Raw genomic sequence first — 72,089 nt, forward strand, 5'->3', positions numbered from 1 at the left:
GGAGGAGGTACAGGAGCCTGAAGACACACACTCAACGATTCAGGAACTGCTTCTTCCCCTCTGCCATCAGATTCCTCAATGGACATTGAACCTGTGAACACCACCTCATGTTTAAAAATATATATCATTTCTGTTTTTGCACGATTTCTTATCTATTCAATATACTGTAACTGATTGATTTACTTTCAATTTCCTCTTCTGGATTATGTATCGCGTTGAACTGTTGCTACTAGGTTATGCAATTTGGCGACACACGCCGGTGATTCTGATTGGTGGGAAGTGCACCCAACTTTAGCGCCAGACTGACCGGGTCAAGGAGTTGGACTGGAGCTGGATGAACTCGGGGTCCTTCAGGAGGCGGAGGGTAGTACAGGTAAGACTCCTGAAGGCGGTCACCTCCAGAGTGCAGGCAGAGCAGGGACCGCCAGGAGGGGTAAGGGGATTACTCAGATGGAGCAGGGTCACCCTGTGGCCATTCCCCACAGCAACAACTATACCTCTTTGGGTACTGCTGGGGGAGCCGGGGGACGGCCCGTCAGGGCACGACAGCTGGGCCAGTGGCTCTGGGGCTCAGCAGGGAAGGGTGAATTCAGACAGTGGGGTGGTGGCAGGAGGTTCACTAGCTAAAGGGACAGACAGGAGACAGCAGATCAACCCAGAGAAGTGTGAGGTGGTACACTTTGGAAGGACAAACTCCAAGGCAGAGTACAAAGTAAATGGCAGGATACTTGGTAGTGTGGAGGAGCAGAGGGATCTGGGGGTACATGTCCACAGATCCCTGAAAGTTGCCTCACAGGTGGATAGGGTAGTTAAGAAAGCTTATGGGGTGTTAGCTTTCATAAGTCAAGGGATAGAGTTTAAGAGTCGCGATGTAATGATGCAGCTCTATAAAACTCTGGTTAGGCCACACTTGGAGTACTGTGTCCAGTTCTGGTCACCTCACTATAGGAAGGATGTGGAAGCATTGGAAAGGGTACAGAGGAGATTTACCAGGATGCTGCCTGGTTTAGAGAGTATGGATTATGATCGGAGATTAAGGGAGCTAGGGCTTTACTCTTTGGAGAGAAGGAGGATGAGAGGAGACATGATAGAGGTGTACAAGATAATAAGAGGAATAGATAGAGTGGATAGCCAGCGCCTCTTCCCCAGGGCACCACTGCTCAATACAAGAGGACATGGCTTTAAGGTAAGGGGTGGGAAGTTCAAGGGGGATATTAGAGGAAGGTTTTTTACTCAGAGAGTGGTTGGTGCGTGGAATGCACTGCCCGAGTCAGTGGTGGAGGCAGATACACTAGTGAAGTTTAAGAGATTACTTGACAGGTATATGGAGGAATTTAAGATGGGGGCTTATATGGGAGGCAGGGTTTGAGGGTTGGCACAACATTGTGGGCCGAAGGGCCTGTACTGTGCTGTACTGTTCTATGTTCTATGTGGTCGCAAGAGAGACACCAGGGTGGTGTGTTCTCCTCCCGGGCGCTGGGGTCCAGGGCGTGTTGGAGTGGCTGCAGGGTATTCTCTAGGGGGCGAGTGAACAACCAGAGGTCGTGGTGCCCATTGGCACCAATGACACAGGCAAAAAAAAAGGGTGGGGAGCATTTCACGTCAAAGTTGCTGGTGAACGCAGCAGGCCAGGCAGTGTCTCTAGGAAGAAGGTACAGTCGACCTTTCGGGCCGAGACCCTTCGTCAGGCTCTTCCCAGAGATGCTGCCTGGCCCGCTGCATTCACCAGCAACTTTTATGTGTGTTGCTTGAAATTCCAGCATCTGCAGATTTCCTCGTGTTTGCTTGGATGCGGAGAATGTGAGTTTGGTACCTAATGAGTGCTTTGCTCTGGTGTTTACCGAGGAAAAGGATATGGAGGACCAGGAGATCGGTGCTGAGCATGCAAATACGTCAGGGCATTTAGAATTCAAGGAGGAGGAGTGTTGGGCCTCCTAATGAGAATTAAGGTGGATAAGTCCCCAGGGCCTGATGGGACTTACCCAGGTTATTGAAGGAGGCAAGAGATGAGATTGCTGAGGCCCTGACCAGTATCTTCCCGTCTTCTCCAGACACAGGCAAGTCATTCATCTTTTTAAGGGAACAAGGGAGAATGCTGGGAACTGTAGACCAGCGAGTCTCACACCAGTTGTAGGGAAATTGCTGGAGAAAATTCTCAGAGACAGGATATATGAGCATTTGGAAACCCGTGGTCTAATTAGGGAGAGCTAGCATGGGTTTGTGCGTGGCAGGCCATGCCTTACCAACTTGATTGAGTTTTTTTGACACAGTGGCGAGAGAGATCAATGAGGGTTGGACAGTGGATGTCGTCTACATAGATTTTAGTAAGGTGTTTGACAAAGTCCCTCATGGGAGTCCAATCCAGAAGATCCATGGGGTCCATGGCAAATTAGCTGTTTCGATTCAGAACTGGCTTGCTGATAGGACACAGAGAGTAGTAGCCGAAGGGACCTATTCAAGGTGGAGATCTGTAATTTGTGCTCTGCAGGGATCTGTGCTGGGACCTCAGCTGTTTGTGATGTCTATGAATGACCTGGGTGAAAATGTAGGTGGGCGGGTTAGTAAACTTGCAGATGATACCAAGGTTGGTGGAGCTATGGACAGTGTAGAAGACTGGCAAAGGACACAGTGTGATACAGATCAGATGTAGATTTTGGCTGAGAAATGGCAGGTGGAGATTAACCCAGATAAATGTGAGGTGCTGCACCTCAGCAGGGCAAATTCAAGGAGGCAGTACACTGTTAAGTGTACCCCAACATTGTTTCTGAGCAGAGAGATCTTGGGATTCAAGTTCATAGCTCATTGAAAGTGGCTACACAGGTTATTAGGGTGATTAAGAAGGCACAGGGCATGCTTGCTTTTATTAGTTGAGGCATTGAGTTCAAAAGTCAAGAGGTTATGCTGCAACTTTATAGAACTCTGGTTAAGTTATGTTGCAACTTTATAGAACTCTGGTTAAGTTACGTTGCAACTTTATACAACTCTGGTTAAGCTATGTTGCAACTTTATAGAACTCTGGTTAAGCCACATCTGGAGTATTGGATACATTTCTGGTCACCCCACCATAGGAAGGATGTTGAGGCTTTGGAGAGAGTGCAGAAGAGGTTTACCAGGATGCTGCCTGGTTTAGAGAGCATGTGCTATCGCGAATGTTTGGACAAACACACATGTTGTTTTCTCCGGAGCGGTGGAGGCTGAGGATTATGAGAGGCGTGGACGGACGGTATCTGTTTCCCAGGGTTGAAATGTCGAACACCAGAGGGCACGCATTGAAGGTGAGAGGGGGTTGGTTCAAGGGGATCGGAGTCTTTTAAGAGACATTTGGATAGGCACATGGGTGTGAAAAAGATGGAGGGATGTGGACATGGTGAAGGTAGGAGGGATTAGTGTTTGGCTGTTTTTGATTTGCTTTTTAGCCGGTCTAGCACAATGTTGAGGGCCGAATGGCCTGTTCCTGTGCTTTACTCTTCTATCTTCTATGTTAAGCTAATCAATTTTTCCTACTAACTCAGGCCCACCAATCTCAATAACATCTTTGTAAATTTTCTCTGTACTCTTTCAACCTTATCGACATCTTTCCTGCAGGTAGGTGACCAGGACTGAGAACAATACTCCAAACTAAACCTTACCATCATCTTACAAGACTTCAACATAACATCCCATCCCCTGTGTGCTAAAAGGTTTCTTTATGACCCCATCTACCTGTGACACCACTTTCAATGAATTATGGATCTGTATTCACTGATCCCTTCGTTCTAACGCACTCCTCCATCTCTTACCGTTCACTGTGTAAGACCTACCCTAGCTGGCCCTACCAATGCGTGACACCTCACACTCGTCTGCACCAACTTGTCTTTCTTCGGCCCATTTTTCCAACTGGTCCAGATCTTGCCACAAGCTCTGGTAGCCTTCCTTGCTGTCCACTACACCCCCAATCTTTCTGTCCCAACTCCTGTACTCAATACTTCGAAGTTTGTTTACTGTTCTGGTGGACCATGATTTGCTGAAATCAGCTCTGGGACTTCCCTGTGTTTCAGGCAAGGTAACAAACTGCTAGGGGACTTCCTTTGTCCAAGACAACAGAGGCAATGAAAAACAACTTGTGATTTCTGCTCAGAAACCCCCATGATCTTACACTGATTGGCAGAAACTGAAATCTGAATCCAAACCAGAAATGCATCAGCTAAAATAGACAATAGACAAGAGATGGGAAGTCACCAAAGACACCCGCAAATTTCTACAGTGGTACGGTGGAAAGCATTCTAACTGACTGCATCATCACCGTCTGGTACGGAGGGGAGGTGGGAGTAGGGGTGGCTACTGCACAGGATCGGAAAAAGCTGCAGGAAGCTGTAAACTCAGTCAGCTCCAGCACGGGCACCAGCCTCCGCAGCATCTAGGATATCTTCAATGAGCGATGCCTCAAAAAGGCAGCGTCCACCACTAAGGACCTCCATCCACCCAGAATGTACCCTCTTCTTACTGTTACCATCAGGGAGGAGGTACAGGGGCCTGAAGACACACACTCAACGATTCAGGAACAGCTTCTTCCCCTCCGCCATCCGATTTCTGAATGGACAATGAACCCACGTGATGTCCCCACCCCCAATCTTTTTGCCCTTCTTATTTAATTTAATTTTCTTTTTTGATACATACATCTTATTGTAATAAACAATTTTATTATTATCTACTGCACTGCTGCTGAAAAATAAGTTCAAAGTTCAAAGCAAACTTTTATTACCGAAGTATATCTACGTCACCACATATACAGCCCTGAGATTTGTTTTCTCAGGGTAAATTCAGTAAATCCATAGCATAATAACGACATCAACTGGGGCGTCCAACCAGAGTGCAGAAGACAACAAACTGTGCAAGTACAAAACGAAAGAAATAATAGTAATAAATAAATGAGCAATAAAAATCAAGAACATGAGATGCAGAGACCTTGAAAGTGAACCCATTGGTTGTGGGAACCGTTCAGTGATGGGGAAAGTGAAGTTATCCCCTCTGGTTCAAGAGCCTAATGGTTGAAGCTGGTGGTGTGGGACCTGAGGCTCCTGTACCTCCTTCCTGATGGATGAGGGGTAATAACTGCTCCTGAACCTGGTGGTGTGGGCCCTGAGGTTCCTGTACCTCCTTCCTGATGGATGAGGGGTAATAACTGCTCCTGAACCTGGTGGTGTGGGCCCTGAGGTTCCTGTACCTCCTTCCTGATGGTTGAGGGGTAATAACTGTTCCTGAACCTGGTGGTGTGAGTCCTGAGGCTCCTGTACCTCCTTCCTGATAGTTGAGGGCTAATAACTGTGCCTGAACCTGGTGGTGTGGGTCCTGAGGCTCCTGTATCTTCTACCTAATGGTTGAGGGGTAATAACTGTTCCTGAACCTAGTGGTGTGGGTCCTGAGGCTCTTGTACCTCCTTCCTGATGGTTGAGGGGTAATAACTGTTCCTGAACCTGTTGGTGTGGGACCTGAGGCTCCTGTACCTCCTTCCTGATGGTTGAGGGGTAATAACAGTTCCTGAACCTGGTGGTGTGGGTCCTGATGCTCCTGTACCTCCTTCCTGACAGTTGAGAAGTAATAACAGTTCCTGAACCTGGTGGTGTGGGTCCTGAGGCTCCTGTACCTCCTTCCTGATGGCGGAGGGGTAATAACTGTTCCTGAACCTAGGCTTTCAGATGGACACATGGACAAGTAGGGCCTGGAGAGCTACAGACCTCGCTTTGGGGCAGATTGGACTGGGGAACATGGGCAAAGGGGTTTCCATCACCCGTTTTCTGTACTGTTCAAATCTGTGACTGGAGCTCTCTGTAATGAGAACCATGTTCAATATCGACGGCGTGTGCCGTGAAACTTGGCATCTTTGCGACAGCAGAACACTGCGATGGATAATCATTAAAGAACTAGAAAGGGAAGAGTTCAAAGAGCAAGATAAATCTATTGTCAAAAGTACATAAATGTCACCATGTGCAAACCATGAGGATCATTCCTTGCAGGCATACCCCATTGATCCATGGGAGAATGGGGAAGGAGCCTGAATAAGAAGGTGAAGGAGGGGAGTGGTGGTTAGTGCAACATTATTGTCTGAGCAGGACCTGGAGCTGAGCTTGTCCTAGTCCCACAGTCAAACCACGAGACACAGGAGCAGAATTAGGCCGTTCGGCACATCGGGTCTGCACCCCATTCCATCATGACTGATTTATTAACCCTCTCAAACCCATACTCCTGCCTTCTCCCCATAACCTTTCACCCCCTGACTAAACAAGAACCCATCAATCTCCGATTTAAATGTACCCAGTGACTTGGTCTCCATGGTCATCTGTGGTGACTAATTCCACAGATTCACCAACCTCTGGCTAAAGAAATTCCTCCTCATCTCCATTCCAAATGGACGTCATTCTATTCTGAGTGAAATTCCTCCTCATCTCTGCTCCCAGTGGACGTCCCTCTATTTCTGAGGATGAGTCCTCTGGTCCTAGACTCCCCCACTACAGGAAACATCCTCTCCACATCCACTCTATCTGTGCCCTCTGGTCCTAGACTCCCCCACTATAGGAAACATCCTCTCCACATCCACTCTATCTGTGCCCTCTGGTCCTAGACTCCCCCACTATAGGAAACATCCTCTCCACATCCACTCTATCTGTGTCCTCTGGTCCTAGACTCCCCCACTATAAGAAACATCCTCTCCACATCCACTCTATCTGTGCCCTCTGGTCCTAGACTCCCCCACTATAGGAAACATCCTCTCCACATCCACTCTATCTGTGTCCTCTGGTCCTAGACTCCCCCCACTATCGGAAACATCCTCTCCACGTCCACTCTATCTGTGTCCTTTGGTCCTAGACTCCCCCACTATAGGAAACATCCTCTCCACATCCACTCTATCTGTGTCCTCTGGTCATAGACTCCCCCCAATATTGGAAACATCCTCTTCACATCCACTCTATCCATGCCCTCTGGTCCTAGACTCCCCCCACTATAGGAAACACCCTCTCCACATCCACTCTATCTGTGACCTCTGGTCCTAGACTCCCCCCACTATTGGAAATATCCTCTCCACATCCACTCTATCTGTGCCCTCTGGTCCTAGACTCCCCCCACTATAGGAAATATCCTCTCCACATCCACTCTATCTGTGCCCTCTGGTCCTAGACTCCCCCACTATAGGAAACATCCTCTCCACATCCACTCTATCTGTGTCCTCTGGTCCTAGACTCCCCCACTATAAGAAACATCCTCTCCACATCCACTCTATCTGTGCCCTCTGGTCCTAGACTCCCCCACTATAGGAAACATCCTCTCCACATCCACTCTATCTGTGTCCTCTGGTCATAGACTCCCCCCAATATTGGAAACATCCTCTCCACATCCACTCTATCTGTGCCCTCTGGTCCTAGACTCCCCCCACTATTGGAAACATCCTCTCCACATCCACTCTATCTGTGTCCTCTGGTCTTAGATTCCCCCACTATCGGAAACATCCTCTCCACGTCTAACCTTTTCAATATTGCATAGGTTTCAGTGAGGCTCCCTCACACCCCACCCTAAACTCCAGCGAGTACATTAACCGTTTCAGTCCCGGAATCATTCTCGTAATCCTCCTCCGGACCCCCTCGGGGCCAGCTGGTCTTTTCGTAGTAAGTGCTCGCTGTACTCCAGTTGCGGGTCTGACCCACGCCTTGTATAGCCTCAGCTTCAGGGAGAAAATCTGTGATCTGCAGGTGGGATTGAGGCGCACCTCTCCCCGCTCCCAACCCCACCACCTCCCGAATCGGGAGTCTCATTTTCTGCTCCCCCGCCGTCAAAGGTAGAGACTCGGGATGGAAAACACCTTGTTGTCTCCGCTAAATGCCAGTAATTCCCCCAGTCCCGTGGTATTTCCCTGAAATCGCGTGTCACCGGACCAGAGTGCCTCGGACAGTCCCCCGGTGTCCCTCCTGCTGTGTCATTGCTCTAAGAAACTGTCACAGTGGCCCAGCTCCAGCTCTGGGGGCAGTACTGCGAATTAAATCAGTTGATCGGGAAGTCCCGGAGAAAGGGGGCTGCTTCCATGACAAACTTGGCCTCGTTCGATCGACGGGGCAGCTCGCCAGGGAGCCACGTGTTAAATCAGTTTACATACTCCCCGGGGCTGTGGCGGCAGCTCAGACGCTCGAGGGACGCGCACAGGGGGAGGAGGTTCCTGGCGTGGCCGGCTGCACGTTCAGAGTTAAAGCAGTGACTGAAAGAGCGACCTGTCAGCCCCTTGCGGAACACCACGGGATTAAGCGAGTTCGCAACCCAGAACGGAGCCCGGCTTCATCCGAGAAAAACTTTGAGAGAGACAGAGAGAGAGAGAGAGAAAATAAACTTTCTTCCGACGTTCTGCGCTCTCTTTCGAGGCGAAGATGACAGCTTCCAGAGGTAAGTGAATTCTAAACGCCCTCCACGCAGCACCGATCTCCTGTTCCTGCTGAAGGGTCCCGGCTGAAAAGGTTGGCTGTTTCACTCATTTCCACGGACCCCTTGCTGAACTCCTGCGGTGTTTCTGTCCGCCGCTCCTCTGCAGAAATCTCTGGCGTGTTTACCCATTCAAAAGTGAAGCCCCGGGGTCAGATAACGTCCTTCAGGACCGTTCGCAGCGCCACTGCACCAGATCAACGTTCAGTGTTTTTTTGCCGAATTTCACTTCCCCACCAATTATGTAACTGCACACAATCACTTTTCTCACAGGTGTGGGGAGGCATTGGTCCGGGGGGAGCAAACTTGCATGCAAGTTGATTGATGATTTTAATTTTTTTTTAAAAGAAAAGTTCCTTGGGTACAATAATTGCAAAAGTTAATTCTGTGACCGGTGTCAGTAAATGTTAACCAGGATCATCGGGCCAACATCTTCCCCAACCACAAGTATTTGTGACATTTACCGGGAACGTTGCAGACGAAGGGTCTAAAGTATTGTTGAGGGTCCCTACCGCCCACGCCCCACAATCTCTGTGACCCACCACCGTCAGGAAGGAGGTACAGGAGCATCAGGACTAGGACTGTCAGACTGGGTAACAGCTCCTTCCCTCGGGCTGGGAGACTAATGAATACCCTGTCACCACCGGGGTCTGGTCACTGGGACAGCGAGCTGTTTACTGTTTACCTGTGCATGCATGTTTGAATGATATTCTACTGATTTATTTGTGGCGATAGTTTGTTTCCTGTGCCGGGTGAGATATACGCTGTGTGGGTGCGCCGTGGTCCGGGGGAAAGTTGTTTCGCTTGATTAGTACACACGTGCAGTCGGGTGACACCGAACTTTGAGCTTGGAAGTGTAGGGCCGAGTGAGGTCTGCTCACCGTCTTCCAGCTCTTTGCTTTGACTGCAGATTGCATTTCATCCTGGCGTTCGGGAATCAGCTGCGGGCGTGAATCTCAAACTCACTGCAAGGGTCCGTCTTCCTCAAGCCCTCGTATTCTCGCTGGGTGCGGGTGCGGGGGTGGGGGGTGGCGTTTGGGTTTGGCTCCGAGTTGTAGCCGCGGACCCGGCAGTAGGTTCTGATCGCCCAGTCCGAGGTGATTTACTTCCTGCGGTTTCCGTGATGCGGAAGGTGAGGCCGGTCAGACGCACCGTGACTCGTGTTCGCTGCAGGTGGCAAACCCCTCCGTTGACAGGGGCTAACCTTGGGGGCTGCGTTCCGGTTGTCTACGTTTGATGCGCAGGCCTGGGCAGCACGATACGGAGAGCGAGCTGTTGCCCCGTGTAGCGGGCTCCCCTCCTCTCCACGCAGCTGATGGACCCAAAGGAACGGCGGAGACCCGATACCAGGAGTTGCCGGTCAGCTTGGAGCTCAACGCAGGGACTGCCTTAGGACTCCGGATTTTCTCTCCCGAAGACTTCCTCACGAGTGGGAGTAGCCGCAAGGCAGCGGGAGGTTGGAGATGCAGCGTTGCCCTTCTCCCAGGTGAGCTACAAAAAGCGGTGGATTCGGCCCAGACCACCATGGGTGAAGCCCTCTCATCCATTGAACACGTCTACACGAAACTCTGTCGCACGAAAGCATCGTCCGTCATTAGGCGATCCCCGCCACCCAGGACGTGCTGTTTTCTCGCTGCTACCATTGGGAAGAAGGTACAGGAGCCTCAGGACCCACACCACCAGGTTCAGGAACAGTTATTACCCCTCAACCATCAGGAAGGAGGCACAGGAGCCTCAGGACTCACATCACCAGGTTCAGGAACAGTTATTACCCCTCAACCATCAGGAAGGAGGTACAGGAGCCTCAGGACCCACACCACCAGGTTCAGGAACAGTTATTACCCCTCAACCATCAGGAAGGAGGTACAGGAGCCTCAGGACCCACACCACCAGGTTCAGGAACAGTTATTACCCCTCAACCATCAGGACGAAGGTACAGGAGCCTCAGGACCCACATCACCAGGTACAGGAGTAGTTATTACCCCTCAACCATCAGGAGGGAGGTACAGGAGCCTCAGGACCCACACCACCAGGTTCAGGAGCAGTTATTACCCCTCAACCATCAGGAAGGAGGTACAGGAGCCTCAGGACCCACACCACCAGGCTCAGGGACAGTTATTACCCCCAACCATCAGGAAGGAGGTACAGGAGCCTCAGGACGCACACCACCAGGTTCAGGGACAGTTATTACCCCTCAAACATCAGAAAGGAGGTACAGGAGCCTCAGGACCCACACCACCAGGTTCAGGGACAGTTATTACCCCTCAACCATCAGAAAGGAGGTACAGGAGCCTCAGGACACACACCACCAGGTTCAGGAACAGTTATTACCCCCCGCAAAATCGGGTCTTGAACCAATGGGGATGACATCACTGACTTGTCCATTCATTGAGATGTTTCTACAACCAATGATCTCACTTTAAGGACTCTATATCTTATGTTCTCATTATTTATTGCTATTTATTTATAGTTGCACTTGCGCAGTCTGTTGTCTTCTGCACTCTGTTTGACCATTCATTGATCCTGTTTACAGTTACTATTCTATAGATTTGACGAGTACGCCCACAGGAAAATAAATCTCAGGGTTGTATATGGTGACGTATATGTACTCTGATAATAAATGCACTTTGAACTTTCAACTTCGCCCACCACGGCTGATGGGCCCCATCTGCCGGACCAACTGGTTTTAACATGAGAGTGATCCGCCTTTGTCCCTTCTCCTGTCAGTAGAAACGGTTCCACCGGGCTTAGTAGCTAAACCACACACGAAGGCCTGGAGCTGGACTTGGTTGTCAGAGACTGTTTGAGATGCACGTCACTGGGAGCATTTAGTAGGTAGTGGGAGCTTGTCCCCATTACCTCCCCGATACCACTGAACACATTCGATAAATCATCATGGACCCGTACCACCCAGGACACGCTCTCTCGTCACTGCAACCAACCAGCAGGAGGCACAGGAGCCTCAGGAACCACACCGCCAGGTTCAGGAACAGTTATTACCCCCTCAACCATCAGGAAGGAGGTACAGGAGCCTCAGGAACCACACCGCCAGGTTCAGGAACAGTTATTACCCCTCAACCATCAGGAAGGAGGTGCAAGAGCCTCAGGACCCACACCACCAGGTTCAGGAACAGTTATTACCCCCTCAACCATCAGGAAGGAGGTACTGGAGCCTCAGGACCCACACCACCAGGTTCAGGAACAGTTATTACCCCCTCAACCATCAGGAAGGAGGTACAGGAGCCTCAGGACCCACTCCACCAGGTTCAGGAACAGTTATTACCCCCTCAACCATCAGGAAGGAGGTACAGGAACCTCAGGACCCACACCACCAGATTCAGGAACAGTTATTACTCCCTCAACCATCAGGAAGGAGGTACAGGAGCCTCAGGTCCCACACCACCAGGTTCAGGAACAGTTATTACTCCTCAACCATCAGGAAGGAGGTACAGGAGCCTAATGACCTACACCACCAGGTTCAGGAACAGTTATCACCCCTCAACCATCAGGAAGGAGGTACAGGAGCCTGCACCGGTCTCTGCCGTCCCTTTGGATTTGTCAGCTGCGCGGAGAGGTGGGTGCCTCACTACATGGACGGTTGAGTAGCAAATTCCAGTTGTGTGTGGAACAGTGCTGTGTCTAACCAACGTGCGGGGGCAGGGCTACAACGAGAGGTCTGCAAAGGTGTTTTGATAGGCGACAGAGCCAGGGCTGACTGATCCCGCTGCAGGAAACATAGACTGGGTATTTATGTGGTGCCTGGGGGAGGAGGCAGCAGCTCTGGTGAAGGGGCTTGTCGTGTCCATTCTGAGGGGGTGGGGGTAGCAGCTCACTCACCTTCGGTCCCCCCGCCGATCACTCAGCTCTCACCTGCGGCAATCAGGTCGCTGTTTGCATGGGGCAGCGGCCACAGCCCGGTCCACCGGCTGCGACAGGCGGGGCAGAATTAGGCCATTTGGCCCATCGAGTCTGCCTCCATTCCATCATGGCTGATTTATTGTCCCTCTCAATCCCATTCTCCTGACTTCTCCTTCACCACCTACTCCCCAACTAAGCAAGAACCTATCAACCTCCACTCTGAATATACCCAAAGACGTGGCTTCAACAGCCATCTGTGGTAATGAATTCCACCTTCTGGCTAAAGAAATTCGGTTCCAAATGGACGCCCCTCAATTCTGAGGCTGTGTCCTCTGGTCCTAGACGCCCCCACTACAGAAGACATCCTCTCCACATCCACTCTATCTGTGTCCTCTAGTCCTAGACTCCCCCACCATAGGAAACAACCTCTCCACATCCACTCTATCTGTGTCCTCCGGACCTAGACTCCCCCCCACTATAGGAAACATCCTCTCCACATCCAGTCTATCTGTGCCCTCTGGTCCTAGACTCCCCCACTATAGGAAACATCCTCTCCACATCCACTCTATCTGTGTCCTCTGGTCGTAGACTCCCCCACTACAGGAAACATCCCCTCCACATCCACTCTATCTGTGCCCTCTGGTCCTAGACTCCCCCACTACAGGAAACATCCTCTCCTCATCCACTCTATCTGTGCCCTCTGGTCCTAGACTCCCCCACTACAGGAAACATCCCCTCCACATCCACTCTATCTGTGCCCTCTGGTCCTAGACTCCCCCACTACAGGAAACATCGTCTCCTCATCCACTCTATCTGTGCCTTCTGGTCCTAGACTCCCCCACTATAGGAAACATCCTCTTCACATCCACTCTATCTGTGCCCTCTGGTCCTAGACTCCCCCACTACAGGAAACATCGTCTCCTCATCCACTCTATCTGTGTCCTCTGGTCCTAGACTCCCCCACTATAGGAAACACCTCCGAGCGAAGGGGCCCACTCCCGGTCGGGATTGGGAGAGGTTGTCATTGGACAGTAATCTCTGAAAAGTCCTCTGACTTTGATGGACTTTTCAGCGATTTCCCAGAAATGGGGAAACTCGCTCATTATTCTGGAAGCTATATTCGTGCAGTTAATGAATTCCCGAGGTTACTACGGTTAAGTATTTACACCATATAGGTTTTTCCCCAAGTACCAGAGCTTCCCCTAAGACTGCTGAGATCCAGATCTGAAAATGAGTCCTAGATGAACCCAATTTCAAGATCAAGATTGTATCATTTCTTAATGCATGCGTTACTACATGACAATAAAAGAGGATTGCGTGTCTTCATAATCTAAATATTGTTGTCACTCAACCGTACACATGTTTGCAGCCAAACGAAACAACGTCACTCGGGGCCAAGGCCTCCGAGTGAAGGAGTTCCACGTGTCCCATTTAAACTTTTCACCTTTCACCCTTGACCCATGACCTCGAGTTGTAGTCTCACCCAACCTCAGTGAAAATTTATTTGCACATTTTATTCCGCATCCATACCTTAACCTATAACTTTATTTGTTAGTATAATTCTCGCTTCTTTGGAATTGTTCAGTGATATTGATTTCTATGCCTGTCGCGCCCTGGTGAACGCGTAACAGCAAATTCCTAATACACGTTCTGTGCAAAATTCTTAGGCACGTACATATAGCTCGGTTTCTGCGCGGTGGTGTATTTGTCAACGTGGAGCGGAGAGCGAGTTTGTAAACCTGGCGGGAGCAACGGACGTTGGGAGTGGCGAGGGTGGAGGGCCGCGGGAAGATTGTGTGGGACAGGTGGTAGAGGAGGGGAGCGCGGGTTTGTGGGTGGTGGTGCAGGGGCAGACACACCCAGAGCCCTGGGACACCAGGCAAGGTCACCTGATTCCAAACAATTGGTTTATTGATCATTACAGAATGTCTCTCCAGTGCTTCCTGCTCCCTCCCCTCTCCCGTCCCCTTTTCCCAACCATGATTCCACTCTCCCTGCCCCCTTCCCACTCTCAGTCCACAATAGAGACCCAGATCAGAATCAGGTTTATCATCACTCACGTATGTCATAAAATGTGTTTTTTTTGTGCCAGCAGTACAGTGTAATAAATAAAATTACTACTGTATGTTGTAAAAGTCTTGAGCACCCTGGCTATAGATATATATGTGTGTGTGTGTGGCCAAGAGTTTTGCACAGGATTGTATTTGTTGAATAAATTTGACCCTCGATTTTTGGGGCAGAGTTGGATTTGGGTTTGGTGGAAGAGAATCAGGGTCTGGCTGTTAGTCTCTCAGTTTCTGAGGCTCTCACTTGAAGCATGTTCCCACAAACCCCACAATGTACGTCCGGTGGAGATGTCACCAAGAGTACGAGTTGTGGTTGCAGGAAGTGAGTGAATACAACATATCATTAGCTTGTGGTTGCATCTGCCCTCGTTACCTGGCTCCTTCAGGCAAGCGACAAGCAGCCGGAGAAAAGTGAGAGCATTTGTTCTTCCTGATGTCAACACTGTGACATTTTCTTAATCTGCTAGTGGCTAACTCCAGTCTCAGCCCCCAGATAAAAACCTAAAAAACACGATCCAAGTCCCGGCCCTGAACCCAACTTCAGACACAGCCCCAGACCTAACCTCAGCTTGCAAATCAACTCCAATACCAACCTGAGTCCTCCCAACTAAAAGCAATTACCGTTTGAGCTAAGGTTTCTAACTCAATCTCGACCCAATTCCAATGCAATCCCAACCTAGTCCCCCAAAACAATCCAAACCCAATCCCCAAATCCAATCCATACCCAATCCCCAAACCTGATCTCCAAACCCAATTCCCAAAACCAGTCCCGAAACAATCCTCAAATCCAACTCCATCCCAATTCCCAAAACCAGTCCTCAAATCAAACTCCAACCCAGTTCCCAAATTGAATGCAAACCCAATTCCCAAAACCAATCCTCAAATCCAACTCCAACCCAGTTCCCAAATAGTATCCAAACCCAATTCCCAAAACCAGTCCCAAACCAATCCTCAAATCCAACTCCATCCCAATTCCCAAAATGAATCTAAACCCAGTTCCCAAAACCAATCCACAAATCCATCTCCAACCCAGTCCCAAATCAAATCCAAACCCAATTCCCGAAACCAATCCTCAAATCCAACTCCAACCCCGTTCCCAACTCGAATCCAAAACCAATTCTCAAAATCAGTCCCAAATCAATCCTCAAATCCAACTTCATCCCAATTCCCAAATTGAATCCAAAACCAGTTCCCCAAACCAATCCTCAAATCCAACTCCAACACAGTTTCCAAATCCAATTCCAAAATGCTTCCCAAATCCATTTCTGCCCCAAATCCCAAACCAAGGTCTGAATCTAACACTAATTTGAAAACAATCTGATTCCGCAGCCAATACCCAAACTTCAGCTCCCCAAAGCAGCAAAGTCAAACGGATTGCCCACCAGGCGTTCAAAAGTTCAGAGACGTTTGTCCTAAGATATCTCCGATTCTAGCCTTGTGTCTACACTTGGGACTTGCGTCAACGTGGATATCAACGGCTCCCGTACAGGTTGAATATCCCGGCTCAGGACAGGGCGGTACTGAATCTGCTGGTCCTGAGCATAAAAGCCATCTGTGGTGATCCCCAGAAGGGAGAAGAAGTTTTGGGGACAGGAAGGAAGGGAGATGGCCGAGAGCCAATAAGTGATGAGATAAATATAGAGGGGGTGGGGCAGCTGAGGATAGAGTGGGAATCGGACAAGGACGATCTGGCAGAGGGGAAAGTGGACAAGAGGGAAAGAACGAATAACAAGAGGTATTGAATATGTCACATTGGAACCCCAAGGACGAATCTTATCCCCCCCCATCTATTTTGTGAGGATAAATATGAACTTCGTACATCAAAACATACAGTGAAATGTGCCGTTTGCATCAAGTTGGTTCAGTGTGGACGCGCTGGGGGCAGCCCCCAAGTGTCGCCATGCTTCTGGCGCCAACACAGCCTGTCCACAAGTCACTGGCCCGGACCCGAACGACTTTACACTGTGGGAGGAAAGCCGAGCGCTCATTCTTTCCTTACCTCTCTTACTCCTGTCCCTTTCTCTCCATCCCTTCCTTTCTCACTTTTTCTCTATTTCCCTTTCCCTCGTTCTCTCTCTTCTTTTCTTTCTCTTTCCCCCTGTTTCTCTCTCTCTCCCTCTCTTTCCCTCTCTCCCTCTCTTTCTCTCTCCCCCTCTCTCTTGTACTTTCTCTCTCTCCCTCTTTCTCTCCAATTTTTCTCCCGCTCTTTCTTTCTCTCTCTCACTATCTTTCTCCGCTCCCCCTCCCTCCCTATCCCTCCGTATCTCCCTCCCCCCTCAATCTCACTCTGAAATTCCCCCCTCCCGTTCTCTCATGTCTCCCTCATTTTGTATCTTTCTGGGTTCTCTGTTTCAATCAGATGGTTTCATTTTAGTTTTTCCTTTCTCTGTAGCGTTTTCAGTTCATAGTCATTCCCTGCTCTTTCTCAGTGGCTCTGTTCAAGTTGTGGCGTGCTAGACCCAGTTTTGAGTGCAGAACCCAGGGAAAGCACACAGCATGCCTCTGACACAGGGCTGCCTCTTGGGCAGGTTGTCAAGCAGGCAACCCAGATCTCCCACAAATCACCCCAGGGCTATGGAAAAGTGGAAGTACAGGTCTGGGTGCCTTGTCTTAGAAAGGATGTGCTGACATTCCAGAGAGTCCAGAGGAGGTTCATGAGAATAATCCCAGCAATGAAAGGGTTAATGCATGACAAATATTTGATGTCTCTGGGCCTGTACTCACTGGAGTTCAGAAGAATGGAGGGCTGGTGGGGAGGGGCGGTGGAATCTCAATGAAACTTACCAAATTTTGAAAGGAGGTGGAGAGGATGTTCCCTATAGTGGGGGAGTCTAGGACCAGAGGGCACAGATAGACTGGATGTGGAGAGGATGTTCCCTATAGTGGGGGAGTCTAGGACCAGAGGGCACAGATAGAGTGGACGTGCAGAGGATGTTTCCTGTAGTGGGGGGAGTCCAGGACCAGAGGACACAGATAGAGTGGATGTGGAGAGGATGTTTCCTATAGGGGGGGAATCTAGGACCAGAGGGCACAGATAGAGTGGATGTGGAGAGGATGTTTCCTATAGTGGGGGGAGTCTAGGACCAGAGGGCACAGATAGAGTGGATGTGGAGAGGATGTTTCCTATAGTGGGGGGAGTCTAGGACCAGAGGGCACAGCCTCAGAATAGAGGGACTTTCCTTTAGAACAGAGATGAGGAGGAATTTCTTTAGCCAGAGCGTGGTGAATCTGTGGAATTCATTGCCATAGACGGCTGCTGCGGAGACGAAATCATTGGGGATATTTAAAGCGGTAGTTGATAGGTTCTTGGTTATTCAGCGCGTCAAAGGTCAGGGGGAGAAGACAGGACAATGGGGTTGAGAGGGATAGTAAATCAGCCATGGTGGCATGGTGGGGCAGACTGGATGGGCTGAGTGGCCTACTTCTGCTCCTGTGTCCTATTTAACTGCTACTGGTGAGATCTTGCTGTGCATGGATGGGATGCTGCCTTTGCTGCATTACAGTACGACTGTTCCTTAAATGGCCATCACTGTGTTTGCCGCAGGCCGGACATTGTCCGGAGCGAAAGGTTAAACACTGCTTGTTTCTGTCTCAGGCCCTGTTCTTCCAATCGGTTGTTTTTAAAGTAGATCCCCACAGTGTTGTTCTCCCCGTCGAATTCTCCTTCAGCTGAACTCTCTCTCTCTCTCTCTATGTCCTCTCACACTCTGTCCCTCTCTCACTCTCTCCCTTTGCTCTCTCTACCCCCACAGATCTCCCTTCTCCCTCTCCCGACCTTCTCCAGTCGCCGCGCCGCATCCCGTGACCGTCGAGCAGTCTCTGAAGTCGACCCCTTCCACTGTGCAGTTTGGTTTAAGGCTTCTCTCTAACCCTTGATCAGATCAGTTACTCTTCAGTCTGCCGGAGGGATTTCCCCTCCCAGGGGACTCAGAGTTCTGCCCATCAAAGTGTCGGCAGTTCTGGTAAAAAAAACAGTTAACAATTCTTAATAACAAGAGAATGATCGTTTTAAAACACTCTCAGTATGAGAGACCGAAAATATCATGACATGTTTGCACGGAATCGCGGTAATTAAACCCTTTAGTTTTCTGCACGCCGGTCCCCTCTCCAACTCTCAGCTATCTCGCCACCTGCGGGGGTTTGCTTACCCAGGCTGCTGGGTTAATGACAAGATTCTTAGCAGTGAGGAGAAACAGAGGGGTCTTGGGGTCCACGTCCGGAAATCCCTCAGAGTTGCTGTGCAAATTGAAAGGGTTGTTAAGAACGCCTGTGGTGTATTGACCTTCATTAGCCTGGGGACTGAGTTTAAGAGTTATTGTGGGGTTCGGGGGTCTTTGTGTTCAGTTCTGGTCGCCTCACTATGGGAAGGATGCGGGAACGTTAGAGGGGGTGCGGAGGAAACACACCAGGATGCTGCCTGGATTAGAGAGGGTGCAGAGGAGATTCACCAGGATGCTGCCTGGATTAGCGAGGGTGCAGAGGAGATTCACCAGGATGCTGCCTGGATTAGAGAGGGTGCACAGGAGATTCACCAGGGTGCTGCCTGGATTAGAGAGGGTGCAGAGGAGATTCACCAGGATGCTGCCTGGATTAGAGAGGGTCCAGAGGAGATTCACCAGGATGCTGCCTGGATTAGAGTGGGTGCACAGGAGATTCACCAGGGTGCTGCCTGGATTAGAGAGGGTGCAGAGGAGATTCACCAGGATGCTGCCTGGATTAGAGAGGGTGCAGAGGAGATTCACCAGGATGCTGCCTGGATAAGAGAGGGTGCAGAGGAGATTCACCAGGATGCTGCATGGATTAGCGAGGGTGCAGAGGAGATTCACCAGGATGCTGCCTGGATTAGAGAAGGTGCAGAGAAGATTCACCAGGATGCTGCCTGGATTAGAGAGGGTGCAGAGGAGATTCACCAGGATGCTGCCTGGATTAGAGAGGGTGCAGAGGAGATTCACCAGGATGCTGCCTGGATTAGAGAGGGCGCAGAGGAAGTTGAACAGGATTCTGCCTGGATTAGAGAGGGTGCAGAGGAGATTCACCAGGATGCTGCCTGGATTAGAGAGGGCGCAGAGGAAGTTGAACAGGATTCTGCCTGGATTAGAGAGGGTGCAGAGGAGATTCACCAGGATGCTGCCTGGATTAGAGAGGGTGCAGAGGAGATTCACCAGGATGCTGCGTGGAGTCGAGAGGGTGCAGAGGAGATTCACCAGATTGCTGCCTGGATTAGAGAGGGTGCAGAGGAGATTTACCAGGACGCTGTCTGGATTAGAGAGGGTGCAGAGGAGATTCACAAGAATCTGCTTGGATTAGAGAGGGTGCAGAGGAGATTCACCAGGATGCTGCCTAGATTAGAAAGCAGGAAGGCTGAGCAAGCTAGAGCGAGGGAGAATGAAAGGTGATCTGATAAGAGGTCCATAAAATAAGATTAAAGTGGACAGACCAGAGACTATTTCCTAGTGTGGAAACTACTGATGCCGTGGGGGAGGTGGGTGGCGGGAATTACACAAATCCTTTCGCTCCCTGCAAGGAGTGTGTACATTCTCCCCGTGACCGTGTGGGTTTCCTCCGGGGGCTCTGATTTCCTCCCACCGTCCAAAGACGTACCGGTTGGTCGGTTAATTGGTCACTGTAAATTGTCCCATGATTAGGCTTGTGGTTAAATCGGAGGGCTACTGCGTGGCGTGGCTGGAAGGACAGGAAGGGACCATTCCATGCTGTTTCTCACTAAGTAAATAAATAATTTTAAGGTGACTGGAGGAAAGTTTAGGGGGTAACGTCAGAGGTAACTTTCTTACACAGGGAGTGGTGAGTGTGTGGAATGCCCTGCCAGGGGTGGTGCTAGAGGAAGATACATCAGGGACATATAAGAGACTCTTAGATTGGCACGTGGGTGATAGAGAAATAGAGGGCGGGGTTAGATTGATCTTGGAGTAGGTCAAAGGTCAGCACAAAATGTTCAATGGTCTGTGATAAAAGTCGTGAATCTGAAACATTAAGCCCTGCGTCTCCCTTCCCGGATGCCGAGCGACTTGCCGAACGTTCTCGGCAGGTTCTGCCCGTATTCAAGGGAAGGTCGGGTTGATGGCCGTGCCCGTCAGGATTGGACCCCGGGGTTAAAGGGGTTGGTTCAACATCGCGGGCCGAAGGGCCTGTACTGTGCTGTGCAGTCCTGTGACAGGGAGAGCTTCTGTGGAAAGCTCTCACTAACCACCCTCACCCGCCTCCCAACCACCCCCCCACACACACACACACACACACACACACACACACACTAACCAAACTAACTTGCCGCTTTGCGTCCCAAAGCGGGAATGAAGCACGTCTGAAGGGTAGATGCTGAAAATGCAGGAAGAACTCAGCAGGTCAGGCAGCATCTGTGGAGAGGCGTTCACCTTTCAGAAACAAGACCCACCTACTCGACCATCTGCCCCCCGACAGATGCCGCCCGTCCCATCAAGCTCCTCCGGCAACTTGGGGGTCAGGGAGAAGCACAGAAACGCACCCTTCGGCCCGTCTAGTCTGTGCTGAGCCACTTAACCTCCCTTCTCCCACCGACCGGCGCCGGGTCCGTACCCCTCCCATCCGTGCACCCGTCAACGTTGAAATCGGTTCCTGCGCCCGCCATTTGCGCTGGTAGCTCGTTCCTACCTCTCGCCACCCTCCCAGTGAAGATGTTCTCCCTCAGGATCGCCCAGCAATAGGCCATTCAGCCCATCGAGTCTGCTCCGCCCTGCCTTCTCCCCGTATCCTTTGATGCACTGACCGATCAGGAATCTTCCAACTTCCGCCTTAAATATTCCCACGGACTCGCCCTCCACCGCAGTCTGTGTGGCAGAGCATTTCACAGATTTGCCACACTCTGGCGAAAAACAAACCTCCTTACCTCTGTTTCAAAGAGTCGCCACCTCAATTCTGAGGCTGTGCCCTCTGGTTCTGGATAATCCCACGAGAGGAAACATCCTCTCCACATCCACCCTGTCTAGTCCTTTCAACATTCGGCCGGTTTCAATGAGGAAACGCGCCCACCCCCCGCCGCATTCTTCGTAAATTCCAGTGAGTACAGGCCCCAAGCTGCCAAACGCCCCTCATATGTTAACCCCTTCATGCCCGGAATCATTCTCGTGAACCTCCTCTGGATTTCCCTCCCATGACGACACATCCCTTTCTGAGGATATGGGGCCCAACACTGTTGACAAAGACTCAACCTTTCACCCTTAACCTCTGGTTGCAGTCCCACCCAACCTCAGTGGGAAAAAAGTTCTGCCTGCATTTACCCGATCTGTACCCCTCATAATACCTTGTCTATATCTCGTTGTTTTCAAATTCAGAATCAGGTTTAAAATCACTGGCATATGTCATGAAATTTGTTGTTTTATAACAGAAGTATATATATATATATAAATTAAATTAATAACTAGTGCAAAAAAAGGGGGAAAAGTAATTGGGTAGTGTTCATGGGTTCAATGTCCATTCAGAAATCAGATGGCAGAGGGGAAGGAGCTGTTCCTGAATCGTTGAGTGTGTGCCTTCAGGCTCCTGTACCTCCTCCCTGATGGCAGAGGGGAAGAAGCTGTTCCTGAATCGTTGAGTGTGTGTCTTCAGGCTCCTGTACCTCCTCCCTGATGGCAGAGGGGAAGAAGCTGTTCCTGAATCATTGAGTGTGTGTCTTCAGGCTCTTGTACCTCCTCCCTGATGGCAGAGGGGAAGGAGCTGTTCCTGAATCGTTGAGTGTGTGCCTTCAGGCTCCTGTACCTCCTCCCTGATGGCAGAGGGGAAGAAGCTGTTCCTGAATCACTGAGTGTGTGTCTTCAGGCTCCTGTACCTCCTCCCTGATGGCCGAGGGGAAGAAGCTGTTCCTGAATCACTGAGTGTGTGTCTCCAGGCTCCTGTACCTCCTCCCTGATGGCAGAGGGGAAGAAGCTGTTCCTGAATCGTTGAGTGTGTGTCTTCAGGCTCCTGTACCTCCTCCCTGATGGCAGAGGGGAAGAAGCTGTTCCTGAATCGTTGAGTGTGTGTCTTCAGGCTCCTGTACCTCCTCCCTGATGGCAGAGGGGAAGAAGCTGTTCCTGAATCACTGAGTGTGTGTCTTCAGGCTCCTGTACCTCCTCCCTGATGGCCGAGGGGAAGAAGCTGTTCCTGAATCACTGAGTGTGTGTCTTCAGGCTCCTGTACCTCCTCCCTGATGGCAGAGGGGAAGAAGCTGTTCCTGAATCGTTGAGTGTGTGTCTTCAGGCTCCTGTACCTCCTCTCTGATGGCAGAGGGGAAGAAGCTGTTCCTGAATCGTTGAGTGTGTGTCTTCAGGCTCCTGTACCTCCTCCCTGATGGCAGAGGGGAAGAAGCTGTTCCTGAATCGTTGAGTGTGTGTCTTCAGGCTCCAATACCTCCTCCCTGATGGCGGACGGGAAGAAGCTGTTCCTGAATCGTTGAGTGTGTGTCTTCAGGCTCCTGTACCTCCTCCCTGATGGCGGAGGGGAAGAAGCTGTTCCTGAATCGTTGAGTGTGTGTCTTCAGGCTCCTGTACCTCCTCCCTGATGGCAGAGGGGAAGAAGCTGTTCCTGAATCGTTGAGTGTGTGTCTTCAGGCTCCTGTACCTCCTCCCTGATGGTAGCAATGAGAAGTCAAGAACGTCCTGGGTGATGTGTCGCAGCAGATTTCCTGTGTGTGCCTTACTGTTGTAGATGTAACCATTGTGCCAGCTCAGTGTCCGGGAACTGAGCTCTCCCAGAAACTCCCCAGCTCCGTTCCGATGCTGGGATCCTCCGAATGGAGCCATTTGCTCTGACTCCATAGGGGTCAGCCTTTGGAATTCTGGACTGTACTGCGCAGGGCCCCACCCACCCCGGGCTCTCTCTCCTCTCCACCCCCCCGCACCCTCCCATCGGCCAGAAGATACATCCCAGCAGACTCGAGGACAGCTTCTGCCCCCGCTGTAACAAGGCGAGGTCTGATGAGGGAGAGGCAGAACGAGCCAGGGCTTTTCTCTTTGGAGCACAGGAGGATGAGAGAGGTGACTTTAGAGAGGTGTACAAGGTGGTGAGGCACAGATGGAGTGGGCAGCCAGAGACTCCACCCCCTCCAGGGTGGAAATGGTTTATATGAAGGGGCATAACTTAAAGGTGATTGGAGGGAAGTATTGGGGGGGCAGGTTATCAGAGGTGGACTTTTTACACAGAGAGTGTGATGGGTGCCTGGAACACCCGGCCAGGGGTGTCTGCAGCTTAATGTGAAAAAGACTAAGGAGCTGGTGGTAGACCTGAGGAGAGCTAAGGTACCGGTGACCCCTGTTTCCATCCAGGGGGTCAGTGTGGACATGGTGGAGGATTACAAATACCTGGGGATACGAATTGGCAATAAACTGGACTGGTCAAAGAACACTGAGGCTGTCTACAAGAAGGGTCAGAGCCATCTCTATTTCCTGAGGAGACTGAGGTCCTTTAACATCTACCGGACGATGCTGAGGATGTTCTACCAGTCTGTGGTGGCCAGTGCTATCAAGTTTGCTGTTGTGTGCTGGGGCAGCAGGCTGAGGGTAGCAGACACCAACAGAATCAACAAACTCATTCGTAAGGCCAGTGATGTTGTGGGGATGGAACTGGGCTCTCTCACGGTGGTGTCTGAAAAGAGGATGCTGTCTAAGTTGCATGCCATCTTGGACAATGTCTCCCATCCACTACATAATGTACTGGGTGGGCACAGGAGTACATTCAGCCAGAGACTCATTCCACCGAGATGCAACACAGAGCGTCATAGGAAGTCATTCCTGCCTGTGGCCATCAAACTTTACAACTCCTCCCTTGGAGGGTCAGACACCCTGAGCCAATAGGCTGGTCCTGGACTTATTTCATAATTTCCTGGCATAATTTAGATATTACTATTTAACTATTTATGGTTTTATTACGACTTAATTATTTATGGTGCAACTGTAACAAAAACCAATTTCCCCCGGAATCAATAAAGTATGGCTATGACTATGGGTGGTGGTGGAGGCAGATACATTTGGGTCAGTTAGGAGACTGTTAGATAGGCACCTGGACAATAGGAAAATGGGTGGGGGGGATATATGTGGGGGTGGGGAGGGAAGGGTTAGTTGATCTTAGAGTAGATTAAAAGGTTGGCACAACATGGTGGGCCGAAGGGCCTGTACTGTGCTAAGATAACTTATCCAGAGCAGAGCGTACACAGGGCCCTTAGCATTGTCAATAATCTCTCCTGTTCGTCCAGCAACCACTTTGATCCCCACCCCCCTCACCACCAGACAGGAGGTACTGTAACATTACGACAAGAACTGTGTTAGGATGGGAAACAGCTCCCGCCCCCTCCCCCTCCACCCCGCAGGCCGTGAGAATATCTCATTGCCATCTTGTGCCTTAAAGCACTGGTGAGGCCCCGTGAGTAGATCTGCCGACACTAGAGAAACATCAAAGGAAGTTCGGGAAAAAATGATTCCAGCAGTGACGGCTTGTCGCATGAAGAGCGTTTGATGGCGCTGGGCCTGTATTCACTGGCGTTCTAAAGAATGAGGGGTAACCTCATTGAAACCCATCGAATGGTGAAAGGCCAAGATAGAGTGGATGCGGAGAGGATGTTTCCTATGGTGGGGGAGTCTAGGACCAGAGGGCACTGATAGAGTGTATGTGGAGAGGATGTTTCCTATAGTGGGGGAGTCTAGGATCAGAGGGCACAGATAGAGTGGATGTGGAAGGGATGTTTCCTATAGTGGGGGAGTCTAGGACCAGAGGACGACATATAGAGTGGATGTGGAGAGGATGTTTCTTATAGTAGGGGAGACTAGGACCAGAGGGCACAGATAGAGTGGATGTGGAAGGGGTGTTTCCCGTAGTGGGGAAGTCTGGGACCAGAGGGCACAGGTAGAGTGGATGTGGAGAGGATGTTTCCTGTAGTGGGGGAGTCTAGGACCAGAGGGCACAGATAGAGTGGATGTGGAGAGGATGTTTCCTGTAGTGGGGGAGTCTAGGACCAGAGGACACAGATAGAGTGAATGTGGAGAGCATGTTTCCTATAGTGGGGGAGTCTAGGACCAGAGGGCACAGATAGAGTGAATGTGGAGAGGATGTTTCCTATAGTGGGGGAGTCTAGGACCAGAGGGCACAGATATAGTGGATGTGGAGAGGATGTTTCCAATGGTGGAAAGTCTAGGACCAGAGGGCACAGATAGAGTGGATGTGGAGAGGATGTTTCCTATAGTGGGGGAGTCTAGGACCAGAGGACACAGATAGAGTGAATGTGGAGAGGATGTTTCCTATAGTGGGGGAGTCTAGGACCAGAGGACACAGCCTCAGAATAGATGGACGTCCTTTTCGAAAGGAGATGAGGAGGAATTTCTTTCGCCGGAGGGTGGTGAATTGGTGGAAATCTTTGCCAGAGGAGTCTGTGGAGGCCAAGTCTTTATGCACATTTAAAGCAGAAGTTGATAGATTCCTGATTAGGGATACGGGAAGAAGGCAGGAGGTTGAGGCAGAGAGGGGAAATGATGAAATGGCTTGGGAGACCCAGATGGCACAGTTCTGCTCCTGTATCTTACAACCAGCCTGCACTGCACATTGTCTCTGACTGCAACATTTCGTTCTGCACTCTGCTCATTCTTCTACCTCAACACACTACCGTTATGAATTTATCTGTGTGAACGGTGTAGAGACAAGTTGAATTGAATTGAATCCTCTTTATTGTCATTCTACATAGGTACAATGAAACTCTGTTTGGCTTCCTCCCGGGCAATTAAATACAGCGGTAGATAAAAACAAGACAGTAACAGAAAAACAGTATTAAATAGATTAAGTAGCAGAAAATAAGTTGCGGCAGCACCAGAATATCACAGTAACGCACAAAGTGTCGTGAGTGCAAGTATTTGAGTCCTTGTGTGTGTGTGTGTGTGTGTGTGTGTGTGTGTGTGTGTGTGTGTGTGTGTGTGTGTGTGTGTGTGTGTGTGTGTGTGTGTGTGTGTGTGTGTGTGTGTGTGTGTGTGTGTGTGTGTGTGTGTTTGTGTGTGCGTGTGCGTGTGCGTGTGTGTGTGTGTGTGTGTGTGTGTGTGTGTGTCTGTGTGTGTGTGTGTGTGTGTGTTTGTGTGTGTGTGTGCGTGTGTGTGTGTGTGTGTGCGTGTGTGTGTGTGTGGGTGTGTGTGTGTGTCTGTGTGTGTGTGTGTGTGTGAGTGTGTGTGTGTGTGTGTGTGTGTGTGTGTGTGTGTGTGTGTGTGTGTGTGTGTGTGCTCACACCTCACTTTTCACACCACAGCTCGGTACAAGAGAGCAGTACCAACTCCGATTCCAATTCAATTCCTGGCGAGCAAGGGAGGTCACGTGCTTTTTTTGCATAAATTCAGCTAACGGATGATGTCAGTATAATCCAGTGTTTTTGATGTTCTTTGTATTATATGACGTTAAGCAAAAATAAGCCTACTTTAATTGTGTGAATAACTCAAGTTCAAGCCTGCGGTTATTCAACCGTACGCATATATACCGTCAAACGAAACAACGTTCCTCCGGACCAAGGTGCACAACACAGTACATATAACTCACACACACAACACATAAAGTATACTGTCAAACAAAACAATGTTCCTGGGACCAATGTGCACAACACACGACATATAACTCAGACACACACAACACGTAAAGTCTACCGTCAAACGAAACAACGTTCCTCCGGACCAAGGTGCACAACACAGTACATATAACTCACACACACACACAACACATAAAGTAATATCGCTATAAATAAATTAACAGATAATAATGTGCATTTACGACACAAGTTTAAAAAGTAAACAGTGTAATGCTACTGGTGTTTCATACGTGACGAAACCGGGGTGATGTCAGGGAGCTCAGCACCTTATGGCCTGGGGGGAGAAGCTGTCTCCCATGTTAACAGTTCTTGTCCTAATGCTACAGTACCTCCTGCCTGATGGTGGGTGGGGCGGGGGACAGTCAAAGATATTGTTGGATGGATGGGAGGGATCATTGACAATGCCTACGAGGTGCTGCTGGTAAATATCTCGGACGGGTGGGAGAGAGACCCAGCTGATCCCCTCAGCTGCCCCCGTAATCTTTTGCGGGGTCTTTGGTGGGGTTTTGTACTTTTCCACGTCTGCCTGCTGTTGAAGCTGATAACGTGCGTCTCTGATACTGAGACACGGTTCGGAATTTTTTAGAAGTTACAATCGTTTTAGAAGTGACTCCACAAGACGGGTGACCCCACCCCCCCGCCCAACCATTATCAATACTCTTCAGAGATTGTCTGCCTGGCGTCAGTGGTCACATCACCAGGACTTGTGATCTGCACCGGCTGCTCGTACGACCGTCCACCATCTGCTCCCCATGGTTTCACCTGACCCTGATCATAGGGCTAAGCAGGTGCTACACCTTGCCTGAGGGTGACCTGCAGGCCAGAGGAGGGAAGGAGCATCTCACACCTCCTTTGGTAGAGACATATCTCCAGCCTGCCTCAGTGCTGCTAAAATTCTACTTTAGTCCTCTCTCAGACTGACATAGGACTTTTTAGAAGTTATAATTGTTAATATATTAATAAATCTGTATTGGAACAGAGAAGCAATTCGATCCTTAAGCATATTCATGATAAAAAAAAAGATGACCAGAAGCAACTTTGCCTCCTGAAGTTTTGCAAAGGATTCTGCAGATGCTGGAAATCCAGAGCAACACACACGAGATATTTGGTCTTTCAGGAAGAATAAACAGCTGACATTTCGAGCTGAGCAGCCTTCATCAAGACTAGGAGGGAGGCCAGAGGAAGAAAGTAAACGCCACGCTGATCCCTCCACCCCCGTCTAGTGACTAGTGGTGTCCCACAAGGATCTGTTCTGGGACCTCTACTTTTCGTGATTTTTATTAACGACCTGGATGTGGGGGTAGAAGGGTGGGTTGGCAAGGTTGCAGACGACACAAAGGTTGGTGGTGTTGTAGATAGTGTAGAGGATTGTCAAAGATTGCAGAGAGACATTGATAGGATGCAGAAGTGGGCTGAGAAGTGGCAGATGGAGTTCAACCCGGAGAAGTGTGAGGTGGTACACTTTGGAAGGACAAACTCCAAGGCAGAGTACAAAGTAAATGGCAGGATACTTGGTAGTGTGGAGGAGCAGAGGGATCTGGGGGTACATGTCCACAGATCCCTGAAAGTTGCCTCACAGGTGGATAGGGTAGTTAAGAAAGCTTATGGGGTGTTAGCTTTCATAAGTCGAGGGATAGAGTTTAAGAGTCACAATGTAATGATGCGGCTCTATAAAACTCTGGTTAGGCCACACTTGGAGTGCTGTGTCCAGTTCTGGTCACCTCACTATAGGAAGGATGTGGAAGCATTGGAAAAGGTACAGAGGAAATTTACCAGGATGCTGCCTGGTTTAAAGAGTATGCATTATGATCAGAGATTAAGGGAGCTGGGGCTTTACTCTTTGGAGAGGAGGAGGATGAGAGGAGACATGATAGAGGTGTACAAGATAATAAGAGGAATAGATAGAGTGGATAGCCAGCACCTCTTCCCCAGGGCACCACTGCTCAATACAAGAGGACATGGCTTTAAGGTAAGGGGTGGGAAGTTCAAGGGGGATATTAGAGGAAGGTTTTTTACTCAGAGAGTGGTTGGTGCGTGGAATGCACTGCCTGAGTCAGTGGTGGAGGCAGATACATTAGTGAAGTTTAAGAGACTACTAGACAGGTATATGGAGGAATTTAAGGTGGGGACTTATATGGGAGGCAGGGTTCGAGGGTCGGCACAACATTGTGGCCCGAAGGACCTGTACTATGCTGTACTGTTCTATGTTGTGTGCTCTATGTTCTATAAATGGGGTGGGAGGGGATGGGGCAGATTACAAGCTGGCAGGTGACAGGTGAGACCAGGTAAGGGGGAAGGTGCAGGTCTTCCTTCATTTACCCCTCCGCCACCCATCCACCTTCCCCCCTCACCTGGTCTCACCTGTCAGCTGTCAGCTTCTCCCACTTCCCCTCCCCAGAGGGTGGTGAGTCTGTGGAATTCATTGCCACAGGCGGCTGTGGAGACCAAGTCATTGGGTGTATTTAAAGCGGAGGTTGATGGGTTCTTGATTAGTCAGGGTGTCAAAGGTTACGGGGAGAAAGCAGCAGAATGGGGTTGAGAGGGATAGTAAATCAGCCATGATGGAACAGCAGAGCAGAATCAATGGGCCGAATGGTGTAATTCTGCTCTTTATATCTCTTAAGGACGGGGAGTCGTGAGGAAGGAGGAGGGAGAGGAAACACATGTGGGCAAGATTGTGTGTATGTGTGTGTGGGTGTGTGTCTGTTTGCTTTCATGTGCAGTTCGAGAGCACCCGACTGTACTATCAATCCCCCCACCCCGGAAGGATTGTTGGCCGAGATGGACTGAGCCTCAGAACAAAATGTTCAAAGATGAAAGTAAACTTAGAATCAAAGGCCACATATGTCACCAAGTCGGACCCTGAGATTTGTGCACCGTAAATACAAAGAAAGCCGATCGAATCAATGCAAAACCACACACAACAAGCAACCATTGTGCAAAAAAAAAGTAAAAATAATAATATTAAATAAATAAGCAATAAATATCGAGAGCATGAGATGAAGAGTCCTTGAAAGTGAAAGTCATAGGTTGTGGGAGCAGTTCAGTGATGGGGTGAGTGAAGTTGTGTGAAGTTATCCCCTCTGTTCCTGAACCTGGTGATGTGGGCCCTGAGGCTCCTGTACCTCCTTCCTGTTGGTTGAGGGGGTAATAACTGTTCCTGAACCTGGTGGTGTGAGTCCTGAGGCTCCTGTACCTCCTTCCTGATGGTTGAGGGGTAATAACTGTTCCTGAACCTGGTGGTGTGGGTCCTGAGGCTCCTGTACCTCCTTCCTGATGGTTGAGGGGGTAATAACTGTTCCTGAACCTGGTGGTGTGGGTCCTGAGGCTCCTGTACCTCCTTCCTGATGGTTGAGGGGGTAATAACTGTTCCTGAACCTGGTGATGTGAGTCCTGAGGCTCCCGTACCTCCTTCCTGAGGCAGCAGCGAGAAGCGAGCATGACCTGGGTGGTGAGTTGGGAGTGTTTCTGATGATGAAAGGGCAGTTGAGAAGACAAAGAAACACAGTGTGGGCGATGGCCGGTTTTATGTTCCCTCCGACAAGCAGTTCTTAGTGAATGGAAACGAACAGCAATTGTGAGTAAACAGGAGCAATGGAAACTCTTAGTAAACAGAGGGCTACGTTGTAGTTTATTTTACCGCGATGCTAATTCAGCTCGGGGTGTTCTCCGTGTAGGTTTTCTCCGGGTGCTCCGGTTTCCTCCGACGGTCCAAAGGCGGACCGGTTAGAAAGAATTTGCAGTTCAACTCGCGCTCGGTTGGCGGCTGGCCACTCCCGGCAGTGCTGCCTCCCAGTGTTCGATCGGTGGAATGACAGGCTCGAATCATTTTGCGGGACATGTCGCTCGGGGTCTTGGACTGTGTGCGCGTTTTTGTCTCGCTTTCTCTCTCTCCCTCTCGCTACTTTGAACGTGCTGTGCACCTCGGCCCCCAGAAGGAACGCTGTCTCGGCCGGCTGCACGGTTGAACTCGAGTTGATCTGCATGCCGCCCGTCTCCGAGGAAGTCTGCTCGTTCTTCCCGGCCGCGCACGCCGTTCCCCCGGGGCGCCCCGCTTCCCTCCCACGGCCGACAGTCGTACCGCTTGGTTATTGTAAACTGCCCTGTGATTAGGCTGGGGTGAAACTGGCGGTGCGGCTCGTGGGGACGGAAGGGGGTTCCACTGCGCTGTAAGTCTAAATAAGTTAATTAAATTTAAAAGTTCATAGCTCCACGCTGCGGGACGCCAATGTGTGTGTGTGTGTGTGTGTGTGTGGCGGGGGGGGGGGTGTGGTTCTGCACAGTCACAAGCCTCAGCCAGAATACGGCGACGATGACTAAACCCCCCTCTCTCTCTCTCTCCCAACAGGGTCAGTTCTTCACACCCTCTGCGTCCTGGTCCTCATGTCTCAGGTGAGTGAGAACGCCCGCAGGGTCAGGCAGCCAGTAAATTAACTGGTGGGATCCCCGCCCCGGGACCCTGTGATGGGAGAGCGCGCAGAGGGGGAGCTCTGTGAGCCCTCCGGCTCCCACGTCGGCTACGCCTCCTCCCAAAGTCTGCCCCCGTCAGGGTCCCACTCGCTTCCCAACTTTTCCATCGCACCCAAGAACTTCTGAAATCTCCCCATTCACGGGTTTGACCGGCTCCGTGGATCATCGAGCCGCCCTGCGCAACCTCCCCCGGATTCCCACATGACTGCTCAAAACCCCAGACCCGGCAGCGCTGCCCCACCAGACCATAAAACGCGGGGGGTGGGCTGGGGCAGGAATAGGCCATTCGGCCCATCGAGTCTGCTCCGCCATTTCATCTTGGCAGATCCATTTCCCCTCCTGCCCTCTCCCCGTTTGCCCTGACTAATCAAGAACCTATCAATCTCTGCCTTAAACACACCCCGTGATCTGGCCTCCACGGCCGCCGGTGGCGACAAATTCTACAGATTCACCATCCACTGGCTAAAGAAATTCCACCTTATCTCTGTTCTAAATGGACGTCCCGCTGTATTCTGAGGCTGTGCCCTCTGGTCCTAGACTCCCCCGCTATAGGAAACATCCTTTCCACATCCACTCTATCTGTGTCCTCTGGTCCTAGACTCCCCCAGTTTAGGAAACGTCCTCTCCACATCCACTCTATCTGTGTCCTCTGGTCCTAGACTCCCCCAGTTTAGAAAACGTCCTCTCCACATCCATTCTATCTGTGTCCTCTGGTCCTAGACTCCCACACTATAGGAAACATCCTCTCCACATCCACTCTATCTGTGTCCTCTGGTCCTAGACTCCCCCAGCATAGGAAACGTCCTCTCCACATCCACTCTATCTGTGTCCTCTGGTCCTAGACTCCCCCAGTTTAGGAAACGTCCTCTCCACATCCACTCTATCTGTGCCCTCTGGTCCTAGACTCCCCCACTATAGGAAACATCCTCTCCACATCCACTCTATCTGTGTCCTCTGGTCCTAGACTCCCCCAGCATAGGATACGTCCTCTCCACATCCACTCTATCTGTGTCCTCTGGTCCTAGACTCCCCCAGTTTAGGAAACGTCCTCTCCACATCCACTCTATCTGTGTCCTCTGGTCCTAGACTCCTCCACTATAGGAAACGTCCTCTCCACATCCACTCTATCTGTGTCCTCTGGTCATAGACTCCCCCATTACAGGAATCATCCCCTCCACATCCACTCTACCTGTGCCCTCTGGTCCTAGACTCCCTCACTATAGGAAACATCCTCTCCACATCCACTCTATCTGTGTCCTCGGGTCCTAGACTCCCCCACTATAGGAAACATCCTCTCCACATCCACTCTATCTGTGTCCTCTGGTTCTAGACTCCCCCACTATAGGAAACACCATCTCCACATCCACTCTATCTGTGTCCTCTGGTCCAAGACTCCCCCACTATAGGAAACATCCTCTCCACATCCACTCTATCTGTGTCCTCTGGTCCTAGACTGCCCCCACTATAGGAAACGTCCTCTCCACATCCACTCTATCTGTGTCCTCTGGTCCTAGACTCCCCCACTATAGGAAACATCCTCTCCACATCCACTCTATCTGTGTCCTCTGGTCCAAGACTCCCCCACTATAGGAAACATCCTCTCCACATCCACTCTATCTGTGTCCTCTGGTACTAGACTCTCCCACTATAGGAAACATCCTCTCCACATCCACTCTATCTGTGTCCTCTGGTCCTAGACTCCCCCACTATAGGAAACATCCTCTCCACATCCACTCTATCTGTGTCCTCTGGTCCTAGACTCCCCCAGCATAGGAAACGTCCTCTCCACATCCACTCTATCTGTGTCCTCTGGTCCTAGACTCCCCCAGTTTAGGAAACGTCCTCTCCACATCCACTCTATCTGTGTCCTCTGGTCCTAGACTCCTCCACTATAGGAAACGTCCTCTCCACATCCACTCTATCTGTGTCCTCTGGTCATAGACTCCCCCATTACAGGAAACATCCCCTCCACATCCACTCTACCTGTGCCCTCTGGTCCTAGACTCCCCCACTATAGGAAACATCCTCTCCACATCCACTCTATCTGTGTCCTCTGGTACTAGACTCTCCCACTATAGGAAACATCCTCTCCACATCCACTCTATCTGTGTCCTCTGGTCCTAGACTCCCCCACTATAGGAAACATCCTCTCCACATCCACTCTATCTGTGTCCTCTGGTCCTAGACTCCCCCAGCATAGGAAACGTCCTCTCCACATCCACTCTATCTGTGTCCTCTGGTCCTAGACTCCCCCAGTTTAGGAAACGTCCTCTCCACATCCACTCTATCTGTGTCCTCTGGTCCTAGACTCCTCCACTATAGGAAACGTCCTCTCCACATCCACTCTATCTGTGTCCTCTGGTCATAGACTCCCCCATTACAGGAAACATCCCCTCCACATCCACTCTACCTGTGCCCTCTGGTCCTAGACTCCCCCACTATAGGAAACATCCTCTCCACATCCACTCCATCTGTGTCCTCGGGTCCTAGACTCCCCCACTATAGGAAACATCCTCTCCACATCCACTCTATCTGTGTCCTCTGGTTCTAGACTCCCCCACTATAGGAAACACCATCTCCACATCCACTCTATCTGTGTCCTCTGGTCCGAGACTCCCCCACTACAGGAAACATCCTCTCCACATCCACTCTATCTGTGTCCTCTGGTCCTAGACTCCCCCAGCATAGGAAACGTCCTCTCCACATCCACTCTACCTGTGCCCTCTGGTCCTAGACTCCCCCACTATAGGAAACACCATCTCCACATCCACTGTATCTGTGTCCTCGGGTCCTAGACTCCCCCACTATAGGAAACATCCTCTCCACATCCACTCTATCTGTGTCCTCTGGTTCTAGACTCCCCCACTATAGGAAACACCATCTCCACATCCACTCTATCTGTGTCCTCTGGTCCAAGACTCCCCCACTATAGGAAACATCCTCTCGACATCCACTCTATCTGTGTCCTCTGGTCCAAGACTCCCCCAGTTTAGGAAACGTCCTCTCCACATCCACTCTATCTGTGCCCTCTGGTCCTAGACTGCCCCCACTATAGGAAACGTCCTCTCCACATCCACTCTATCTGTGTCCTCTGGTCCTAGACTCCCCCACTATAGGAAACATCCTCTCCACATCCACTCTATCTGTGTCCTCTGGTTCTAGACTCCCCCACTATAGGAAACACCATCTCCACATCCACTCTATCTGTGTCCACTGGTCCAAGACTCCCCCACTATAGGAAACATCCTCTCCACATCCACTCTATCTGTGTCCTCTGGTCCAAGACTCCCCCAGTTTAGGAAACGTCCTCTCCACATCCACTCTATCTGTGCCCTCTGGTCCTAGACTGCCCCCACTATAGGAAACGTCCTCTCCACATCCACTCTATCTGTGTCCTCTGGTCCTAGACTCCCCCACTATAGGAAACATCCTCTCCACATCCACTCTATCTGTGTCCTCTGGTCCTAGACTCCCCCACTATAGGAAACGTCCTCTCCACATCTACTCTATCTGTGTCCTCTGGTCCTAGACTCTCCCAGTTTAGGAAACGTCCTCTCCACATCCACTCTATCTGTGTCCTCTGGTCCTGGACTCCCCCACTATAGGAAACATCCTCTCCACATCCACTCTATCTGTGTCCTCTGGTCCTAGACTCCCCCAGCATAGGAAACGTCCTCTCCACATCCACTCTATCTGTGTCCTCTGGTCCTAGACTCCCCCAGTTTAGGAAACGTCCTCTCCACATCCACTCTATCTGTGTCCTCTGGTCCTAGACTCCTCCACTATAGGAAACGTCCTCTCCACATCCACTCTATCTGTGTCCTCTGGTCATAGACTCCCCCATTACAGGAAACATCCCCTCCACATCCACTCTATCTGTGTCCTCGGGTCCTAGACTCCTCCACTATAGGAAACGTCCTCTCCAAATCCACTCTATCTGTGCCCTCGGGTCCTAGACTCCCCACTATAGGACACATCCTCTCCACATCCACTCTATCTGTGTCCTCTGGTTCTAGACTCCCCCACTATAGGAAACACTATCTCCACATCCACTCTATCTGTGTCCTCTGGTCCGAGACTCCCCCACTACAGGAAACATCCTCTCCACATCCATCTATCTGTGTCCTCGGGTCCTAGACTCCCCCACTATAGGAAACGTCCTCTCCACATCCACTCTATCTGTACCCTCTGGTCCTAGACTCCCCCCACTATAGGAAACGTCCTCTCCACATCCACTCTATCTGTGTCCTCTGTTCCTAGACTCCCCCACTATAGGAAACATCCTCTCCACATCCACTCTATCTGTGTCCTCTGGTCCTAGACTCCCCCAGCATAGGAAATGTCCTCTCCACATCCACTCTATCTGTGTCCTCTGGTCCTAGACTCCCCCAGTTTAGGAAACGTCCTCTCCACATCCACTCTATCTGTGTCCTCTGGTGCTAGACTCCTCCACTATAGGAAACGTCCTCTCCACATCCACTCTATCTGTGTCCTCTGGTCATAGACTCCCCCATTACAGGAAACATCCCCTCCACATCCACTCTACCTGTGCCCTCTGGTCCTAGACTCCCCCACTATAGGAAACATCCTCTCCACATCCACTCTATCTGTGTCCTCGGGTCCTAGACTCCCCCACTATAGGAAACATCCTCTCTACATCCACTCTATCTGTGTCCTCTGGTTCTAGACTCCCCCACTATAGGAAACACCATCTCCACATTCACTCTATCTGTGTCCTCTGGTCCGAGACTCCCCCACTATAGGAAACGTCCTCTACACATGCACTCTATCTGTGTCCTCTGGTCCTAGACTCCCCCACTATAGGAAACATCCTGTCCACATCCACTCTATCTGTGACCTCTGGTCCTAGCCTCCCCCACTACAGGAAACATCCTGTCCACATCCACTCTATCTGTGTCCTCTGGTTCTAGACTCCCCCACTATAGGAAACACCATCTCCACATCCACTCTATCTGTGTCCTCTGGTCCGAGACTCCCCCACTATAGGAAACATCCTCTCCACATCCACTCTATCTGTGTCCTCTGGTTCTAGACTCCCCCACTATAGGAAACACCATCTCCACATCCACTCTATCTGTGACCTCTGGTCCTAGACTCCCCCACTACAGGAAACATCCTCTCCACATCCACTCTATCTGTGTCCTCTGGTCCTAGACTCCCCCACTATAGGAAACATCCTCTCCACATCCACTCTATCTGTGTCCTCTGGTCCTAGACTCCCCCAGCATAGGAAATGTCCTCTCCACATCCACTCTATCTGTGTCCTCTGGTCCTAGACTCCCCCAGTTTAGGAAACGTCCTCTCCACATCCACTCTATCTGTGTCCTCTGGTCCTAGACTCCTCCACTATAGGAAACGTCCTCTCCACATCCACTCTATCTGTGTCCTCTGGTCATAGACTCCCCCATTACAGGAAACATCCCCTCCACATCCACTCTACCTGTGCCCTCTGGTCCTAGACTCCCCCACTATAGGAAACATCCTCTCTACATCCACTCTATCTGTGTCCTCTGGTTCTAGACTCCCCCACTATAGGAAACATCCTCTCCACATCCACTCTATCTGTGTCCTCTGGTCCTAGACTCTCCCCACTATAGGAAACATCCTCTCCACATCCACTCTATCTGTGTCCTCGGGTCCTAGACTCCCCCACTATAGGAAACATCCTCTCTACATCCACTCTATCTGTGTCCTCTGGTTCTAGACTCCCCCACTATAGGAAACACCATCTCCACATTCACTCTATCTGTGTCCTCTGGTCCGAGACTCCCCCACTATAGGAAACGTCCTCTACACATCCACTCTATCTGTGTCCTCTGGTCCTAGACTCCCCTCACTATAGGAAACATCCTGTCCACATCCACTCTATCTGTGACCTCTGGTCCTAGACTCCCCCACTACAGGAAACATCCTGTCCACATCCACTCTATCTGTGTCCTCTGGTTCTAGACTCCCCCACTATAGGAAACACCATCTCCACATCCACTCTATCTGTGTCCTTTGGTCCGAGACTCCCCCACTATAGGAAACATCCTCTCCACATCCACTCTATCTGTGTCCTCTGGTTCTAGACTCCCCCACTATAGGAAACACCATCTCCACATCCACTCTATCTGTGTCCTCTGGTCCGAGACTCCCCCACTATAGGAAACATCCTCTCCACATCCACTCTATCCTGACCTTTCAAGATTCGATTGATTTCATTGAGATCCCCCCCCCCGCCCACCTCCCGTGCCTTCACTCTTCTAAACTCCAGTGAGTACAGGCCCAGAGCTCTGTTCACTCCTGATTTCCATCGATGTATTGTGTGTGTGTGTGTGGGGGGGGGGGTGGGGGTCTGTGTGTGTGTGACTGTGTGTGTGTGTGTGTGTGTGTGTGTGTGTGACTGTGTGTGACTGTGTGTGTGTGGGGGGGGGGGGTCTGTGTGTGTGAGTGTGTTTGTGTGTGTGTGTGTGACTGTGTGTGTGGGTCTGTGTGTGTGTGTCTGTGTGTGACTGTGTGTGTGTGTGTGTGTGTGGGTCTGTGTGTGTGTGTCTGTGTGTGTGTGTGTGTGTGTGTGTGACTGTGTGTGTGTGTGTGTCTGTGTGTGTGTGTCTGTGTGTGTGTGTGTGTGTGTGTGTGTGTGTCTGTGTGTGTGTGTCTGTGTCTGTCTGTGTGTGTGTGACTGTGTGTGTGTGTGTGTATGTGTGTGTGTGTGTCTGTGTGTGTGTGTGTGTGTGTGTGTGTGTGTGTCTGTGTGTGTGTGTGTGTGTGTCTGTGTGTTGCCCAGTATTTCCAGCGTCTGCGGAACCTCTGACCCGGTCCGAGCTCGGTGTTCTGACCAGGCTGCCCTCTCTCCCCCCGCAGTTCAGCGCCTGCACGGAGACCCCGGCGACCACCGCCGATGACTACATGGACGGCTGGAGCGGCAGCACGGCCGAGATGGACTACGACGGCTACGTGCAGCAGTGCAAGAAGGAGGACGTGCGTTCCTTCCGCCGGACCTTCCTGCCCGCCATCTACGCGCTGGTGTGCCTGCTGGGGCTGGTGGGCAACGGCCTGGTGGTGCTGACCTACGTGTACTACAAGCGGCTGCGGACCATGACCGACGTGTACCTGCTCAACCTGGCCCTGGCCGACCTGCTCTTCCTGCTGACGCTCCCCTTCTGGGCGGTGAGCGTGGCGCGCCAGTGGCTGTTCGGCCGAGCCGTCTGCAAGGCGGTGCACGGCGTCTACCGGCTCAGCTTCATCAGCGGCATGCTCCTGTTGATGTGCATCAGTATCGACCGCTACTTCTCCATCGTCCGGGCGGCCTCGGCCCACCGCTACCGCTCCAAAGCCGTCCGCTGCAGCAAGCTGGTCTCGGTGGGCGTCTGGGTGCTCTCCGCCGTCTTCTCCGTGCCCGAGCTGGTCTACAGCGACGAGCTGCGGACCGACGACACCGTGCACTGCCGGATGAGCCAGGACAATAGCACCTTCATCTACACCACCAGCCTGCAGATCTCCTTCGGCTTCCTGCTGCCGCTGGTGGTCATGGGCTTCTGCTACTGCGTGGTGGTCAGGACGCTGCTGCTGGCCAGGAACTTCGAGAAGAACAAGGCCATCAAGGTGATCATCGCCGTGGTGCTGGCCTTCCTGCTCTTCCAGCTGCCCTACAACAGCGTGCTGCTGATCGACACCATCGCCGACGTGAACGCCACCGTGACGGACTGCGAGCAGAGCAAGCGTATGAACTTGGCCCTGGACATCAGCAAGAGCCTGGCGTACGCCCGCTGCTGTCTCAACCCCTTCCTGTACGCCTTCATCGGCGTCAAGTTCCGCCGCGACCTGCTGAAGCTGCTGAAGGAGATGGGCTGCGTCAGCGGCGAGAAGCTGCTCAAACTGGCCGCCCTGCGGCCCGGCGCCAGCGGCGTACGCAGCACCGTGGTCACGGACACCGACAGCACCACCACCTTCTCGCCGTGAGGCTCTCCGCTCCCCCGCTACCACCCCTCCCGCTCACACCGTGTGGACCACCCTCAGCCAACAGGGGGGCCGCACTGACTCTCCGGCCGGTGGGAAACAGACGGGGCTCTCCTTCCGTCTCTGACAACAGCCCCCACCCTACCATTACACTCCCACTCCCCCCCCCCCATTTTACTCAACACCTCCTCACCGTCCCTCTCCTCCCCTCACTACCTCGCCATTGCACTCCTCCACCGCTTCATCTCCCTCATCGCCCCTCTCCATCTCATCTCCCTTATCGCCCCTCTCCACTTCCTCATCTCCCTCATCTCCCCTCTCTATATCTCTTTTCCCTCATCGACCCTCTCCATCTCCTCATCTCCCTCATCGCCCCTCTCCACTTCCTCATCTCCCTCATCGACCCTCTCTATCTCCTCATCTCCCTCAATGTCCTACTCCATCTCCTCATCTCCCTCATTACGCTTCTCTACTTCCTCACCTCCCCATTGCCAAGCCACACCCCTTCACCTCACTTCCCAATCACCCCTTCCCTCCTCACCCTTTGCCCTCCCGCTTCACTCCCCCGTCACCCCTCCTCCCCCGCACCCCCCCCCTCCCCACCCCCGCCAGCCACAGGCTGCTTCCCTGCGTTCGCCGCCCGGCTCCAGTTTCCTCACCCCGCCCTCCCGGCCCCCGGTGCCGAGCCCAAGTTCAGATTTACACGGGCATCGAGAGGCACCGGGAAATATGTCGTTCCGATCCCAGGGCGGGTCAATCCCTCGGCCTCCAGCCCGCCGTGATGCCGGACTGAGCGGACTCTGGCCCTTCCCCCAGCCGGCCGGCAAAGACCCGGCAGATACGGGCCTCAACTTCCAGACTTCCGACCAGCCTCCGGGTATCGGTGCCAGGACTCGCCGACGGTGACCCGAGACCGCCCCCCCCCCCGAACACTAGCGCCCCTCTGACAAGGTTATCCCGTGCCCTGGTAATTGGGGCCGGGCCCTTGGAGATCTCCGGTGACCCGCTGGAACCGGGGGTGGGGGCCGCGTTTGAATGTAAAGAGCAGCAATGATGTTTTAAGGAGCGGGGGGGGGGGAACGTCCAGTCACGGACACACCGAACTCTCCCTGGGACAGGAACCCTCACAGCGTGGACACGCTTTTGGACCCTTGCTCCGCCGTCAGCCGGTGTGCGAGAGTCAGCGGACTGTGCCCCGGGGCCGGTCAAGCTGTGACTGCCTCGTCGGAAAGGACACCCGGCTGTGCCTCACTGTATCTCCGGGAGTGGGGCTGTTTCACGTTGGGTGGGACTGCATGGACATCTGTGAGACTGTAACGCAGCGGGCGAGACTGTTCCCCGGTGATCGAGACTGTACCACGGGGTGTGTGGAGGGGTGGGGTGGGTCAGTAGACCGTCCGCTGATGAAAACCGTGAATGTTTTTTTTAAAAATGTGTTTCATGTCCACTGAACAGCTAAGCAGCATGTATGTGTCTGTAATGAGTAAATATTTGACGGGAACCTGCGCAGGGGAAGCTGTTCCCGGGATGTGCCCGGCTCCGTGCCCGCTGCTACTTACTCAAAGCTTCAAAGCACAGTTCTTGTCAGGGGTCTGAGTGTGGGGTCCAGCCCCGAGACCCGACCGCCCCCCCCCCCACCCCGCCGCAGGCAGCCGCGTAACGGGGAACTCGTCCAGAGAAAACACGAAACGCCCGGCGCGCGAAAGAAAACATAGAAACGTAGAAATCCCCGGGACGTTACAGGCCCTTCGGCCCATAATGTTGTGCTGACCCTGTAACCTACTCTGGAAGCTGCCTAGAATTACCCTAGCGCACAGCTCTCTACTTTTCTAAGCTCCGTGTACCTGTCCAGGGGTCTCTTAAAAGACCCTGTTGGATCCGCCTCCACCACCGCCGCCGGAAGCCCATTCCACACACTCACCAGTCTTTGTGTAAAAAACTTACCCCTGACATCTCCTCTGTACCTACTTCCAAGCACCTTAAACCTGTCCCCTCTCGTGTTAGCCATTTCAGCCCTGGGGAAAAGCCTCTGACTATCCACACGATCAATGCCCCTCATCATCTTATACACCTCTATCAGGTCACCTCTCATCCTCCGTCACTCCAAGGAGAAAAGGCCGAGTTCACTCAACCTATTCTCATCAGGCATGCTCCCCAATCCAGGCAACATCCTTGTAAATCTCCTCTGCACCCTTTCTATGGTTTCCACATCCTTCCTGTAGTGAGGCGACCAGAACTGAGCACAGTACTCCAAGTGGGGTTTGACCAGGGTCCGATATAGCTGCAACATTACCTCTCGGCTCTTAAACTCAATCCCGCGATTGATGAAGACCAGCACACCAAAAGAACAAAACGGGTGAATAGCACACGGGAAATCCAATATCCCACCGCCGGGCCCTGGAAACGGACTCGGAATAATGAGCTTAATGTTCCCCCTTGATGTGAACAAACTCTGCAAATAACAGAAACGTTGAGTGTGTGTGTGGAATCACAGATGTGCTGCTTTCGGCAGAGGAGTTCAACGGGCGGAGTAACCTCTGGCCCCGGGGATGGTTTTCGGGCGCCTCGGTAGCGCGGCTCTATCACAGACGAGTTCGGTCCCGGCCTCCTCCGCAGGAAAGTTTGGGCCTTCTTCCCGCGTGCGCGAGGGTTCCCCCGGCCGCCCCGGTTTCCCCCCCACCCCCCCCCCCAGCTCGACCTGGTTGTCGGGTTCATTGGCCTGTGTGAATTGTCCCGTGACCCGGCTCGGGGGTTCAAGTCGGTGGTTTGCCGGGCGGCGCGGCTCGCTGGGCCTGTTCTCTCTATCCCCGAACAAATTTCCATTTAGTTGCTGCCCTGTCGGAGAATTTAAACCAATGACATATCTTAGAGAGAGATAAGTATATTTTTTTATAGAAATCACTCGACTTTTGTGTACAGTATGTGTTTTTTTTTCCTGCATTAAAATGTTTCTGTGTTCCCTCCAGCCGTGATTTTTTTTTCTTTAAGTTGTGTATTTGATCAACGCGGTCAGGACCCCGGCACAGGAATGGAGTGACAAGCTGGGTAAAGGAGCTGGGAATTACTCTGTTCCCCCCCCCCCCCCGGTGGAGGGAGGCTGCTTTGTCCCCTCGCACACTTAGCGATTCCGGTTGCGACTGACCAAAGCCACCCCCTCACCCGCTGCCACCTCCCCTGCGGCTCTGTGGGGGCACCGCGTGGATCGGGAAGGCGTAGTACTGGGGGGGGGGGGTTCAGAACAAAGTTCCCTCCAAGTCGTGCGCGCACACGCACCACACACCAAGGGGAATTTAAGCCGCGCACGGCGGGTGGTCGCCCTCCACCTCGTCGCCGCGTTCCGCATATTTCGCGATCGTACCCAATCCTTTTCCCGGTTTCTGACGCGGGCAAGGTGCGGATTTTAGAATCGGCTTATTGATCCTGTTGATTATTGATTCACTGTTTCGAATTCCAAAAAAACAAAAAGGCGTGAGGCGCAAAAAAACGGCCGGTCCCGCCAAAGCGGAACGGCAGAACGGCCCAGTTCCAGCAACTTTAATAACATGTGACCAGACTGACGTTGTGACATGCCGAGAAATAAGAACCGTAGATGTGTGTGTTTTTTTTTAAATTTTATTGCTTTTAAACGATGAACAACAAATTCGATTTGGTGCTTTATCACCCTTGGAAAAGCTTCAGGTTTGCTTCCACTTTTTTAAAAAAAAATTGTTGTCACCGGGCGAAAAAGGAAATTGCACAGCATAAGATTTTTGGGTCCACTCGGCCATGACAGTTTAGGGGGGACATTGGTTCACAACCAGGAGGTCTACGGCTCCCTCGGTTAATGCCAGAGGGTTCAAAGGGTTGGATAGGAGTGACTGGGACCTACTTTGATGGGGGCATCTTGGACCAGCAGGGCTGTACGGCTGACCCGACCCCCTGACTCCAACCTCCATCGGAAATTCATGGTCAACGTGCGTACGGCACCGCGCCGGGAGTCTCCGGCAGGCAAGGTATCTACCGCTTAGGTGCTCAAGACCTCCTTGCACGCAGCACTGCATATTGGTCCACGGGGAGCAGAGAGAGAGTTTGCAAGTCGGGCGGGAGCAGAGGGTGTTGGGAATGGCGAGGGTGGGGCGCCGCGGGAGGGGTGTGGGAGTGGTGGCAGAGAAGACGACCTAGGGTGGGGAAGGGTGTGCCAACGCCCCCAGAGCCCTGAGACACCAGGCAAGGGCACCTGATCCCAGACAATTGCTTTATTGATCTTTACGGAATCCTTCCCCTTTCCTCAACCATGATTCCCCTCTCCCTGCCCCCCACCTTCCCATTCTCAGTCCACAATAGAGACTCGTATCAGAATCAGGTGTCACGTACCCCGTGACGGGGCAAAGAACCAGCAGAAATGGAAGACATCTTGGAGTCTGGTATTGCTGTTAACTAATGGTATTTATTGGTAACTACGCAATACGGTAATATAATTCAGATAAATAAAACAGGTTAGCAATTATTATATGTATATATATATATATGTGTGGAAATATAAAAGCCAAGCTTCTTCAAGTCTAGGGGTAAATGGATAGAGTCTTACGACGATGAGCAAAGTTCGGTTCAGTTCGTGGTATTGAGTTGAGTAGTGATGGAGAGAGAGAGAGGTGTCCAGTTCTTCAGGTGAGCTGATGCCGTCGATCTTCCCGTTGTCCTCCGAAACTTCCAAGTTAGCCAAACTTGGCCAACCTAAGAACTTCGAGTGATGGTCTACCAACCCAGGTGAGGGTTAGACACACTGATAGGCTCCACAGGGTCGCTGTTTCACGCACTATTAATCACAGATTGATCCCTCATGATGGATCCTCAGTGCCACACTCCTGGGCACCTGGACAGGACAGTGGTAACTTCACCACATCCTTGTGCGTCTGCGTGTCCCCTCCTGTGAAACGAGCACTTACGCTGGTTTAAATACTGTTGGGCTGAACACCAGCTGTCCATCAAATAGCTCCTCCCTTCTCTCTCTGTAGGAACTCAGAAGCTGGCAGTGTCCTTGCAGAAATGTAAACATGCTGCACAGAAACCATAACACCATCTCCAAGCAGGCTTTGCCTCTCTCTCTCTCTCTTAATAACAGGATGTCTGTGTTGCCCAACTCTCTCTCCTCCCTCCCTCTGTCCCTCCCTCTCTCCCACTCTTTCTGCTCCCTCTCTCTATGTCTCTCTATCTGTCCTCTCATACGCTCTACTCTCTGTCTCTGCTCTTTCTCTCTGCCCCCTCTCTCTCTTTTTTGGAAGGGGAAAAAAGATTATGAGAGAAAACTGGCAGGGAACATAAAAACTGACTATAAAAGCTTTTATAGATATGTAAAAAGGAAAAGACTGGTAAAGACAAATGTAGGTCCCCTGCAGACAGAAACAGGTGAATTGATTATGGGGAGAAGGACATGGCAGACCAATTGAATAATTACTTTGGTTCTGTCTTCACTAAGGAGGACATAAATAATCTTCCAGAAATAGTAGGCGACAGGGGGTCCAGTGAGATGGAGGAACTGAGCGAAATTCATGTTAGTAGGGAAGTGGTGTTAGGTAAATTGGAGGGATTAAAGGCAGATAAATCCCCAGGGCCAGATGGTCTGCATCCCAGAGTGCTTAAGGAAGTAGCCCAAGAAATAGTGGATGCATTAGTGATAATTTTTCAAAACTCGTTAGATTCTGGACTAGTTCCTGAGCATTGGAGGGTGGCTAATGTAACCCCACTTTTTAAAAAGGAGGGAGAGAGAAACCGGGGAATTATAGACCAGTTAGCCTAACGTCGGTGGTGGGGAAACTGCTGGAGTCAGTTATCAAAGATGTGATAACAGCACATTTGGAAAGCGGTGAAATCATCGGACAAAGTCAGCATGGATTTGTGAAAGGAAAATCATGTCTGACGAATCTCATAGAATTTTTTGAGGATGTAACTAGTAGAGTGGATAGGGGAGAGCCAGTGGATGTGGTATATTTGGATTTTCAGAAGGCTTTTGACAAGGTCCCACACAGGAGATTAGTGTGCAAACTTAAAGCACACGGTATTGGGGGTAAGGTATTGATGTGGATAGAGAATTGGTTAGCAGACAGGAAGCAAAGAGTGGGAATAAACAGGACCTTTTCAGAATGGCAGGCGGTGACTAGTGGGGTACCGCAAGGCTCAGTGCTGGGACCCCAGTTGTTTACAATATATATTAATGACTTGGATGAGGGAATTAAATGCAGAATCTCCAAGTTTGCGGATGACACGAAGCTGGGTGGCAGTGTTAGCTGTGAGGAGGATGCTAAGAGGATGCAGAGTGACTTGGATAGGTTGGGTGAGTGGGCAAATTTATGGCAGATGCAGTTTAATGTGGATAAGTGTGAAGTTATCCACTTTGGTGGCAAAAATAGGAAAACAGATTATTATCTGAATGGTGGCCGTTTAGGAAAAGGGGAGGTGCAACGAGACCTGGGTGTCATTATACACCAGTCATTGAATGTGGGCATGCAGGTACAGCAGGCGGTGAAAAAGGCGAACGGTATGCTGGCATTCATAGCGAGAGGATTCGAGTACAGGAGCAGGGAGGTACTACTGCAGTTGTACAAGGCCTTGGTGAGACCACACCTGGAGTATTGTGTGCAGTTTTGGTCCCCTAATCTGAGGAAAGACATCCTTGCCATAGAGGGAGTACAAAGAAGGTTCACCAGATTGATTCCTGGGATGGCAGGACTTTCATATGAAGAAAGACTGGATGAACTGGGCTTGTACTCGTTGGAATTTAGAAGATTGAGGGGGGATCTGATTGAAACGTATAAAATCCTAAAGGGATTGGACAGGCTAGATGCAGGAAGATTGTTCCCGATGTTGGGGAAGTCCAGAATGAGGGGTCACAGTTTGAGGATAAAGGGGAAGCCTTTTAGGACCGAGATTAGGAAAAACTTCTTCACACAGAGAGTGGTGAATCTGTGGAATTCTCTGCCACAGGAAACAGTTGAGGCCAGTTCATTGGCTATGTTTAAGAGGGAGTTAGATATGGCCCTTGTGGCTACGGGGATCAGGGGGTATGGAGGGAAGGCTGGTGCAGGGTTCTGAGTTGGATGATCAGCCATGATCATAATAAATGGTGGTGCAGGCTCGAAGGGCCGAATGGCCTACTCCTGCACCTATTTTCTATGTTTCTATGTTTCTATGTTTTTCCTCTCTCACTCTCTCTCTGTCCCTCTCTCTCTTTCTCTCTCACCGTCTCTCTCACTCTCTCTCTGCCCTCTCACACTCTGTCTCTCTCTGCTCTCCTCTCTCTCCTCCCCTCCCCTCCCCTCCCCCTCCCCCTCCACCTCCCCCTCCCCCCTCTCCCCATCTGCCCCTTCCCCCTCTCCCCTGCCCCTTCCCCCTCCCTGTCTCCCTCCCTCTCGCCCTCCCTCTCCCCCTCCCCTTCTCCCCCCTCCTCCCTCCCTGTCTCCCTGCCTCTCTCCCTCCCTCTCGCCCTCCCCCTCCCCCCCTCTGCCCCCTCCCCCTCCTTGTCTCCCTGCCTCTCTCCCTCCCTCTCGCCCTCCCCCTCCCCCTCTCCCCCTGCCCCTTTGCCCCCTCCCCCTCCCCCTCCCTGTCTTCCTCCCTCTCGCCCTCCTCTCCCCCTCCCCCTCCCCCTCTGCCTCTCCCCTGCCCATCTCCCCCTCCCCTTCCCTGTCTCCCTCCCTCTCGCCCTCCCCCTCTCTCCCCTCTGCCCCCTCCCCCTCCCTGTGTCCCTGCCTCTCGCCCTCCCTCTCGCCCTCCCCTCCACCCTCCCCCTGCCCCTTTGCCCCCTCCCCCTCTCCGTCTTCCTCCCTTTCGCCCTCCCCTCCCCCTTTCCCCCTCTGCCCCTTTGCCCCCTCCCCCTGCCCATCTCCCCCTCCCCTTCCCTGTCTCCCTCCCTCTCGCCCTCCCCTCCCCCCTCCCCCTGCCCCTTTGCCCCCTCCCCCTGCCCATCTCCCCCTCCCCCTTCGCTGTCTCCCTCCCTCTCCCCCTCCCCCTCTGCTCCCTCCCCCCTGCCCATCTCCCCCTCCCCCTCCCTGTCTGCCTCCCTCTCCCCCCCCCTTTTAAAAGCACAGTTCATAAGGGATAATCCAGGATCCCGTTGCACCGGTCTATCATCACTCACACGTGTCATGAAATTTGTTTTATTTTTCACAGTGCTATAAGTAAAATTACTCCAGCACTGTGTAAATGCCTTAGCACCCTAGCTACAGATATGTTAAATCCATATCCACCCATGAGATTATTGTTTTGTGGGCATTCACAGTAGTACAAGGGAATACAACAGAATCATTGAGAAACTTGCTCATAAAGACTGCAAACAACCGAAGTGTAAATGCAAACAGAATAATGGTGCAAACAAATGAATCATACCATAAACATGCAGTGTACAGTCCTTGAAAGTGAGTCTGTAGGTCATGGAATCAGTTCAGTGTTGAGGTGGGTGAAGTTATCCCCTCTAGCTCAGGAGCCTGATCGTTGGGGGGGAGGGGCTGATAACAGGAGGGTAGGAGGTGGAAGGAGTGCAATCAGGCCATTCGGCCCATCTAGCCTGCTCCTCCATTCCGTCCTGGCTGATTTACTACCCCTGCCAACCCCATTCCCCCGCCATCCGCCCGTAACCTGCAACTGAAAACGTCGTTCCGCTCTTTCAGAAGGGAGGGACAGAGGGGGTGGGGTGGTGCAGGGAATAATAGGCCAGTTATCCTGACTCCAGTGGTGGTTGGGAAGATGCTGGGGTAAATGTCGAGGTTTCAGGGTACTGGGAGGCACGTGATAAAAAATAGGCCAAATACAGAACATCAAACAATACAGCACAGGAGCAGGCCACTCGGCCCACAATGTTGTGCTGACCCGGCTAAAAGGCAAAGCAAAAACACCCAAACACTAATCTCTCCTACCGACACCATGTCCAGATCCCCCCATCTTCCTCACATCCATGTGCCTATCCGAACGTCTCTTAAAAGTCTCTGATGGATTTGCCTCGATCACCGTACCAGGCAGCTCGTTCCAGACATCCACCACTCTCTGAGTAAAGAACTTACTCCTCACATCTTCCTTGAACCTACCCCCTCTCTGACCTTCAATGCCCTCTGGTGTTAGACATTTCAACCATGGGGATCCAGATACTGTCTGTCCACTCTACCTACGCCTCTCATAATCTTGTAAACCTCTATCAGATCTCCCCTCGGCCTCCGACACTCCAGACAAAACAACCCAAGTTTGTCCAGCCTCTCGTGATAGCACATGCCCTCTAAACCAGGCAACATCGTGGTGAACCTCTCCTGCACCCTCCCCAAAGCCTCCACATCCTTCCATTAGTGGGGCAGAACTGTACGCTGTATTCTTTGCCAGCCTTCTACATGATCCATAACTCCACCAGACTTAGAAACATAGAAAACCTACAGCACAACACAGGCCCTTCGGCCCACAAAGCTGTGCCAAACATGTCCCTACCTGAGGCTTACCCATAGACCTCTATTTTTCAAAGCTCCATATTCCCATCCAGAAGTCTCTTAAAAGACCCTATCGTATCCACCTCCACCACCGTCGCCGGCAGCCCATTGCACACACTCACCACTCTCTGCATAAAAAACTTACCCCTGACATCTCCTCTGTACCTACTTCCAAGCACCTTAAAACTATGCCCTCTCCTGCTAGCCATTTCAGCCCTGGGAAAAAGCCTCTGACTATCCACACGATCGATGCCTCTCATTATCTTGTACGCCTCTCTCAGGTCACCTCTTGATATCATCTGCAAACTTACTAACCCACCTATCTGCATATTCACCCAGATCATATATATACGTCATGGACACAACGAAGGTCCCAGCACAGATCCTTGTGGAACACCAATTACAGATCTCCAGCTCGAATAAGTACCTTCAACCACTACCCCCTGTCTTCTACGTGCAAGGCAGTCTGAATCCAAACAGCCAATTCATCGCAAACCCCATGCATTTGGCTCATCTGGATTAGCCTCCCATGAGGGACTTTGTCAAACACCTTACTAAACTCCACGTAGACAACATCCACTGCCCTACCCTCGTCAATCTCTCTCGCCACCTTGTCAGAAAACTCAATCAAGTTGGTGAGGCACAACCTGCCCTGCACAAACCCATGCGATCTCTCCCGAATTAGGCCATGGGTTTCCAAATGCTCATATATCCTACTCCGGCAAGTTTCCTACAACTGATCAGCACCCTTCCTGGCAGCCTTGATGGTGACTGTTGTTGGAGTCATGTCGGGGGTGGGGGGTAGATTTACTCCACGTATAGGGTGTAGGTGGAGGTCAACGGCTCCTCTCCTCCCTGGCAGACACTCAGGGGATTCAGAGCGAAAAAAGGCCTAGATAGTGTGGATGTGGAGAGGATGTTTCCTATAGTCAGGGAGTCTAGGACCAGAGGGCACAGATAGAGTGGATGTGGAGAGGATGTTTCCTATAGTGGGGGAGTCTAGGACCAGAGGACACAGATAGAGTGGATGTGGAGAGGATGTTTCCCATGGTGGGGGAGTCTAGGACCAGAGGACACAGATAGAGTGGATGTGGATAGGATGTTTCCTATAGTGGGGGAGTCTAGGGCCAGAGGGCACAGATAGAGTGGATGTGGGGAGGATGTTTCCTATAGTGGGTGAGTCTAGGACTAGAGGGCACAGATAGTGTGGATGTGGAGAGGATGTTTCCTATAGTGGGGGAGTCTAGGATCAGAGGACACAGATAGAGTGGATGTGGAGAGGATGTTTCCTATAGTGGGTTTGTCTTGGACCAGAGGGCACAGATAGTGTGGATGTGGAGAGGATGTTTCCTATAGTGGGTTTGTCTTGGACCAGAGGGCACAGATAGAGTGGATGTGGAGAGGATGTTTCCTATAGTGGGGTTGTCTTGGACCAGAGGGCACAGCCTCTGAATAGTCCATTTAGAACAGAGATGAGGAAGAACTTCTTTAGACAGAGGCTGGTGAACTTGTGGAATCCATTCCCTCAGACAGCTGTGGAGGCCAAGTCATTGGGTGTACTTAATGTGGAGTTTGATATGTTCTTGATTAATCAGGGTGTCAAACGTTACAGGGAGAAGGCAGGAGAAAGGGGTTTAGAGGGATAATAAATCAGCTGTGATGGAATGGCAGGACAGATCCAACAGGCCAAATCCTTTGCCTTACGGTCTTATCTGATATGTTCCAGCGAGCAAAGTCCTGGTCTACGCAACCTCTCCCTGTGACTCCAGTCTTCAGGTCAAGGCAATATCCCGGTAAATCACTCTCTGTGAATAAATACCATCTTTTTGACCAAAGGTTCATCCAGTATTCCAGGGAAGTCCTCACCAATGAGTTGCCATAACTTCCCAGGGCCTATACTCAGTGCCCAGGCTAGTGTGCCAAATGCATTCATCCCCATCCATGTGGTGAACCATGCAAGTACAGTCGCAGGGATCTGCCGTCACCGTACAAAGCCCTACCCTGCTTGAAGGGACACCCACAGTGGACTCCTTAAGGGGCACAGGAATGGTCTTCCGCTGCTGAAGCCCGTCCCTTTCGGGCTTCGACGTGTCGCGCGTTCCGAGACACTCTTCTGCACACCGCTGTTGCAATGTGTGGTTACTTGGGTTACTGTCTGCTTGAACCAGTCCGGCCATTTTCCTCTGACCTCTCTCATTAACGAGGTGATTTCACCCACGGAACTGGGCGACTTCTGTTTTTATTCGCACCTTTCTCTGTAAACTCTAGAGACGGTTGTGTGTGGGCAATCCCAGGAGATCAGCAGTTCCTGAGACCCTCAAAACACCCCGTCTGGCATCAACAGTCAAAGACACTTGGATCACATTTCTTCCCCACAATTCTGATGTTCAGTCTGAACAACAGCTGAATCTCTTGACCGTGCCTGCATGCTTTTATGCGTTGAGTTGCTGCCACCTGATTGGCTGATTAGATAGATAGATATTTTATTAATCCCAAAGAAAATTAATTACAGTGTCACAGTAGCATTACAAGTGCACAGATATACAAGTGTTAGAAGAGAAGTAAGAAAGAATTTGAAAAAAGTTACCTCAAACAGTCTAACGGGGGGGGGGGGGGGAGGACGGGGTCAATTATTTGCCCAGCGATAGGTTGACTCATTATAGAGCCTAATGGCCGAGGGTAAGACTGACCTCATATAGCACTGTTTCTTTCTTTATTAATCTTTTTATTGCTTTAAAAGGAGCATAAATACAATCAAGTGGAGAATTATTTCGAATATATATATATATATATATATAGCTCAGTAACAATATAAACCGAGATTGAGATAGACATTCTCAAGATCATAGATATGGTTAAACTAGTATAAAATATGTAATACGAAAAAAATGAAAATAACAATTCTCCTCTTATCAGTTTATGAAGAGAAAAGAAAAAAAAAACATTTGGTTTTAAATGGAAAGAAAAAATAAACCCACTGCACTATAGAAAGAAAAACAAAAAAAAAAGGAACTGGGCCATCAATTTTGAGGATACGACCAAAAAAAAAAGAAAGACAGACCCTTCTGATCAAATCTAAAACTTTGAAGAAAAAAGATTGGAAGAGTAATAAATCAGATTAAATGAAAATATGGGATAAAGGGTCGCCAGATTTGCTCAAATTTAAAGGAGGTATCAAATGTCCGACTCCTTATTTTCTCTCAACTTAAACAGGACATAATGGAGGAGAGCCAATAAAAGACCGTAGGTGGATTAGAATCCTCCCACTTCAGTAAAGTGGCCCTCCGAGCCAGTAAGGTCGAAATATATCGCGCTCTTTGGAGCAGTGCAGTTGTCTCAGTCTGTTACTAAAAGTGCTCCTCTGTTCAGCTGAGGGGGCGTGCAGAGGGTAAGAAACATTGTCCAGAATTCCAGGATTTTCCATAGGGTCCTCTGTTCTACCACGGCCTCCAGCGTGCCCAGTTTGACTCCTATAACAGAGCCGGCATTTCTAGTCGGTTTAATCGAGATACTTGCATTAGCAAGGAGCTGCATCGAATGAAGAGGCCATCTCTGAGTGTGCGCAGAGGGGGATACAGGTGCTGGGCAGAGGCAAAAAAAGGCAAATTCTATTCAGGTCTTCAACACAGGGGCAACGCAGAGACACCAGACATTGCAGGTTCGGGAGGTACTCGACAGGTCGGGCAGCATCTGCGGAGGGAGATGGACAGTCCGCGTCTTCAGTCGGCACTGGGAGGCATCGAGTCACCGACAAGCAGCCTCTCCGGGTAGGGCACACTGTATCCCTAAATAAACAATTGCCCAGGGAGGTGGCAGGAAGAGCTCACCCACACACCGCCCCCCCGGTAGAGTAGGAGGTTAGTGTAACAGTCACCGCAAGACTCCAGCGGGTTCAAACCCCGCCCCGGTCTCCAAGGAGTTGTTGTGACCGCGTGGGTCTCCTCCTGGCGTCCCGGTTTCCTCCTGCATCCCGAGGACGCGCGGGTTAGGGTTAGCGGGTTGCCGGGAGGCTACGACGGCGACAGCCGTGGGCCGCACCCCCTCCGCCAGTGCATCTGTGTTGTTGGTGGTTGGCCCGTTTCGCTCTTTCGATACACCCGTGCGGGGGTCAAGCCGATCTTCAGCCGCCTGATCCCTGAGTGACGGGGTCGTGCTTATGGCTTGGCGGCCTTTACGACGCGTGCGGCGAGAGAGAGCGAGAACAAGGTGCGTCTCGCCGCGGCCGTGCAGACGGATCGTGGCTTGCGCACGTACTTCGGGCTGGGATAGGGAAAAACAGAATGCAAACTGTTAATCTGCCTACTCCCATCTCCCTGCACCTGGACCCCATCCCTCCAGACCCCACCGCCCCCCCCACGTGCCCATCCAAACTTCCCTTTAAACGTTGCAATCGAACCCACACCCACCACTTCTGCCCGGCAGCTCCTTCCACACTCTCACCACGAATGAAGAAGTCCCCTCCCTCATGTTCCCCTGAAATTTTCCACCTTTCACCCTTCAACCCGCGACCTCCAGCTCCGGTCTCACCCAGCCTCACTGGGGAAAGAAAATGCTTCTGATAGTCCTATCTATAACCCTCATAATGCTCTAAATCTCGATGAAATCAGCCACGATGGCCTAATCCTGCTCCTTTGTCTTATGGTTTTACAGCCAAAAATCCCCTCATCTTCCTACACGCCAGGGAGTAAAGTCCCAGCCTACTCAACCTTTCCCTATAACTCAGGGCACGTGGCCAAGTGGTTAAGGCATTGGACTAGCGACCTGAAGGTGGTGAGTTCGAGCCCCAGTCGAGGGGACGTGTTGTGTCCTTGAGCAAGGCACTTAATCACACATTGCTCTGCGACGACACCGGTGCCAAGCTGTATGGGTCCTAATGCCCTTCTCTTGGACAACATCGGTGTCGTGGAGAGGGGAGACCTGCAGCATGGGCTTCCATACAACCTTGCCCAGGCCTGCGCCCTGGAGAGTGAAGACTTTCCAGGCGCAGATCCATGGTCTCGCAAGACTAACGGATGACTTTAGAATACTTTACTCAACCTTTCCCTATAACTCAGGTCCCCAGGTCCCAGCAACATCCTGGTAAATTTTCTCTACACTCTTTCAGTCTCATTGACATCTTCCTCATAGGTAGGTGACTGCACCCTTGTCCCTTGCCCCAGTTCCTGTCCCCCTGTGTGTTATAATTTCTAACCCTCTCCCCTCGCAGAGCATTCTGCCTCCTGCCCCCCCCCCCGGCGCCTTTGAAATGCACCCTGACGTCGGGGTGCTATGCAAGTTCGAACTATAGTGGAACAGGAGCTGATCCCGGGGTGCGACCGGACACAGAGGGGGCGCTGCAGTGGCCCGTTGCCTTTCGGCACCAGCAATCGCGGTTCGAGTCCCGCCGCCGTCTGCCGGGGGGTTTTGCACGTTGTCCCATGGGTTTCCTCCGACGTCCCAAAGACGGATAGGGAGGGTAGGGTCTGGGCGTTGCTGTGTTGGAGCCCTGCTGCTACAGGAAGGACGTCGAGGCTTTGGAGAGGGTCGCAGGACAGGTTCACCCAGGGTGCTGCCTGCTTTAGAGGGTGCGCGCAGGCTGAACTTGCACTGTATCCTCTTGGAGGCCCGAGGGGAGATCTGATCGAGGTCGATAAGAGAGGCGTGGACAGAGTGGAGAGACAGTATCTATTCCCCAGGGTGGAAACGTCTCGGACCAGGGGGCGTGCGTTGAAGGTGAGATGGGGGTCGGTTCATGGGGGATGGCGGAGGGGAAGAAGCTGTTCCTGAATCGCTGAGTGTGTGTCTTCAGGCTCCTGTACCTCCTCCCTGATGGCAGAGGGGAAGAAGCTGTTCCTGAATCGTTGAGTGTGTGTCTTCAGGCTCCTGTACCTCCTCCCTGATGGCAGAGGGGAAGAAGCTGTTCCTGAATCGTTGAGTGTGTGTCTTCAGGCTCCTGTACCTCCTCCCTGATGGCAGAGGGGAAGGAGCTGTTCCTGAATCGCTGAGTGTGTGTCTTCAGGCTCCTGTACCTCCTCCCTGATGGTAGCAATGAGAAAAGGGCACGTCCTGGGTGGTGGGGGTCCTTAGTGATGGACAATAGACAATAGACAATAGGTGCAGGAGTAGGCCATTCGGCCCTTCGAGCCAGCACCACCATTCACTGTGATCATGGCTGATCATCCACAATCAGTATCCAGTTCCTGCCTTCTCCCCATATCCCTTCACTCCGCTATCTTTAAGAGCTCTATCTAACTCTTTCTTGAAAGCATCCAGAGACTTGGCCTCCACTGCCTTCTGGGGCAGAGCATTCCATATATCCACCACTCTCTGGCTGAAAAAGTTTTTCCTCAACTCCGTTCTAAATGGCCTACCCCTTATTCTCAAACTGTGGCCTCTGGTTCTGGACTCACCCATCAGCGGGAACATGCTTCCTTTTTGAGCTGTCGCTCCCAGGAGCTGTCCTGGACGCTGGGGAGTCTGGTGAGCTGATGCGCCTGGTTGGAACGCTCTCCGCAGTACATCTGTAAAAATTTCCGAGTGCCTTTGGTGACAAACCATATCTCCCCAGACTCCCACTGAAAGTGTCCACTGTCGTGCCTATTTTGTAGCTGGGTTTTCCCCTTCTCTAAATTTTTCTCATTCTTTCACCACTTCTTCTCTCACTTAAGGCCTTTAGACGATAGACAACAGACAACAGGTGCAGGAGTTGGCCATTCGGCCCTTCGAGCCAGCACCACCATTCACTGTGATCATGGCTGATCATCCACTATCAGTATCCAGTTCCTGCCTTATCCCCATAACCTTTGATTCCGCTATCTTTAAGAGCTCTATCCATCTCTTTCTTGAAAGCATCCAGAGACTTGGCCTCCACAGCCTTCTGGGGCAGAGAATTCCATACATCCACCACTCTCTGGGTGAAAAAGTTTTTTCTCAGCTCCGTTCTAAATGGCCTACCCCTAATTCTTAAACTGTGGCCTCTGGTTCTGGACTCACCCATCAGCGGGAACATGCTTCCTGCCTCCAGCGTGCCCAATCCCTTAATAATCATATATGTTTCAATAAGATCCCCTCTGAGCCTTCGAAATTCCAGAGTATACAAGCCCAGTCGCTCCAATCTTTTGACATATGACAGTCCTGCCATCCCGGGAATTAACCTTGTAAACCTACACTGCACTCCCTCAGTAGCAAGAATGTCCTTCCTAAATTTGGAGACCAAAACTGTACACAATACTCCAGGTGTGGTCTCACCAGGGCCCTGTACAGCTGTAGAAGGACTCTTTGCTCCTATACTCAACTCCCCTTGTTATGAAGGCCAGCATGCCATTAGCTTTCTTCACAGCCTGGTTTCTTCATCTTGGTTTAGAGAGTATGGATTATGATCAGAGATTAAGGGAGCTAGGGTTTTACTCTTTGGAGAGAAGGAAGATGAGAGGAGACATGATAGAGGTGTACAAGATAATAAGAGGAATAGATAGAGTGGATAGCCAGCGCCTCTTCCCCAGGGCACCACTGCTCAATACAAGAGGACATGGCTTTAAGGTAAGGGGTGGGAAGTTCAAGGGGGATATTAGGGGAAGGTTTTTTACTCAGAGAGTGGTTGGTGCGTGGAATGCACTGCCTGAGTCAGTGGTGGAGGCAGATACACTAGTGAAGTTTAAGAGACTACTAGACAGGTATATGGAGGAATTTAAGGTGGGGGGATATATGGGAGGCAGGGTTTGAGGGTCGGCACAACATTGTGGGCCGAAAGGCCTGTACTGTGCTGTACTGTTCTATGTTCTATGTTTCTTCCTTTCCCCAAACCCTGCCACATACACCTTCTCATTCTCTCTGGAGGTCACCACAGACGGCTTTTGCCCTGGGACTGTGTTTGTCGTGAACATGAGCAACTCATTGATTAGTGCATTTAAGATCAGAGAATGTAGATGGTATACAACCTGAAATTCTTACTCTGCACAGACATCCTCGAAGCAGAAGAGAAACCCTCCTAAAAGAATGAAAGAGAGAACAACATTAGAGCCGCAAAGCCTCTTCGTGCTTCGACGCAGATTTGACAAATAAAGCTGATCTTTAATCTTCTGTCCGGCATCTTCAGTAATCATCGGAGGATCAGAGGTGGAAAGGGTCAGTGACTTCAAATTCCTGGGTGTCACTATCTCAGAGAAGGTGGGAAGATGGCAGCGTGACGCAGCTCGCAGCGGCCACTCCGGTGGTGATGTCTGTTATCTGTCAAGTAGGGTGCCGTGCACAATCCTGATTTGATGGAGATGGACGTGAGAGCACGGGGGAACATCTGGCGAAACTTCTGAAATGCCTGCTTTGCTACCGCTGCTACTGTGTGGTCCGGAATCTCTGGAGGGGAAGGCCCCGGATCCTCGGCTTTGCTTGTTGCTTGGCGGCCGGGGTGGGGTCGAAGCGCTCGGCAGAGGATGGTGCTGTGTCAAAGGGGCTGATTGGAGGCTCAGAGTTTTCAGACGGACTCAGAGTCCGCTGTGGTCGGGTGCTTCCAATGGTGCTGCAACGGCGAGTTGGCGGCGCTTGGAGGTTCATGGTGGGGAGAGTTTCTCCCTTCTGCCACCTGCGTGAGATGATGGGGCTATCGGGACTTTTAGACTGTTTTTTTACCGTGCCCATGGTCTGCTCTTTATCAAATTGCGGTATTGCTTTGCACTGTTGTAACTATATGTTATAATTATGTGGTTTTTGTCAGTTTTAGTCTTGGTCTGTCTTGTGTTTCTGTGAGATCATTCTGGAGGAACATTGCATTATTTTTTAATGCATGCGTTTCTAAATGACAATTAACGAAAACTGAAGTGTCTTGGACCCATCATATAAATATAATTGCAAAGAAAACGCGACAGCACCTCTATTTCCTCAGGAGTCTGCGGAGGTTCAGCATGACATCGAAAACCTTGGCAGACTTCTATAGCTGTGTGGTGGAAAGTGGGCTGACTGGCTGCATTACACCAATGCCTTTGAGTGGAAACTCCTACAAAACGTTGTGGATTCGGCCCAGCATATCTCAGGTAAAACCCTCCCAACCATTGAGCACATTGACACGAAACGTTGCCATAGAAAAGCAGCATCCACTAGCAAAAATCCTCACCACCCAGATCATGCTCTCTTCTCACTTCTGCCATCAGGAAGGAGGTACAGGAGCCTCAGGTCCCACACCACCAGGTTCAGGAACAGTTATTACCCCCCTCAACCATCAGGAAGGAGGTACAGGAGCCTCAGGACCCACACCACCAGGTTCAGGGACAGTTATTACCCCCCTCAACCATCAGGAAGGAGGTACAGGAGCCTCAGGACCCAAACCACCAGGTTCAGGGACAGTTATTACCACTCAATCATCAGGAAGGAGGTACAGGAGCCTCAGGACCCACACCACCAGGTTCAGGAACAGTTATTACCCCTCAACCATCAGGAAGGAGGTACAGGAGCCTCAGGATCCACACCACCAGGTTCAGGAACAGTTCTTACCCCCTCAACCATGAGGAAGGAGGTACAGGAGCCTCAGAACCCACACCACCAGGTTCAGGGACAGTTATTACCCCTCAACCATCAGGAAGGAGGTACAGGAGCCTCAGGACCCACACCACCAGGTTCAGGAACAGTTATTACCCCTCAACCATCAGGAAGGAGGTACAGGAGTCTCAGGACCCACACCACCAGGTTCAGGAACACTTATTACCCCTCAACCATCAGGAAGGAGGTACAGGAGTCTCAGGACCCACACCACCAGGTTCAGGAACAGTTATTACCCTTCAACCATCAGGAAGGAGGTACAGGAGCCTCAGGACCCACACCACCAGGTTCAGGGACAGTTATTACCCCCCTCAACCATCAGGAAGGAGGTACAGGAGCCTCAGGACCCACACCACCAGGTTCAGGGATAGTTATTACCCCGCTCAACCATCAGGAAGGAGGTACAGGAGCCTCAGGACCCACACCACCAGGTTCAGGAACAGTTATTACCCCTCAACCATCAGGAAGGAGGTACAGGATTCTCAGGACCCACACCACCAGGTTCAGGAACACTTATTACCCCTCAAGCATCAGGAAGGAGGTACAGGAGTCTCAGGACCCACACCACCAGGTTCAGGAACAGTTATTACCCTTCAACCATCAGGAAGGAGGTACAGGAGCCTCAGGACCCACACCACCAGGTTCAGGGACAGTTATTACCCCCCTCAACCATCAGGAAGGAGGTACAGGAGCCTCAGAACCCACACCACCAGGTTCAGGAACAGTTATTACCCCTCAACCATCAGGAAGGAGGTACAGGAGTCTCAGGACCCACACCACCAGGCTCAGGAACACTTATTACCCCTCAAGCATCAGGAAGGAGGTACAGGAGTCTCAGGACCCACACCACCAGGTTCAGGAACAGTTATTAACCTTCAACCATCAGGAAGGAGGTACAGGAGCCTCAGGACCCACACCACCAGGTTCAGGGACAGTTATTACCCCCCTCAACCATCAGGAAGGAGGTACAGGAGCCTCAGGACCCACACCACCAGGTTCAGGGACAGTTATTACCACTCAACCATCCGGAAGGAGGTACAGGAGCCTCAGGACCCACACCACCAGGTTCAGGGACAGTTATTACCCCTCAACCATTAGGCTCTTGAAGAAGAGGGGATAACTACACTCATAATCTTCCTGGTGTTCCCACACAACCAATGATCTGACTTTAAGGGCTCCTTATCCTGTTACTTCATGTTGCTGTAACTTATGGCTGATTACTTATGTCGGCCGTTGCCCAGTCTGCCGTTCACCGATACTGTTCACAATCACCGTTCCGCAGCTTTGCAGAGTACACCAGTGGGAGAAAGGATCTCGGGGTTGTTGCGTGTGGTGTTGTCTGGTGCACTCTGATAATAAGTTTTGCTTCGAGCTCTGAACTTTTTACTTTGTTTAATCTCTGTTGGAAGCAGCTTGCTGCTTCAAGATTGTCACTCGGTGGTGCTGTCCCTCGGACGAGATAAATGACACGCTGTAAAAGTCAAACCTCAAGACCTAGTTTCTGTGACCAGTTTCATTAACGATAGGGTCTTGAACCGCGTGGTCTGACGTTTTCTCTCTGACAGCACCTTCCTCTTCAGAACCTTTAGATCCGCCCACGCCATCTCCTTTCCTGGAAGCCGCCTCGCCTTCGGGTGAGACAGACCCAAAAAACCACAAGCGAAAGTTTGTGATGATGGACTGCTGTTTTAAAACTGCCAGTCCAGAAGGTCAAAGACAGAACATCACTGAAACTTGGCCTCAGTTGGACCGGGGTGGGCAGCGGGGGGAGTGCGGAAATGGCTCATGCTTCGCAAAGGGGTAACAAGAGTGGTGTCTGTCTGTCTTCTTTGTGTTGTTTTGTGGCGGGTGGCAAACCAGCTTTAAGATGCATTACCGCCACCTGCTAGACCGGAGTGTGGATCGTTGGATCAACAGGAGAAGGGAAAAGAAATGCATTCCCTATGTTCTATATAAAAAACCTGAGTCTTTCAGATATTTCATGATACAGAGCTGTATTTGTCTTGAATTCCCACTTAAAATGTCTTCTATACCCACATCAGTTTTTTTTTGTTTATCTTAAGCACTCCTATCATCTTCACTCTTTGTCTTTGATACTTCTGACATTTTATCAATAGTAGTCATAGTCATGCTTTATTGATCTCGGGGGAAATTGGTTTTCATTACAGTTGCATCATAAATATTTAAATAGTAATAAAACCATAAATAATTAAATAATAATATGTAATTTATGCCAGGAAATAAGTCCAGGACCAGCCTATTGGCTCAGGGTGTCTGACCCTCCAAGGGAGGAGTTGTAAAGTTTGATGGCCACAGGCAGGAATGACTTCCTATGACGTTCTGTGTTGCATCTCGGTGGAATGAGTCTCTGGCTGAATGTACTCCTGTGCCCACCCAGTACATTATGTAGTGGATGGGAGACTTTGACCAAGATGGCATGCAACTTGGACAGCATCCTCTTTTCAGACACCACCGTCAGAGAGTCCAGTTCCATCCCCACAACATCACTGGCCTTACGAATGAGTTTGTTGATTCTGTTGGGGTCTGCTACCCTCAGCCTGCTGCCCCAGCACACAACAGCAAACATGATCGCACTGGCCACCACAGACTCGTAGAACATCCTCAGCATCGTCCGGCAGATGTTAAAGGACCTCAGTCTCCTCAGGAAATAGAGACGGCTCTGACCCTTCTTGTAGACAGCCTCAGTGTTCTTTGACCAGTCCAGTTTATTATCAATTCGTATCCCCAGGTATTTGTAATCCTCCACCATGTCCACACTGACCCCCTGGATGGAAACAGGGGTCACCGGTACCTTAGCCCTCCTCAGGTCTACCATCAGCTCCTTAGTCTTTTTCACATTAAGCTGCAGATAATTCTGCTCACACCATGTGACAAAGTTTCCTACCGTAGCCCTGTACTCAGCCTCCTCTGCCTTGCTGATGCATCTAACTATGGCAGAGTCATCAGAAAACTTCTGAAGATGACAAGACTCAGTGCAGTAGTTGAAGTCTGAGGTGTAAATGGTGAGGAGAAATGTTCAACCGTTTCTGGTTGGTTACAGGATTCACACAACCCTGTTGGATGTTTCCCTATTTTATGTACTGTGTAATTAAGACTAGTGTGTCCAATTCTCAGACGACTGATGATCACTTCTGGCTTTCTGTATCCACTTGACAATCTTTTGTATCTGACTTGCCTCTGTATTTTGTACAGTTGTCTCCCTCTTTCACTCTCGTCCCAAAGGTTCTGCCACGTTTCCTCAATACGTGCTTAATAACGCTCTAGACTTCCGCTTTACTAAGAGGGATCTGGACCTCTATGATAGACGATTTGAGCGATAGTTTAGCTGTATTATCCACCTTTTCATTACCCTCCACTCCACAATGAGCTGGAACCCAAAGAAAGCTTACTTCTACCCCATTTTTGGTCAGTGTATATAACTTGCATAGAATCTCCAATAAAATATCTTGTCTACTTTCTGATTTGATCGAGGTTAATGCAGATAAACTGTCTGAACAGGTTACAGCCTTTCTGATATTATTTTCTTCTATCCAAGATAATGCACTCAATATTGCCACTAATTCTGTTGCATACACTGATAAATGGTTTTATGTTCTTTTCCTGATACTAAACACAAAACACTCTGCAGATGCTGGGGTCAAAGCCACACTCACAACATGCTGGAGGAACTCAGCAGGTCAGGGAGCATCCGTGGAAAAGATCGGTCGACGTTCCGGGCCGGAACGTTTCGGGTCCTGGCGAAGGGTTCCGGCCCGAAACGTCGACCCATCTTTTCCACGGATGCTGCCCGACCTGCTGAGTTCCTCCAGCGTGTTGTGAGTTTTCCTGATACTAGTTTTGCGCTGAGGAATGTAGACTGCAGATCCTGTGTGGCCAGATCGAGGGTCTTTTGATCCATCCGTAAATAATACAAGTTCATTTCTAAAATGCACATCTATATATTCCTGTACTATCTGTCTGATTCCATAGTTAGTCTTATTTTTTAAAAGTTGTTGCAGGTTTTTATCTACTGTATGCATTGTAAAAAGCCATGGAGGAACATCGGCTATTGGAACTGTAGGGATATATTCCATTTCGTGTAGACCATATTTTTGTGCTGCTGCATTTCTGATCTATGCAAAGCTATTATAACTTGACTTATTATGTTCAGAGCAGTCTTTTAATGTCGCTTTAGCTGGATGTGAGTAGTTTTGTCCCATGATGTTAACCCAGTAATTTAGTATTAGCTTTATTCCTCCAAGTGTGGGCACGTGGCCAAGTGGTTAAGGCATTGGACTAGCGATCTGAAGGTCGTGAGTTCGAGCCCCAGCCGAGGCAGCGTGTTGTGTCCTTGAGCAAGGATAGTGCTCTGCGACGACACTGGTGCCAAGCTGTATGGGTCCTAATGCCCTTCCCTTGGACAACATCGGTGTCGTGGAGAGGGGAGACTTGCAGCATGGGCAACTGCTGGTCTTCCATACAACCTTGCCCAGGCCTGCGCCCTGGAAACCTTCCAACGCGCAAATCAACTTCAATGTGAGAACAAGCTGGCAGGTGATAGAGAAGACCAGGTAAGGTGGGGAGTGGGCAAATAAAGTGAGAAGCTTGGAGGGAATAGATGGAAGAGGTAAGGGCTGAAGAAGAAGGAATCGGACAGGACAGGAAAGTGGACCATGAGAGAAAAGGGAAGCACCAGGAGAAGGTGATAGGCAGGACCCAACTGTTTGTTTTCCTCCTATGGTGGATTTCACCTTGGATTACAAATATCTCTCTCATAACAATAACAACTCTGTGCATTCAACTGAACTTTCTTACATACCATCATAAGACTGAACTCTGACCACCTGAGTGTGTAGAAGTTTGGGAATTAAATTTACACATATATATTGGGATATATTGTGGGCACGTGGCCAAGTGGTTAAGGCATTGGACTAGCGACCTGAAGGTCGTGAGTTCAAGCCCCGGCCGAGGCAGCGTGTTGTGTCCTTGAACAAGGCATTTAACCACACAGTGCTCTGCGACGACACCGGTGCCAAGCTGTATGGGTCCTAATGCCCTTCCCTTGGACAACATTGGTGTCGTGGAGAGGGGAGACTTGCAGCATGGGCAACTGCCGGTCCTCCATACAACCTTGCCCAGGCCTGCGCCCTGGAGAGTGAGAACATTCCAGGCGCAGATCCATGATCTCGCAAGACTGACGGATGTCTTTACTTTATTCTTCTCAGTCTTAATGGCTTGAAGAGCTGATATAGGTGATGTTCTGAATGCACCACTACACATCCCGAGGCCCTGAGCCTGCTCAACATCCAGCATTTTTAAATTACTTTCTGCAGCTGACATGTAAGCTACACTTCCATAATCCAATGTAGCCCTCATTAGAGCTTGATAAATATTTAATAGCGATATCCTGCTCGCACCCCTGCCCAGTCCGGCAAGACCCCTCAATAAGTTATTTGTTTTTTCACACTTGTTTGTAATTTTCTCGATTTGCTTTTTCCATGTAAGTTTCTCATCAAATAACAAACCAAGGAAACGAATTACCTTTACCTGCTCCAATTTTTGTTCACGGAAACTGGTTTGTGACTTCTTGAGAAACATATCACTCTTGTAGATAATTTGAAACCCCATTTATTTGCCCACTCCTCCAACCTATCTATTGCATCTTGCATTTCCTGGTGTTTGTCCGTCGTATCGCGGTAGAGTTTTTAAAGTGGTGATGCCGTCGCGCTGGGGCAGTTCAACTCTTTCTCTCTCTCTGGACCTCAGAATTCCAGGTCCAGTGGTTGGAGGAGATGTCACAAACCTCCTTGGATGAGTCTCAGCATGCCCTGTGCCTCCCCACAGAACACACACACACACACACACACACACCTGGGTCCTGAGGCTCCTGTACCTCCTTCCTGATGGTTGAGGGGGTAATAACTGTTCCTGAACCTGGTGGTGTGGGTCCTGAGGCTCCTGTACCTCCTTCCTGATGGTTGAGGGGTAATAACTGTTCCTGAACCTGGTGGTGTGGGTCCTGAGGCTCCTGTACCTCCTTCCTGATGGTTGAGGGGTAATAACTGTTCCTGAACCTGGTGGTGTGGGTCCTGAGGCTCCTGTACCCCCTTCCTGATGGTTGAGGGGTAATAACTCTTCCTGAACCTGGTGATGTGGGACCTGAGGCTCCTGTACCTCCTTCCTGATGGTTGAGGGGTAATAACTCTTCCTGAACCTGGTGGTGTGGGTCCTGAGGCTCCCGTACCTCCTTCCTGATGGTTGAGGGGTAATAACTGTTCCTGAACCTGGTGATGTGGGACCTGAGGCTCCTGTACCTCCTTCCTGATGGTTGAGGGGTAATAACTCTTCCTGAACCTGGTGGTGTGGGTCCTGAGGCTCCTGTACCTCCTTCCTGATGGTTGAGGGGTAATAACTCTTCCTGAACCTGGTGGTGTGGGTCCTGAGGCTCCTGTACCTCCTTCCTGATGGTTGAGGGGTAATAGCTGTTCCTGAACCTGGTGGTGTGGGTCCTGAGGCTCCTGTACCTCCTTCCTGATGGTTGAGGGGTAATAACTGTTCCTGAACCTGGTGGTGTGGGTCCTGAGGCTCCTGTACCTCCTTCCTGATGGTTGAGGGGTAATAACTCTTCCTGAACCTGGTGGTGTGGGTCCTGAGGCTCCTGTACCTCCTTCCTGAAGGTTGAGGGGTAGTAACTGTTCCTGAACCTGGTGGTGTGGGACCTGAGGCTCCTGTACCTCCTTCCTGATGGTTGAGGGGGTAATAACTGTTCCTGAACCTGGTGATGTGGGTCCTGAGGCTCCTGTACCTCCTTCCTGATGGTTGAGGGGTAATAAGTGTTCCTGAACCTGGTGGTGTGGGTCCTGAGGCTCCTGTACCTCCTTCCTGATGGCAGCAATGAGAAGAGAGCATGTCCTTGGTGGTGGGGGTCTCTGATGATGGCTGCTGCTTTTCCGTGCCAATGCTCCTTGTAGACGGGCTCGAGTACTTTTCCTGAGATGGACTGGGCTCTGCCCGTTATGTTTTGTTGGCCTTCCTGTTCCCGGGCATCGGAGTTTCCATATCAAGCCATGAAGCAACCAGCCGGTACGCTCTCCACCCCACAATTATTGGAAAAAAATCTGCGCAAGCGTCTATAGAAGAAAAGGCACACTGTGGTTCCTTCTTTGTGCTGGGCCCAAGACAGATCCTCTGTGGCCCCATTGTCGAAACATTCCCACAGCCAACGGACTCACTTTCAAGGACTCTTCATCTCACGTTCCCGATAGTTTTTGCTTATTTAGAACTGTGACCGGGTCCTGAATTACCCCTATGAACTGTGCTCGTTGACCCCTATTAACTGTGCTTTTGAAAAGAGAAAGAGCGAGTTATTTAACACCGACAACTTGTTTTTAAGAGAGAGAGAGAGAGAGAGAGAGGGACGAAGACTGCTCATAGGTTGTTTATACTTTTGTCAAGGACATCGCCTGCTTGCATTTCTTACACAGAGAGAGGAAGGAGGGGTTAGTTGAATGACAGCTGGTATCCAGTACGGTGAGGTAAATAGGAGGTCAGGTGATATAAGCCTCAGGTACATGGTTTGGGCACTGAATGAGCTTTGTTGTGCCCGCAGGAAAAGTGGGTTTTTGGAGGATCGATCAGCGGCACTTGCAGTGAAAAGAAAAGGCAGTGACTGGTGGGGAGTTGTCCATGTGTCTAACCTGTGCCTGGGGTGATAGCTCCACCACAGAAAACTGGTCCCTTTTGTTGAAGTCACAGTCGGTGACTTTTAAAGGATTTCGGAGGACAACGGGAAGATCGACGGCATCAGCTCACCTGAAGAATCAAATCTCTCCCTCTCTTTCTCTCTCCATCACTACTCAACTCAATACCACGAACTGAACTGAACTTTACTCATCATCGTAAGATTATCTATTTACCCCTAGACTTGAAGAAGCTTGGTTTATCATATATATTTCCACACTTACTGATATACTTACTTATATGTATAATCATTGCTAACCTGATATACTTACTTATATGTATAATCATTGCTAACCTGATATACTTACTTATATGTATAATCATTGCTCACCTGATATACTTACTTATATGTATAATCATTGCTAACCTGATATACTTACTTATATGTATAATCATTGCTAACCTGATATACTTACTTATATGTATAAACATTGCTCACCTGATATACTTACTTATATGTATAATCATTGCTAACCTGATATACTTACTTATATGTATAATCATTGCTAACCTGATATACTTACTTATATGTATAATCTAACAATAAATGTTTGATTTATCTACATTTATATTATTGTATTCCGTAGTTACTAATACATATCATTAGTTAATAGCAATACTGGTCTCCAAAGTGTTTTCCATCTCTGCTGGTTCTTTATTCCCATCACGGGGTAGGTGACAGAATATAGAAATCTACAGCACATTACAGGCCCTTCGGCCCACAATGTTGTGCTGACCACTCGAGAAACCAGCCTAGAATTTCCCTAGCACATAGCTCGCTATCTTCCTAAGCTCCAGGTACCCATCTGTTGTGGTTATTATTGTATAGGATTGTTGACTATGTCCACAAGAAAATAATTCTCATGTTTCTATATGGTGACATATATATATATATTTTGACAATAAATTTACTTTGAACTTTGATATGATAATGCCGAGGAATTTAAAGTTTCTGGCCCTCTCCACCTCTGCATCCCTTGATGAGGACTGGCTGATGAAGCCCTAGATTTCTTCCTCCTTTAGTCAACAGTCAGCTCTTTGGTCTTGCTGACAATGAGTGAGAACACCGCTCATCCGGATTTTCAATCTCCCCTCCTGATTCGTCACTGCGTTGGGTTCAGCCGACAGCAGATGGCGATGGAGACATTTGGGCTCACAAAATGACGAGATCCACGCTCGAACCTTTCCTGCAATGCCGTGGGCTCCCGCCTCGCTTAGCAGCCTCCTGTACGGCACCTTTGTCCGCTGGCAGCTCGTTCCCCACTCCCACCACCCTCTGGGCGAAGAAACGACCCCCCCCATGTTCCCCTGAAACATTTCACCTTTCACCCTCAACCCACGACCTCTGGTTCTCGTCCCACCCAACCTCACTGGAACAACGCAAACACGAGGAAAACTGCAGATGCTGGAGTTTCAAGCAGCACACACAAAAAAATGCTGGTGGACGCAGCAGGCCAGGCAGCATCTCTAGGAAGAGGTACAGTCGACGTTTCAGGCTGAGACCCTTCGTCAGGACTAACTGAAGGAAGAGTGAGTAAGAGATTTGAAAGTGGGAGGGGAAGGGGGAGATCCAAAATGATAGGAGAAGACAGGAGGGGGAGGGATGGAGCCAAGAGCTGGACAGGTGATTGGCAAAAGGGATATGAGAGGATCATGGGACAGGAGGCCCAGGGAGAAAGAAAAGGGGGAGGGGGGGAAGCCCAGAGGATGGGCAAGGGGTATAGTGAGAGGGACAGAGGGAGAAAAAGGAGAGAGATAGAAAGAATGTGTGTATATAAATAAATAACGGATGGGGTACGAGGGGGAGGTGGGGCATTAGCGGAAGTTAGAGAAGTCAATGTTCATGACATCAGGTTGGAGGCTACCCAGACGGAATATAAGGTGTTGTTCCTCCAACCTGAGTGTGGCTTCATCTTTACCGTAGAGAAGGCCTTGGATAGACATATCAGAATGGGGATGGGACGTGGAATTAAAATGTGTGGCCACTGGGAGATCCTGCTTTCTCTGGCGGACAGAGCGTAGGTGTTCAGTTAACGGTCTCCCAGTCTGCGTCAGGTCTCACCCATATATAGAAGGACACTTCGGGAGCACCGGACGCAGTATATCACCCCAGCCGACTCACAGGTGAAGTGTCGCCTCACCTGGAAGGACTGTCCGGGGCCCTGAATGTTGGTGAGGGAGGAAGGTGTAAGGGTATGTGTAGCACTTGTTCCGCTTACAAGGATAAGTGACAGGATAAATGCCGTGGGGGGGTTGGAGCCGGTGATGCGCTGGGTAGTTTTGACTCCCCGCCGTGGAGAATTCCTGCCCGCCGCGGTGCGTTTCCGAACACATCGGGCAGGGATGCAGCTGGGTTGCGCGCCACTGCACACTTGCAGAGAGACGTGAAGGCCTTCGTGTTCAGTCCTGCTCTCTTTAGCCACTCCTCAGAAAGTAGAGGCGTGGAAGTGTATGTGGGGGTGGGTGGATGGTGCGAGTTCTCCTGAAGCCGATAACCATCTCCTTTGCTTTGCTGACATTTAGGAAGAGCTCGTTTTCCTGGCCATGGCCCTTGATGGGCTCAGTGCACAGTCCTGGGGGCGGCGGGGGGCGGGGGGGGATGGGGGCACCCGTGTTGAGGGTGATGGAGGGGCAGGGGCGGTCAAACATCCTGACTAACCTTGAGGTCAGTCGGTCAGGAAGTCCGACGCCCAGTCGCACAGGGCTGCGTACAGACCCAGGGGCAGGAGCTGGTTCACCGAGGGTCTGAGGGACAACGGCTTTGAGTGGCGAACGGAAACCCAGTCGCAGCGCTCTGCCATCAGGGCCCCTCGTTTCCCAGGGGTGTCAGGGCCGGGGGTGCGGCAGCTGCCGCAGGCCGGGCCTGTCAGTGGGCATACTGGTGAGTGTCCAGTGCGGTAAATCTCTTTCGCCGGAGGGTGGTGAATTTATGGAATTTGTTACCACTGCGGAGGCTGTCGTTGGGTGTATTTAAGGCAGAGGTTGATAGATTCTTGATTGGACACAGTATCAAAGGTTAGGGGAGAGGGTTGGGGAGAGGGGCTAGGAGGGGGGGAAGGATCAGCCATGAGTTAGCAGTGGACTCAATGGGCCAAATGGCCTAATTCTGCTCCGATGAGAGGGGATCTTATTGAAACATATAAGATTATTAAGGGATCGGACATGCTGGAGGCAGGAAGCATGTTCCCGCTGATGGGTGAGTCCAGAACCAGAGGCCACAGTTTAAGAATTAGGGGTAGGCCATTTAGAACGGAGTTGAGGAAAAACTTTTTCACCCAGAGAGTGGTGGATATATGGAATGCTCTGCCCCAGAAGGCAGTGGAGGCCAAGTCTCTAGATGTTTTCAAGAAAGAGATGAATAGAGCTCTTAAAGATAGAGGAATCAAAGGTTATGGGGAGAAGGCAGGAACTGGATACTGATTGTGGATGATCAGCCATGATCACAGTGAATGGCGGTACTGGCTCGAAGGGCTGAATGGCCTACTCCTGCACCTATTGTCTATTGTCACCCTGGGCGGCATCTAATTAATTAGCTTGTTTATTTTGGCTTTTTTCTTAAAGAGGTGCCAGACGCTCCAGCTACCAGCGCGCCCCTGCTTAGGCTGACAAGTGGCAAGTAACATCCGTGCCAGGCAATGACCATCTCCAACAAGAGAGGCTCTAACCATCGTCTCTTGGCATTCAGCGGCATCACCATCACTGAATCCCCGACTATCAACATCCTGGGGGTGACCATCGACAGGAAACCGAACTGGTCGAGACATAAAATCACCGTGGCTACCAGAGCAGGTCAAAGGTTAGGAATCCTGCGGCGTGTTACTCACCTCCTGATTCCCCAAAGCCTGTCCACCATCTACAAGGCTCAGGGCAGGAGCGTAATGGAATACTCGCCACTTGCCAGGATGAATGCAGCTCCCTCAACCCTCGAGAAGCTGGACACCATACAGGGCGGCCCACTCGATTGGTCCCCCTTCCACATGCATCCAATCCCTCCACCATCGACGAACCGTTGCAGTGCATGAACAAGTAAAGGCATCCGTTAGCCTTGCGAGACCATGGATCTGCGCCTGGAAAGTCGTCACTGGGCAAGGTTGTATGGAAGACCGGCAGTTGCCCATGCTGCAAGTCTCCCCTCTCCACGACACCGATGTTGTCCAAGGGAAGGGCATTAGGGCCCATACAGCTTGGCACTGGCGTCGTCGCAGAGCAATGTGTGGTTAAGTGCCTTGCTCAAGGACACAACACGTTCCCTCGGCTGGGGCTTGAACTCACAACCTTCAGCTCGCTAGTCCAATGCCTTAACCACTTGGCCACGTGCCCTGTGTGTACTATCTACAGGATGCACTGCAACAGCACACCAAGGTTTCTAAGGCAGCACCTACCAGACCCAGAAGGACGAGAACAGCAGGTCCCTGGGAACACCACCACTTGGAAATCCCCCTCCAAGTCACTCACCACCCTGCCTTGGAAACACATCGCCGTTCCTTCATTGTCACTGGGTCAAAGTCACGGAATCCCCTCCCTAACGGCACTGTGGGTGAACCTACATCTCAGAGACTGCAGCGGTTCAAGAAGGCAGCTCATCACCACCTCCTCAAGGGCAACTAGGGATGGGCAATAAACACTGGCTTAGCCAGCGACACCCACATCCCGTAAATGAATAAATAAAAAGAAAATGTGGCGTGTGCTCCCAAGTTTTCCTCGTCTGAACCTCCCTTCCCCTTCCTTGTCCGTTCAGATTATCACACAGGACTGAACGCTCCGAAGCATTTAATTAATCAATTTATTTAGAGATCCAGCACGGAGCAGGCCCTCCAACCCTTCCAGCTACGTTGCCCAGCACTCCCACCGACTTCGCCCTAATCTAAGCAATGGTTCAATGAGAGAACGCACACAGCACACAACCTGGAGTCCTTACTCTTTGCAGACGTCCGCGAAACGGGGAGAAAACAATCAAAAAACCCTCAAAGAACGAATGACAGGAAATCGTTAGAACCACAAAGCCCCCACCCTGCCAGGCACGTGCAAGAGCAAAACAGCAACCCTCCCCCAAGTCTTGCTCCGGCAAAAAGAATCAGCACTTTCCCCAAACCGCCCCCACGGCCACCACAAACAATAGCAAACTCCCAGAGTCCGTGTTCTACAGTCCGTCCAAAACCACCCATTCACAGGTCAGCTTACAATGACCGATTAACCTACTGACCAGGGCGTCTTGAACTGAATTTGACTTTATCTCTTACATGAGGAGTAAAAATCTTTACGTTACGTTTCCACCTAAATGTGTCACGTGCAATTGGACCCAGCTGCTGGCGTAGTGGCATCATCGCCAGACCTCGGGACGAAAGGTCCCGGGTTCGAATCCAGCCAGCTCCCCTGCACGCTTTCCATCCGTGCTGTGTTACGAAACTTTGGAACCTCACCCGGCAGAAGACAACAGCAAACCCGCTGCTGTAACTTGCCTGGTACGCGGTTCCCCACTACGTCAGAGAGGCGTGGAGGAAAATCGCCTGCTAACCGGAGAAACTCTGGATGTGACGTACCTTTCCTTATAATAGATATTATGTACAACAGGACAGTCAATATAACACAGAAATACAGTTGTGTCAGTGTGAATTAATCAGTCTGATGGCCTGGTGGAAGAAGCTGTCCCGGAGCCTGTTGGTCCTGGCTTTTATGCTGCGGTACCGTTTCCCGGACGGAAGCAGCTGGAACAGTTTGTGGTTGGGGTGACTCAGGTCCCCAGTGATCCTTCGGGCCCTTTTTACACACCTGTCTTTGTAAATGTCCCGAATAGTGGGAAGTTCACATCCACAGATGCGCTGGGCTGTCCGCACCACTCTCTGCAGAGCCCTGCGATTGAGGGAGGTACAGTTCCTGTACCAGGCAGTGATGCAGCCAGTCAGGATGCTCTCAATGCGGTCTTTGGACTGTGGGAGAAAATTGACAAGCACCTTTATTGTTTCAACTAACAAGTACACGAATTTATACACTTGTGTGCACTCTCACTAGATATCCCTGACTCTCCTGAGT

At 50.8% G+C, this 72,089-nt stretch overlaps 1 protein-coding gene across 1 annotated transcript; it reads left to right on the forward strand.

Annotated features, from left to right (window-relative positions):
* Positions 1–8,073: 8,073 nt before the first annotated feature.
* Positions 8,074–42,422, forward strand: ccr7 (chemokine (C-C motif) receptor 7). Its single transcript, XM_063037213.1, has 3 exons — positions 8,074–8,403; positions 31,289–31,332; positions 38,278–42,422. Exons 1-3 carry the CDS (start codon positions 8,388–8,390, stop codon positions 39,373–39,375), a joined length of 1,158 nt encoding a protein of 385 aa, XP_062893283.1. The 5' UTR covers positions 8,074–8,387; the 3' UTR covers positions 39,376–42,422.
* The last annotated feature ends 29,667 nt before the right edge of the window (positions 42,423–72,089 follow it).

The sequence above is a fragment of the Mobula hypostoma genome, chromosome X1, assembly GCF_963921235.1.
Source record: "Mobula hypostoma chromosome X1, sMobHyp1.1, whole genome shotgun sequence".
Classification (NCBI taxonomy): domain Eukaryota; kingdom Metazoa; phylum Chordata; class Chondrichthyes; order Myliobatiformes; family Myliobatidae; genus Mobula; species Mobula hypostoma.

What these genes read in the sequence shown, in the direction of transcription:
- ccr7 (XM_063037213.1), top strand. An exon ending in TCCTGGTCCTCATGTCTCAG is followed by an intron (nt 31,333 to 38,277) that starts GTGAGTGAGAAC and finishes CTCCCCCCGCAG; the next exon opens with TTCAGCGCCTGCACGGAGAC.